The sequence below is a fragment of the Anas platyrhynchos genome, chromosome 32 (assembly GCF_047663525.1).
Source record: "Anas platyrhynchos isolate ZD024472 breed Pekin duck chromosome 32, IASCAAS_PekinDuck_T2T, whole genome shotgun sequence".
Taxonomy (NCBI): Eukaryota; Metazoa; Chordata; class Aves; order Anseriformes; family Anatidae; genus Anas; species Anas platyrhynchos.
In genome coordinates, this window is record NC_092619.1 from 4,217,668 (window position 1) to 4,287,274 (window position 69,607).

The 69,607-nt window shown below is 54.1% G+C and overlaps 3 protein-coding genes across 3 annotated transcripts; all 3 read right to left on the reverse strand.

Moving 5' to 3' along the window:
• Positions 1-6,851: 6,851 nt before the first annotated feature.
• Positions 6,852-20,500, reverse strand: LOC140000477 (scavenger receptor cysteine-rich type 1 protein M130-like). The gene is made up of 15 exons (XM_072030371.1): positions 19,936-20,500; positions 18,377-18,685; positions 15,644-15,991; positions 14,083-14,391; positions 13,539-13,853; positions 13,100-13,430; positions 12,709-13,019; positions 12,269-12,583; positions 11,729-11,773; positions 11,333-11,641; positions 10,934-10,969; positions 10,525-10,665; positions 9,782-9,877; positions 8,927-9,079; positions 6,852-7,039 (listed from the first exon to the last, which is right to left on the reverse strand). Exons 1-15 carry the CDS (start codon positions 20,498-20,500, stop codon positions 6,852-6,854), a joined length of 3,771 nt encoding a protein of 1,256 aa, XP_071886472.1.
• A 275-nt stretch (positions 20,501-20,775) lies between these two features.
• On the reverse strand, positions 20,776-41,633 carry LOC140000478 (olfactory receptor 14C36-like). Its single transcript, XM_072030372.1, has 4 exons — positions 40,755-41,633; positions 31,831-31,888; positions 21,299-21,613; positions 20,776-21,173 (listed from the first exon to the last, which is right to left on the reverse strand). The coding sequence occupies exons 1-4, from the start codon at positions 41,631-41,633 to the stop codon at positions 20,776-20,778; spliced, it is 1,650 nt and encodes a 549-aa protein (XP_071886473.1).
• An 11,082-nt stretch (positions 41,634-52,715) lies between these two features.
• LOC113841937 (scavenger receptor cysteine-rich type 1 protein M130-like) lies at positions 52,716-58,741 on the reverse strand. The gene is made up of 11 exons (XM_072030373.1): positions 58,287-58,741; positions 57,775-58,089; positions 57,340-57,666; positions 56,945-57,259; positions 56,278-56,618; positions 55,773-55,806; positions 55,377-55,685; positions 54,978-55,013; positions 54,534-54,716; positions 53,433-53,585; positions 52,716-52,813 (listed from the first exon to the last, which is right to left on the reverse strand). Exons 1-11 carry the CDS (start codon positions 58,663-58,665, stop codon positions 52,716-52,718), a joined length of 2,490 nt encoding a protein of 829 aa, XP_071886474.1. The 5' UTR covers positions 58,666-58,741.
• Between the last annotated feature and the right edge of the window lie 10,866 nt (positions 58,742-69,607).

A 69,607-nucleotide genomic window follows, 5' to 3' on the forward strand; every position in this document is an offset into this window, starting at 1 on the left:
AACAGCCTCATCCTCACATCTATAGCCTGCGACCACCGCCTCCACACCCCCATGTACTTCTTCCTCCTCAACCTCGCCCTCCTCGACATGGGCTGCATCTCCTCCACTGTTCCCAAAGCCATGGCCAACTCCCTCTGGGACATCAGGGCCATTTCCTATGCAGGTTGTGTTACCCAAGTCTTTTTCTTTGCTGTCTTTGTCGCAGCAGAGTTTTCTCTTCTCATCATCATGGCCTATGACCGCTACATTGCCATCTGCAAACCCCTGCACTACGGGACAATAATGGACAGCAGAACTTGTGTCAACATGGCAGAAGCTGCCTGGGGCATTACTTTTGTCTATGCTGTGCTGCACACTGCCAATACCTTTTCCCTCCCCCTCTGCCAAGGCAATGCCCTGGACCAGTTCTTCTGTGAAATTCCCCAGATCCTCCATTCTCTTGCTCAGATGTCTTTATCTGGGAAACTGAGCTTGTTGTTTTTACTGCTTGTTCACTTTTTGGGTGTTTCTTTTTCATTCTTTACTCCTATATGCAGATCTTCAGAGCTGTACTGAGGATCCCCTCTGAGCAGTGTCGACACAAAGCCTTTTCCATGTGCCTCCCTCACCTGGCTGTGGTTTCCCTGTTCATCTGTACTGGATTATTTGCCTACATGAAACCTCAATCTCTGTCCTCCTCCTCCCTGAATCTTTTGCTGCTAGTTCAGTACTTAGTTGTACCTCCAGCAGTGAACCCCCTCATCTACAGCATGAGGAACCAGGAGCTGAAGGATGCCATGTGGAAAGTGATGACTGGACATTTTTCTGTAGCAATAAACCACCCATCTTCTACATATAGCTAAGGTAACTTCTTACAGATGCAGACCCTATATATATATAGGATCTTATATATATATAAGGAGGACAAAGGAGAATCTCCATCCTTTACTGGATGCAGGGGGAAACTTAGTTACAAGAGATGAGGAAAAGGCAGAGGTGTTCAATGCCTTCTTTGCCTCAGTCTTTAGCGGCAAAACCGGTTGCTCTCTGGATATCCAGTACCCAGAACTGGTGGAAGGGGATGGGGAGCAGGATTTGGCCCTCACCATCCACGAAGAACTGGTTGGTGACCTGCTACAGCACTTGGATGTCCACAAATCGATGGGGCGGGATGGGATCCACCCAAGGGTACTGAGAGAACTGGCAGAGGATCTGGCCAAGCCCCTATCAGTCATTTATCAGCAGTCCTGGCTATCGGGGGAGGTCCCAGCTGACTGGCGACTAGCAAATGTGACGGCCATCTACAAGAAGGGCCGGAGGGCAGACCTGGGGAACTACAGGCCGGTCAGTTTGACCTCAGTACCAGGGAAGCTCATGGAGCAGATCCTCTTGGGAGTCATCATGAGGCACTTGAAGGGCAAGCAGGCGATCAGGCCCAGCCAGCATGGGTTTATGGAAGGCAGGTCCTGCTTGACGAACCTGATCTCCTTCTACGACAAAGTGACGCGCTGGGTGGATGAGGGAAAGGCTGTGGATGTGGTCTACCTTGACTTCAGCAAGGCTTTTGACACCGTCTCCCACAGCATTCTCCTCAAGAAACTGGCTGCTCTTGGCTTGGACTGGTGCACGCTTCGTTGGGTTAGAAACTGGCTGGATAGCCGGGCCCAAAGAGTTGTGGTAAATGGAGCCAAGTCCAGTTGGAGGCCAGTCACTAGTGGCGTCCCCCAGGGCTCGGTGCTGGGGCCGGTCCTCTTTAACATCTTCATCAATGATCTGGATGACGGCATTGAGTGCACCCTCAGTGAGTTTGCAGATGACACCAAGCTAGGTGCATGTGTCGATCTGCTCGAGGGTAGGAAGGCTCTGCAGGAGGATCTGGATAGGCTGCACCGATGGGCTGAGGTCAACTGTATGAAGTTCAACAAGGCCAAGTGCCGGGTCCTGCACCTGGGACGCAATAACCCCAAGCAGAACTACAGGCTGGGAGATGAGTGGTTGGAGAGCTGCCAGGCAGAGAAGGACCTGGGAGTGATGGTGGACAGTCGGCTGAATATGAGCCAGCAGTGTGCTCAGGTGGCCAAGAAGGCCAACGGCATCCTGGCTTGTATCAGAAACACTGTGACCAGCAGGACTAGGGAAGTGATCGTCCCCCTGTACTCGGCTCTGGTGAGGCCGCACCTCGAGTACTGTGTTCAGTTTTGGGCCCCTCGCTACAAGAAGGACATCGAGGTGCTTGAGCGGGTCCAAAGAAGGGCGACGAAGCTGGTGAGGGGCCTGGAGAGCAAGTCCTACGAGGAGCGGCTGAAGGAGCTGGGCTTGTTCAGCCTAGAGAAGAGGAGGCTCAGGGGTGACCTTATTGCTCTGTATAAGTACATTAAAGGAGGCTGTAGCGAGGTGGGGGTTGGCCTGTTCTCCCATGTGCCTGGTGACAGGACGAGGGGGAATGGGCTAAAGTTACGCCAGGGGAGTTTTAGGTTAGATGTTAGGAAGAATTTCTTTACTGAAAGGGTTGTTAGGCACTGGAACGGGCTGCCCAGGGAGGTGGTGGAGTCACCATCCCTGGAAGTCTTCAAAAGACGTTTAGATGTAGAGCTTAGGGATATGGTTTAGTGGGGACTGTTAGTGTTAGGTCAGAGGTTGGACTCGATGATCTTGAGGTCTCTTCCAACCTAGAAATTCTGTGATTCTGTGATTCTGTGATTCTGTGATATATATATTAGTGTTATATTTTAAAATTCATTTCCTTTATTCACGATAGAATAAGAAATGTATTTTTTCATCCTCTTCCATTTCAGTATCTACCTGTCTCTTGTGACATAGAAACTTGGTGTGAAGGAGCCAGGCTCTCTGTGTATTTGCATGATAGAAAGGACGTGGCAACGAATTGTTGCCTGAGATCCTCCCTCAGAGACCTATGGTGGAGTTTCAGGGGCACTTGACTGTGTGCAGAGGTGCAGGGAAACAGAATCCTGGCACAGCAGCAATGCCTGGGAGCCAAACAGCTTGGTCTGCCCAGAAGTGCTTTCCTTCACCACCTACATTCTCCTACAGAGCCCTTGTGTTGCTGTGAGGACTGATTGCTCTTGTTGCTTGCTCACCGTGCTGCTGTGTGGCAGTCCTGTGTCCACAGGCTGTCCCTGCCTGTAGCACTTCACACTGTGGCCAGTGGCACTTCTCTAACACAAACAGTTCCGTACCAGCATCTCCAGCATAAAAGGGGATCTGCTGAGGGCAGTATCTTAAGGCTCAGATCTTCTCCTAGAGCTGTTGTCATGGATATTGCAAAGGAGTAGACTTGAAGGAGGCTCCTTGCTTAGCTTATTTCTCTTCTATGAGTCTCTGACTCTGAAGAAGGCCAGCTCTCTGTGCGCAGCCTCCATGGCCAAGGAACCACTTGTGTGGGAGGCAGTCAGTGGCAGTGCCCCCCACCAACTGGCTCTGCCTTCCCAGTCTGATCAGCACAGCCCTGCAGAGTGCTCCCACAGCCCCGCGCACAACAGTCCCTCACTCTGCACAGCAGCACCACCAGCTGGGGGACTGTGGGCAGCATGGGCAGGGGCTGCAGGAATGGCTGCTCAGGCCAGCCCAGATGTGCTGGGCTGGGGCAAGGCTGTGTGGGACATGGGGTGTCCCGGGAGCAGAGCAGGGTGCTGTGTGTTTGCAGTGGTGGTGCCTGAGGAACCCCAGGGCCAGCAGTGTGGTTCTGTGCTGTGCTGGGGAGTGGGGCTATCGTACAGGGTTGCAGAATGCCCGTGGGAAGGGAATTTCCTGCAAATTGCAGCAGCAGGGACACTGCCACTGACCTCCACTCCTCCATTTGCTGCTTTGGGGTCTTCCCAACATGGGCTGCTGGGCTGGGCTAGGCTGGGGAAAGGAGAAGTAGGTGTGGAGAGCTGGCGATGGGCTGAGCTGGGTTGGCCTCCTGGGAGAGACAGGGAGGACCAGCAGATCAGGGGCTGGGCTGGGCTCTTCTCTGGACACCCTGGCAGATGCTGCCCCAGGGGGTCCTAGATCAGCCCCATGCAACCACCATTCACAGCACTGGGCTCCAACCCCAGCTCACACAGGCGGTTTCTTTCTTTCTGTGAGAAGAATCCAAAAGTTGTCCCATCTTATATAAGGAGCGTGCCACTGGTCAGAGCTGAGCCAATAAGCAATGTTGTCTGTGCTTCTCTGAGAGAATATTTAAGGAAAGGGAAAATAAATAAATAAATAAATAAATAAATAAATAAATAAATAAATAAATGCTGCTACATGGCAGCTGGGAGAGAGAGGAGTGATAAATAGCTAGGCAGTGGCCAAGTGAAGGAGGGGAAGGAGGTGCTCCAGGTGCCAGAGCAGAAGCTGTCTTGCCGCCTGTGTTGAGGACCATGGTGGAGCAGGTAGTCCCCCTGCAGCCCATGGAGTACAAGGGTGGAGCAGATCTCCATGCTGCAGTCCATGGAGGAGACCACGGTGGAGCAGATGGACCTGCAGTGATGGAGGCTGCGGTCTGTGGAGAACCCTCACCAGAGTAGATTCCAGGATGGAGCTGTAGCCCATGGAGAGGAGCCCACACGGGAGCAGGAAACTTGACAGGAGCTGCTGCCTATGGGGGACAAGGTTGGAGAAGTTTGCTCATGATGAATGGAACCCGTGGTTCGGAGTCATATCTGGAGCAGTTCTTGAAGAGCTGCTGCCTGTGGGAAGCCCACTCAGGATCAGTTCAGGAAGGACAGCATCCCATGGAAGGGACCCAACCTTAGAGCATGGGCAGAGAGTGACTGAGAAGGAGTGGTGGAGATGAAGTGCTATAGATCGCCCATAAGCCCCATTCCCCCATTCCTCTGTGCCGCCTAAGTGGAGGAGACAAAAAAGGGTGGATGGGGGGAATGTGTTTGGGGTTTCTTTCCTTTGTTTCTCACTTTTCTAGCTTGTTAGTAGTAGACTAAATTTTAATATCTTCCTAATCTGAGTCTGTTTTATGATGATAAATTATTAAGCCCATGATGATAATTATTAAGCGATCTCCCTGTCCTTATCTTAACATTTGAACTGGTTTCATCATATTTTCTTCTCCTTTCCCTTAGAGGAGGGGGAGTGATAGAGCAGCTGTGATGAAGCTCAGATGCCCACCTGTATAAAACCACCATAGAAGGCTGCAGAAAGTGGAAGCAAGGACAGGTAACCTGAGAGGAATGAAGAAACATCACCTGAGCAGCCAGGGATCAAGTCTGGAAAGCTAAAGCTATGGTAAAATTGAATCTAGATAGGAAGTTCAAGGGCAACAAGAAGGGCTTCTATAAGTATGTCAGTGATAAAAGGAACACTAGGGAAAACATGGACCCTCTCCAGAAGGAAACAGGAGACCTGGTTACCCGGGATGTGGAGAAGGCTGAGGTACTCAATGACTTCTTTGCCCCATTCTTCACTGGAATAGCTCCAGCTACACCATCCAAGTCCCAGAAGGCAAAGGAAGGGACTGGGAGAGAGAAGAACCACCTACTGTAGAAGATCAGTTTCGGGAGTATCTGAGGAAACAGAAGGTGCACAAGCCCACGGGACTAGGTGAGATGAATCCCAGAGTCTTGAGGGAACTGGCAGATGAAGTTGCAAAGCCACTACTCATCATATTTGAAAAGTGGTGGCTGTGCAGTGAAGTTCCTACTGATTGTAACACAGAGAACATAACCCCCACTTTTTAAAAGGGAATAAAAGTAGGCCCAGGGAAGTCTAGCCCAGTCAGACCCACCTCTGAGCCCAACAAGATCATGGAACAGATCCAGGAGGAAACTCGGCTAAGGCATATGACAAATAAAGAGGTGATTGGTGACAGCCAACATGTCTTCACTAAGGGCAGAGCATGCCTAACATATCTGTAGGCCTACTGCAATGGTGTTACGGTGTTTGTGGGTAAGAGAAAAGTAACTGACATCATCTACCTGATTCGTGCAAAGTATTTTACAAGTTTAACAAGGCCAAGTGCCGGGTCCTGCACCTGGGGCGCAATAACCCCAAGCAGAGCTACAGGCTGGGAGATGAGTGGTTGGAGAGCTGCCAGGAAGAGAAGGACCTGGGAGCGATGGTGGACAGTCGGCTGAATATGAGCCAGCAGTGTGCTCAGGTGGCCAAGAAGGCCAACGGCATCCTGGCTTGTATCAGAAACAGCGTGACCAGCAGGGCTAGGGAGGTGATCGTCCCCCTGTACTCGGCTCTGGTGAGGCCGCACCTCGAGTACTGTGTTCAGTTTTGGGCCCCTCGCTACAAGAAGGACATCGAGGTGCTTGAGCGAGTCCAAAGAAGGGCGACGAAGTTGGTGAGGGGCCTGGAGAACAAGTCCTACGAGGAGCGGCTGAAGGAGCTGGGCTTGTTCAGCCTGGAGAAGAGGAGGCTCAGGGGCGACCTTATCGCTCTCTACAGATACCTTAAAGGAGGCTGTAGAGAGGTGGGGGTTGGCCTGTTCTCCCATGTGCCTGGTGACAGGACGAGGGGGAACGGGCTAAAGTTGCGCCAGGGAAGTTTTAGGTTAGATGTTAGGAAGAGCTTCTTTACTGAAAGGGTTGTGAGGCATTGGAACAGGCTGCCCAGGGAGGTGGTGGAGTCACCATCCCTGGAAGTCTTCAAAAGACGTTTAGATGTAGAGCTTAGGGATATGGTTTATTGGGGACTGTTAGCGTTAGGTCAGAGGTTGGACTCGATGATCTTGAGGTCTCTTCCAACCTAGAAATTCTGTGATTTTGTGATTCTATTTGACATGTCCCATGTGGCATTCCTGTCTCTAACTGGAGAGACATGGATCTGACAGATGGACCACTCAGTGGACATCAGGAATTGTCTGGTTGGTCACACTGACAGGGTTGTGGTCAACAGATCAATGTCCAAGTGGAGATCTGTTATAAATGGTGTTCTTCAGGGCTTGGTACTGGGACCGGCACAATTTCACATCTTTTTGGTGACATGGGCAGTTGATCAAGTGCACCCTCAGCAAGTTTGCTGATGACAGCAAGCAGTGTGGTGAGGTTGACGTACTGGAGGGAAGGTGTGTCATCTAGCGGGGCCATGACAGGCTTGAGAGGTGGGCCTGTGTGAAACTCATGAACTTCAACAAGGCTGAGTGTAAACTCCCACACATGGGTTGAAGCAGTCCTATGCATAAATACAGGCTGGGTGGAGAAGGGAGTGAGAGCAGCCTTGTGGAGAGGGTCCTGGGGGTGTTGGTGCTTGAAAATCTCAACGTGTGTAGGCAATATACACTTGTAGCCCTGAAAGCAAAATCCTGGGCTGCATCAGAATAAACATAGCCAGCAGGTCAGGGGAGGTGATTCTCATTTTCTCTTCTGCTCTTGTGAGACCCCACTTAACATAGTGTGTTCACCTCTGGGATCCCCAACGTGAGAAAGACATGAACCCATTGGAGCAAGTCCAGAGGAGGGCCACAAAAATGATAAGAAGGCTGGAGCAGCTCTCCTATGAAGAGGGAGAAGAGAGGAATTAAGAGCAGAAGGCCCTGGGCCTTCGTAAGCAGAACGTAGAGCAACCTTCCAGTAGCTCCAGAGGGCATAAAGGAAAGCTGGAGAGTGAGAATTTATTAGAGGATGTAGTAACAGGACAAGGGGAAATAGCTTTAAACTCAAAGAAGGTAGATTGAGATTAGATATTCAGAAGAAATCATTTACTCTGAGGGTGGTGAGGCACTGCAGGAGGTTGCCCAGAAAGGTTGTTGAATGGTGTCCCATCCCTGGAAGTATTCAAGGCCAGGCTGGATGGGGCTTTGAGCAACCTGATTTTGAGGAAGGTGTCCCTGACACAGCTAGGACAGCTGACCCTAATGGATCAAACAGATGTTCCAGACCATCCAGCACCACCTGCAGTCCACCACCCTACTACCAAAAGCATCTCTAATCCTGCAGCAGAGGAGTCTGCTGGGGAAGAGCTGGGGAGGACCTACCAGCAGGATCAGGGAGGGCAGTTTGGGTACCAAGTCCTGCCCAGGGGTCCAACACTTCTCGCCACTCTGATCCTGCAGGAGAGGTTCCTCTGTCTGTGGGTGCTGGGCAGGAATCCTTGGGTTCCACGAGGGCCCAAGGCTGTAGAAGATGGGCGCTACCAGCGAGTGCATCATGAGGCGTCACACAGAGCCACTTTTGCTGGAAATTGCCTGTGGCTGGCAGGACGGAAATGTCTCTGTCAGTAGGAATAGTGTCTAGGGACTAGGGGTTCTGACAGCCCTACAGCCTGATCCCAACCCTGTTGATCCCAAGAAATGACCATTCCCCACTATTGCATCTTTGAGCTCTACTCCAATTGGTTAGCCTCAGAGAGACACCCCAACACCTGGGCAGGAAAGCAATGGATCTGGGACAAAGCCCCCCCCCGGAGGGTTTTAATATAAACATTTGTCAACAAAAAGCACAAAAACAGGGGAATACCAAGACAGGAAATAACCGTGTGTGTCTGCTGACTGCTGGAAAAGGGACACCGTTCCCTGGCACTCACGGCTCTCCCAGTGGCACTGAGCTCTCCTCCCTCCTGGCTGCACCCAGCTGCTCAGCAGGGCTGGGCTCTGCTGGCATGGGGCTCTGGGACCCTTGTGCACTGGACTTCGGTGTCACATCCTGGGTGTCCTCATGGGGACATGCCAGAGACATCTCTTCAGCATCATCATAGCCCATGTGTACCAGAAAAGGGGACAAGATGTCTCCATCAGCTCCAGGGTCCTCAGCACGTCTCCGGGAGCGCAGGCTTCCCTCTGTAAGCATCAAGGCAGGCTGTTGTGGTTGATCCTATGGGGTTCTTCTCAGGGCTGTACAACACCTTCCCCCTCCTCACAAGCCTGAGACATTTGGCACATCCACCAGCCTCCTGGAAATATCTCAGGCCAGGTTCCCCATGTCAGGAGATCAGGCTCTAAATACTTCATGGATTCTCCTGGCACCTAGGAAGTGGCAGTGCTGCATTGCCCTCTCACCTGTGGCTGTATCCATGGGCCCAGCTCCTTCCTCTGGTGTCCTGGGCACTTCCCAGTCCCCCTGTCCAGGGACAGGATCCTCCCCAGGGTCAGAAACCTCTCCAGCATCGTCGTAGTCATCCGCTGGGTCACCTCCGGGCAGGACAGGGACATCTGAAAGGAGAGGGAAGGTGGTGGCAATGAGAAGAGATGTCCTGCAGAGCAGAGGATGGGAGGGTGTGTGGGGACACAGGGCTGACATGCTGCTAGTGTCAGGGCCAAAGCAGAGCCCTCGTCCCTCCAGCCCTGAAAGTGGCACTCAGAGGCACTGCTGTCTGTCTGTCTGCAGGGAGGAGAGATGAAGCCCTTCCTCTCCCTCCCCTTCTATCCCTGCAGCTGGCCCCAGACCATCCTCCTCCTCATGTGTCTGGGGTAGGGCTGCAGCTGGGTCAGGGACCCTTCTGAAAAGGAGCCTGCAGAGAGCTGCAGTGGGTGCTATGGGATGATCCCTGCTGCCCTGATTGGTGGTCAGCACTGCTGGGGATGGGCACCCACAGAGCTGGGATAGAGTGGGAAGGAGACCACCCCTGCTACCCTAGGATGAGCCCATCTCATAGGGGCTCCCAGAGTTGCCCTGGAACAGCCACTTAACTCAGCCCTTGGATGTCCCCAGGGTGCAGGGCCCAGCAGAGAGGGGCTGTCCCCTCTGGGATGGGCAGAGCTGGTGCGGAGGAAGCTCCTTTGTGGGGGCCAATACCTGGATGCTCTCCCACAGACGCCATGGCCCAACCATTTCAGGGACCATGGGCAGGAGCTGCAGGACACAGCCCTGGTCTGAGGCAGAGAGAAAGTGCCCCTTCAGGAGCATACACCCACCTGAGAGACTGAACCTCGGCTGCTTCTCCCATGCCAGGCTGTAAGCGATCTCCTCATACACGGCCTCAGGGAAGGGCTCCCCAGCTCTCCCAGAGCCTGAGGACAGAGGCAGGGCTGGTCTGGGAATGGGCAGAGAGGGACAGGAACCCACTGGGCTCCCTCAGCCAAATTCCCTAGGCCAGCACAGGGCTGTCCCCACAGCACAGCCCCACTGTGTTGTGTTGGCATTGAGGCCACATCCCCAGGGAGGGCAGCATCCCCATGGAGATGGTCTGGGGCACAGTCAGTCTCGCATTTGGAGACAGCCTTTATGCCCCTTTGGTCCCCGGCTCAAGTCCCAGTGCAGACCCTGAACCAATTCCCACATTTCTCCTCCCCATGGAGCTGCTCCATCTCTGCCCCACACATCAATAACACAGCCCGTGCCCTGTTGGGGGGTGGCTGACACCACGGTGATAGACCCTGCTGCCCCATGCTCCTCCTGCCAGTGCTGCCCAGAGCACTGCCAGCAGTACATCCTCCCTGTCTCACCCAGCCCAGATCTCACATTTCTCTTCTCACACCAGAACTGATGCCTCAGGGTCTGGACTCTCTCCACCCCTTGATGTTGGTGCCCCATGGTCTGTCAGTCAGTGGGGCAGCACATGGGGCAGCACACGGCTCTCTTTCTGTGCTCCAGGACACCAACAACCCCAGCCCTGCCAGGAGGCTTCCCCTCCCAGGACCACTGGGGAAGGACCCACCTCTGCGCTGAGCCCTGGCGCTTCGCACCTGCCCAGCCAGGAGGGCCAGGAGCAGGCAGAGGAGGGCCCCCAGGATGATGCAGATGACAACAGGCACTGAGAGTCTCTCGCTACTGGTGGTCGGACGGCCCCGTGGGGGATCTGCAAGGGCAGGAACATGGCAGGGGCAGCATCAGACAAGGGAGAGGTTGGGGGTGGGACAAGTCACTGCTGACCACACAAGGCAGCAGGGGCTGGGGGGGACAGGGCTGGGTGATGGGGCAGCTCCCACCCTGCTGGTACATCACAGACTTCCCCCAGCTCCCACATATTCCTGGGAGTCTCACAGCAAAGCAAAGAGCCCCTTCCGCTGGCTGTGGGTCACAGCGTGAATATGGACAGACCCAGCCCCAGGGGAAGGACAGCTTACCTGCTTGTGGGGGGGATGTTGCTGTCCTGGGTGCAGCTGCAGGGGAGCAGAAGGAGAGCTGGGCTGAGAGGCTGGGGCTGTGGCACCAGGCAGCCTCCCTGGCAAATGGCGCCAACATGGGCCACCTGAATTGTCCCTCCTTTGGGGCTGGGCAGGGTGACAAGGACAGGGCCCAGCACCACTGCTCTGTGCTGCTCATAGGACAGTGCAGGCAGCCCAGGGGATGTGCTGGCACATCCAGCCCCACAGAGGCTGCTCCCCACCCACCACCAGCCCCCCACTCTGCAGAGACACCCTTGCTTGGGCCAGCACTGCGGCCATGCCAGGATCCAGCAGGACATACGCCCAAGCCAGCTCCTTGCCAAGCCCCCAGCCATGTCTCCCAGCCCCACTGCTCACCTGAGCAATGCACAGCCGCATCTGCCTTATGCTGGCAGTCAGCGCTGTCCCCTGGCTGGGCCCAGCAGTCCTGCAGAGACAGCTCCGTCCCCCTGCACTCCATCAGCCACATGGGGCCTGTCCCCTCTCCAGCAGCAGCCTGGCCCAGGGCATAGAGCGCGGGGCCACAGCCCAGCTGCCTGCACGCCACCTCGGCATCCCGCATGTCCCAGGCATTGTCACACAGCGTCCCCCAGGTGCCACGGTGCCAGATCTCCACTCTGCCCGAGCAGCCGTCCTTGCCTCCCACGGTGCGGATCTTCTGCCTGTCTGGGGAGGCAGCGATGTCCCATGGCACCAGGACAGCTGGGACAGCCCTGCCAGGTGAGGAGGGCACGTGCAGGGGCAGCTCCCTACCTGTGCAGCTGGTGGAGTTGGGGCATGCAGCGACCTGCGGCCTTTCTGTCCATGTCCCAAAGGAAAGAGAAGTTGGGCTGAAAAGGGTTGCTCTAGGGGTCGTGCAAAAGAGAGCAGGGCTGACCTCTGCTCACACTTGCTCCTGCTGCCTGGATCAGGGCAGCAGAAGCACCCTGTTTGTTTGTTTGTTCAGGGGACACACACATCACTGTGGGCAGGAACTGAGTAGGCATCCCCACAGGGTCCCTGATTCACAGAGCAGCAGGAGGCTGTTCATAGAGTGCAAACTGCTGCCCATGCCCACATGGTCTCCTATGAGACCTCTCCTGGAGATGTCTCTGCCTCTCACAGGGGCAAAGGGCAGCCCTGCTGTTGACTGCTGCTGGTGAACATGGGTGGCTCCGAGAGCTGAAGTCACCTTTGTACCACCAACAGCAACAGGGTCTAATGCAGGAAGTCAAAGCCCCTCTGGGTTCCTTCTCTGCATTTCACCATACCCAATGGGGAAGTGGACTTGGTGCCTTGAGAAACCAGATTTACCATTGCAGGTGATATGGGTTTCTTCACGACGGTCATCACACGACTGTGGATGCCAGGGAGCAGAGGGACACTGCCAGAAGGAGCTGTTGCTCTTCCCACACTCCACATGATCCAGCCACGCGATGCCAGACAGCTTGGCATAGTTAGAATCTGTTTCCAGTTCCCCCTCATTCCCGCAACCAAGCTCCTTGCACACCAGTGACACCGTCTCGGTGGTCATGGAGTTGGAGCAAACGCTGCCCCACGTCCCGTTGTAGAAAACCTGCAAGCGCCCGGAGCAGCCGTCGCTGTTCTCCAGCCTCAGGGCCATGAACTCTGGAAGGAAGAAAGGCCCCAGGGACATCCTTGGATGTCAGCCACTGAGGGCCTTGGCCCTACCTGGCTCTAACCTCACCCCAGATTCCAACGCCCCAGCTCCCAGCCACACTCCCAGCACAGACCTGAACAGACGACTCCCGCATCCTCCTTGTGCCTGCAGTCGTGCTGCCCCCAGGCCTTGGCAGGGCAGTCCCAGAGAGCAGCTTCAGCCCCGGAGCAGTTGACGCCATCCAGCCAGATCTGCCCGGAGCCCTCCCCAAACCGAGCAGAGCCGGCTGCCTCCAGGGCCCCTCCGCAGCCCAGCTGGCGGCAAACGACGGCGGCGTCAGCCAGGTCCCAGGCGTCGTCGCAGACGGTGCCCCAGCGCCCCTGGTAGTAGATCTCCACTCTCCCGGCACAGCGCCCGGCCCCGTCCACCAGCCGGACCCGCCGGCTCTCTGCAGCAGGGAGAACCCCGTCCGTCAGGGGCTGGCTGCACTCCCAGACCCACACTTGGGGGACGTGCAGAACCACTCACCCCGGCACACGACCCCCACGTCCTCCATGATCTCTGCTGCTGACATGCTCTGAGGCAGGGAGGTGTTGCAGAGGCTCAGGTCAGCCTCGTGCCCTGCACACTGCACCCCACGCAGCCCCACAGGTCCTCGTCCTCGCTCGGCCCTCACGGGGGTGTAGGCTGCCTCTGCCTCTCCGCACTGCAGCTGCTGGCACACCACGCTGGCCTCCTGCATGTCCCACTGCTCATCCAGGACTCTGCCCCACGTCCCATGCTGGAAGACCTCCACGAGCCCATCGCACCGGCTCTCTCCACCCACCAACCGTACAGACATGTGGTGAGCTGGGCCTAGTGAGAGGAGAAATTCAGCCAGGCTGTGCCATGAGCTCCCCAAATTTGTGTGGCCATGTCACACACCAGTAGCAAGTGGACTTTGCAGCAATGCCCAGCACTCACCTGAGCAAATGACAGCAGCAGCGTTCTCCTGGGAGCACGGTGAGGCCCCCAGGGCAGTCACCGGGCACTGCCCCAGGTGGGCTTCAGTCCCGTCACAGTGGAACGAGTCTCTCCAGACGGGGCCGGTTCCTCTCCCAAAATGCCCTCCTCCAGGAATGGACTCAGCAAAGCCACAGCCGAGGTGCCGACACAGAACGTGGGCATCCGAGAGGTCCCAGCAGGAGGCACAGAGGGTCCCCCACGTTCCCAGCACTTCCACCTCCACCCTGCCCTCACACGCTGTGCTGCCATTCACCAGCCTGAATCCTGTGTACTCAAGGAGAAAGGAGGGTGAGAGAGGCCACATTTGTGCTCTTGCTCCCACAGGAGCTGCAGGAGAGGCCAAAGGGACAGCATGTCTTTCTCTTCCTGCAGCACTCTCATTTTAGGGCTGCAGACCACCACCTCACCCCACCTGTCCCCCACCAAGCACAGCCCAGTGCCCACCCTGCTCTCCAACCCCCACCACAACCCCAGTGTCCATCATCCCACCCCAAGTCCTTACGTGTGCAGGTGACATGAGTGCCATTGCTGTGGGTGCAGGCCTTGTCCTTGGAGGCCCCCCAGGGGCAGAAGAGGATGGTGGATTCATTCCCCACACACTGCAACTCTCTGTCCCAGAAAGGACCGGCCCCTTCTCCCAGCTGAGCTGCCCCATGGACAGACAGGGCTGTGCCACACTGCAGCTCCCTGCACACCACCTCGGCAGCTTTGGCACCAAAGTGGGAGTGACAGACAGCTTTCCACTGGTCCCTGTCGTAGACCTCCAGACTTCCTGAGCAAGGGCTGTCCCCTCCGACCAGCCGGACAAATCCTGGAGCAACCAAGGAGACCTGTGAGTTCCCAGAGCCCTCTGGCACTTCCGTGCCCACCTCCCACCTCATCCGTAAAGTGGCAAGATTCAGAGCTCCACGGTCAGCCCAGAAGTTCTCAGTGGGTGCTGATTGCACAAAGACGTACGGGCCCCCCTGCTGCTCCTCAGAATCCAGCCCAGTACCCATGGGCTGCCCTCTCTCCCAGCCCCCGGCTGCAGGCACCGCTCAGACTAATTGCTGCTGGTTGGAGCCCCTGGGCTGCCCAGCACCAGCCCCAGCACTGCAGCACTCACAGCATGTGGACCCATGGAAAGGGGCCCAGGCACTGGGGGCTGCTGCAGTTGTCTCTGCCCTGCTGGGCTCAGGCCAGGCTGAGGAACCCCTTGGAGCTTCCAGAAAAGCCCCCTGTTCCCAGGGGTGCTGGAGCTCTTGGGGAGCTGCTGTTAGATGGGGCACATCTGGGGAGCAGGTAAAGGGGGGGTCCTCAGACAGGGACAAAGTGTGGTGCTGGGCATGGATGACCCCATCCACCAGCCACACATGGAGCAAGAGAGCAGGCAGAGAGCAGCCCTGGGATGACATGAGCTCCTGGTGTGAGGGCAGGCACCGAGGAGAGCCAGGAGGTGCTGGCACAGCCCCCTCTGGGGCACAGGGCAGGCAGGAGAGGCTGGGCAGTGGGTCAGCACGGCCTGGAGGGCCGTGTCCCTAGGGGCTGGCACTCATGGGGTGACCCCAGGACATGAACAGGGTGCTCCTTGCCACCATGTTCCTCTGCACAACCTCAGTGCTCCTGCCCTCTGAGCAGCCCCTCTGCTTTGGCCAACGTTCTCTTGTCTGCCGGGGGTACAACCCAAAAGTCCTGGGCCATTGCACGCCCTTCCCTGAGGCTGCTGGTGGCTGGGGGAGCTGCTCTAGATTCCCCTGGCATAGGGACCAGCCTGCCAGACAGGGCCTGGGTGAATGGGATGACAAAGATGGGAACCAGGCAACACAATGGGGAAGGTTGGGAGCTTTCTTCTCCCAGAACCAGGCACCTCCCCAGTTGGCTGCTCCAGCTTCAGGGCCAGGCTGGGTGTGCTCCCACTGGGCTTTCTCCAGGGACAAGGCACACCAGCAGTGACAGACCCAGCTCAGAGTGCAACTTGACACACAGAGCCATGTTCTGGTGTTCACTCGTTGCTTCCTGAGATCACAGCCAGGTCCCTTAGAAGTGTCCTCATCCCAGAGGTAGGGAACAAGTTCAGTCCTTACCTGAGCATGTCACTCCAGCATCCCAGCTGTGATCGCAGCCTGTTTGACCCCAGCCATTGTGTGTGCAGTCAGACAGGGCAGACTCATTGCCATTACAGTCAACATCATCCATCCAAATGGAACCAGATCCTGGTCCAAAGTGTGCATACAGAGGAGCTTCGAGAGCAACCCCACAGCCCAGCTGCCTACAAACCACTGCAGCATCAGACATGTCCCATTGGTCACTGCACACGGTCCCCCACTGACCCTGGTGTTTCACCTCCACTCTTCCAGCACAGTGCTTACCGCCATCCGCCAGCCTCACCTCTGCAGTCCCTTCAAACAACAGCACAGGAAGGGTCAGGAGAGCTTTGAGCCCCACAGTGTGGGTCTGCGAGTGCCCACTGTGCACACAGAGTCACAGGCCCCAGGGTGGGAGCCCTGTCCCCACTGATTGTCATTGGTGTGTTGGAGGGATCCTCCCTCTGCCCATGGGCTGCACTGCTCTGGGGATGCCCAACTCCAGCCCTCCTGGGCCATTTGCTGCCCACAGCCCTCATAACCCCCTCTTCCAACCCCATTGGCCCCCTGCCCCTGCCCATGCCCACCCACATACCACCCCCAGTCCTGCAGAGGGTTCTCACTCCTCCCCTGACCAGATCCTTCTCCAAAGCAATGTGACTCTAAACCCTATACTTCTTCCTATCCATCACCTGCACCAGGCACCTCTCAAATGCACCAAATTCCCAGGAGCTGATGGCATCCTGGCCGTTGACTACTGCTGGTGGATGTGGGTGGCTCTGGGAGCTTAAGTCACCTTTGTACCACCAGCAGCAACAGGGTCTAATGCAGGAAGTCAAAGCCCCTCTGGGTTCCTTCTCTGCATTTCACCATACCCAGTGGGGAAGTGGACCTGGTGCCTTGAGAAACCAGATTTACCATTGCAGGTGATGTGGGTCTCTTCTCGGAGGTCATCACATGACTGCAGATGCCAGGGATGAGAGGGACACTGCCAGAAGGAGCTGTTGCTCTTCCCACACTCCACTCGATCCAGCCACGTGATGCCAGACAGCTTGGCAGAGTTAGAATCTGTTTCCAGTTCCCCTTCATTCCCGCAGCCCAGCTCCTTGCACACCAGTGACACCGTCTCGGTGGTCATGGAGTTGGAGCAAACGCTGCCCCACGTCCCGTTGTAGAAAACCTGCAGGCGCCCGGAGCAGCTGTCGCTGTTCTCCAGCCTCAGGGCCATGAACTCTGGAAGGAGAAAAGGCCCCAGGGACGTCCTTGGATGGCAGCCACTGAGGGCCTTGGCCCTACCTGGCTCTGCCATCACCCTGGTCTCACTGTCCCCAGCTGCCAGCCCCACTCCCAGCACAGACCTGAACAGACGACTCCCGCATCCTCCTTGTGCCCGCAGTCGTGCTGCCCCCCGGCCTCGGCAGGGCAGTCCCAGAGAGCAGCTTCAGCCCCAGAGCAGTTGACGCCATCCAGCCAGATCTGCCCGGAGCCCTCCCCAAACCGAGCAGAGCCGGCTGCCTCCAGGGCCCCTCCGCAGCCCAGCTGGCGGCAAACGACGGCGGCGTCAGCCAGGTCCCAGGCGTTGTCGCAGACGGTGCCCCAGCGCCCCTGGTAGTAGATCTCCACTCTCCCGGCACAGCGCCCAGCCCCGTTTGCCAGCCGGACCCGCCGGCTCCCTGCAGCGGGGAGAACCCCGTCCGTCAGGGGCTGGCTGCACTCCCAGACCCACACTTGGGGGACGTGCAGCACCACTCACCCCGGCACACGACCCCCACGTCCTCCATGATCTCTGCTGCCGACGTGCTCTGAGGCAGGGAGGTGTTGCAGAGGCTCAGGTCAGCCTCGTGCCCTGCACACTGCACCCCACGCAGCCCCACAGGTCCTCGTCCTCGCTCGGCCCTCACGGGGGTGTAGGCTGCCTCTGCCTCTCCGCACTGCAGCTGCCGGCACACCACGCTGGCCTCCTGCATGTCCCACTGCTCATCCAGGACTCTGCCCCACGTCCCGTGCTGGAAGACCTCCACGCACCCGTCGCACCGGCTCCCTCCGCCCACCAACCGCAGGGGCCTGGGGTGAGTTAGGCCTGGTGAGAGGAGAAATTCAGCCAGGCTGTGCCATGAGCTCCCCAAATTTGTGTGGCCATGTCACACACCAGTAGCAAGTGGACTTTGCAGCAATGCCCAGCACTCACCTGAGCAAATGACAGCAGCAGCGTTCTCCTGGGAGCACGGCGAGGCCCCCAGGGCAGTCACCGGGCACTGCCCCAGGTGGGCTTCAGTCCCGTCACAGTGGAACGAGTCTCTCCAGACGGGGCCGGTTCCTCTCCCAAAATGCCCTCCTCCAGGAATGGACTCAGCAAAGCCACAGCCGAGGTGCCGACACAGAACGTGGGCATCCGAGAGGTCCCAGCGGGAGGCACAGAGGGTCCCCCACGTTCCCAGCACTTCCACCTCCACCCTGCCCTCACACACTGTGCTGCCATTCACCAGCCTGAACCCTGTGTACTCTGGGGACAAAGGAGGGTGAGAGAGGCCACATTTGTGCTCTTGCTCCCACAGGAGCTGCAGGAGAGGCCAAAGGGACAGCATGCCTTTCTCCTCCTGCAGCACTCTCATTTTAGGGCTGCAGACCACCACCTCACCCCACCTGTCCCCCACCAAGCACAGCCCAGTGCCCACCCTGCTCTCCAACCCCCACCACAACCCCAGTGTCCATCATCCCACCCCAAGTCCTTACGTGTGCAGGTGACATGAGTGCCATTGCTGTGGGTGCAGGCCTTGTCCTTGGAGGCCCCCCAGGGGCAGAAGAGGATGGTGGATTCATTCCCCACACACTGCAGCTCTCTGTCCCAGAAAGGACCGGCCCCTTCTCCCAGCTGAGCTGCCCCATGGACAGACAGGGCTGTGCCACACTGCAGCTCCCTGCACACCACCTCGGCAGCTTTGGCACCAAAGTGAGAGTGACAGACAGCTTTCCACTGGTCCCTGTCGTAGACCTCCAGACTTCCTGAGCAAGGGCTGTCCCCTCCGACCAGCCGGACAAATCCTGGAGCAACCAAGGAGACCTGTGAGTTCCCAGAGCCCTCTGGCACTTCCGTGCCCACCTCCCACCTCATCCGTAAAGTGGCAAGATTCAGAGCTCCACGGTCAGCCCAGAAGTTCTCAGTGGGTGCTGATTGCACAAAGACGTACGGGCCCCCCTGCTGCTCCTCAGAATCCAGCCCAGTACCCATGGGCTGCCCTCTCTCCCAGCCCCCGGCTGCAGGCACCGCTCAGACTAATTGCTGCTGGTTGGAGCCCCTGGGCTGCCCAGCACCGGCCCCAGCACTGCAGCACTCACAGCATGTGGACCCATGGAAAGGGGCCCAGGCACTGGGGGCTGCTGCAGTTGTCTCTGCCCTGCTGGGCTCAGGCCAGGCTGAGGAACCCCTTGGAGCTTCCAAAAAAGTCCCCTGTTCCCAGGGGCTGCTGGAGCTCTTGCGGAGCTGCTGTTAGAATGGGGCACATCTGGGGAGCAGGTAAACGGGGGTTCACAGACATGGACAAAGTGTGGTGCTGGGCATGGATGACCCCATCCACCAGCCACACATAGAGCAAAAGAGCAGGCAGAGAGCAACCCTGGGATGACACGAGATCCCGGTATGATGGCAGGCACCGAGGAGAGCCAGGAGGTGCTGGCACAGCCTCTGGGGTGCAGGGTAGGCAGGAGAGGCTGGGCAGTGGGTCAGCACGGCCTGGAGGGCCGTGTCCCTAGGGGCTGGCACTCATGGGGTGACCCCAGGACATGAACAGGGTGCTCCTTGCCACCATGTTCCTCTGCACAACCTCAGTGCTCCTGCCCTCTGAGCAGCCCCTCTGCTTTGGCCAAGGTTCTCTTGTCTGCTAGGGGTACAACCCAAAAGTCCTGGGCCATTGCACGCCCTTCCCTGAGGCTGCTGGTGGCTGGGGGAGCTGCTCTAGATTCCCCTGGCATAGGGACCAGCCTGCCAGACAGGGCCTGGGTGAATGGGATGACAAAGATGGGAACCAGGCAACACAATGGGGAAAGGTGGGGGCTTTCTTCTCCCAGAACCAGGCACCTCCCCAGTTGGCTGCTCCAGCTTCAGGGCCAGGCTGGGTGTGCTCCCACTGGGCTTTCCCAAGGGACAAGGGACACCAGCAGTGACAGACCCAGCTCAGAGTGCAACTTGACACACAGAGCCATGTTCTGGTGTTCACTCGTTGCTTCCTGAGATCACAGCCAGGTCCCTTAGAAGTGTCCTCATCCCAGAGGTAGGGAACAAGTTCAGTCCTTACCTGAACATGTCACTCCAGCATCCCAGCTGTGATCGCAGTCTGTTTGACCCCAGCCATTGTGTGTGCAGTCAGACAGGGCAGACTCATTGCCATTACACTGAACATCATCCATCCAAATGGAACCAGATCCTGGTCCAAAGTGTGCATACAGAGGAGCTTCGAGAGCAACCCCACAGCCCAGCTGCCTACAAACCACTGCAGCATCGGTCATTTCCCATTGGTCACTGCACACGGTCCCCCACTGACCCTGGTGTTTCACCTCCACTCTTCCAGCACAGCGCCTGCCGCCATCCGCCAGCCTCACCTCTGCAGTCCCTTCAAACAACAGCACAGGAAGGGTCAGGAGAGCTTTGAGCCCCACAGTGTGGGTCTGCGAGTTCTTTCTCTGCTGCCCAGGCAGAGTCACAGGCCCCAGGGTGGGAGCCCTGTCCCCACTGATTGTCACTGGTGTGTTGGAGGGATCCTTCCTCTGCCCATGGGCTGCACTGCTCTGGGGATGCCCAACTCCAGCCCTCCTGGGCCATTTGCTGCCCACAGCCCTCATAACCCCCTCTTCCAACCCCATTGGCCCCCTGCCCCTGCCCATGCCCACCCACATACCACCCCCAGTCCTGCAGAGGGTTCTCACTCCTCCCCTGACCAGATCCTTCTCCAAAGCAATGTGACTCTAAACCCTATACTTCTTCCTATCCATCACCTGCACCAGGCACCTCTCAAATGCACCAAATTCCCAGGAGCTGATGGCATCCTGGCCGTTGACTACTGCTGGTGGATGTGGGTGGCTCTGGGAGCTTAAGTCACCTTTGTACCACCAGCAGCAACAGGGTCTAATGCAGGAAGTCAAAGCCCCTCTGGGTTCCTTCTCTGCATTTCACCATACCCAGTGGGGAAGTGGACCTGGTGCCTTGAGAAACCAGATTTACCATTGCAGGTGATGTGGGTCTCTTCTCGGAGGTCATCACATGACTGCAGATGCCAGGGATGAGAGGGACACTGCCAGAAGGAGCTGTTGCTCTTCCCACACTCCACTCGATCCAGCCACGTGATGCCAGACAGCTTGGCAGAGTTAGAATCTGTTTCCAGTTCCCCTTCATTCCCGCAGCCCAGCTCCTTGCACACCAGTGACACCGTCTCGGTGGTCATGGAGTTGGAGCAAACGCTGCCCCACGTCCCGTTGTAGAAAACCTGCAGGCGCCCGGAGCAGCTGTCGCTGTTCTCCAGCCTCAGGGCCATGAACTCTGGAAGGAGAAAAGGCCCCAGGGACGTCCTTGGATGGCAGCCACTGAGGGCCTTGGCCCTACCTGGCTCTGCCATCACCCTGGTCTCACTGTCCCCAGCTGCCAGCCCCACTCCCAGCACAGACCTGAACAGACGACTCCCGCATCCTCCTTGTGCCCGCAGTCGTGCTGCCCCCCGGCCTCGGCAGGGCAGTCCCAGAGAGCAGCTTCAGCCCCAGAGCAGTTGACGCCATCCAGCCAGATCTGCCCGGAGCCCTCCCCAAACCGAGCAGAGCCGGCTGCCTCCAGGGCCCCTCCGCAGCCCAGCTGGCGGCAAACGACGGCGGCGTCAGCCAGGTCCCAGGCGTTGTCGCAGACGGTGCCCCAGCGCCCCTGGTAGTAGATCTCCACTCTCCCGGCACAGCGCCCAGCCCCGTTTGCCAGCCGGACCCGCCGGCTCCCTGCAGCGGGGAGAACCCCGTCCGTCAGGGGCTGGCTGCACTCCCAGACCCACACTTGGGGGACGTGCAGCACCACTCACCCCGGCACACGACCCCCACATCCTCCATGATCCCTGTTGCCGGGTGGCTCTGAGGCAGGGAGGTGTTGCAGAGGCTCAGGTCAGCCTCGTGCCCTGCACACTGCACCCCACGCAGCCCCACGGGGCCCAGCCCTCGCTCGGCCCTCATGGGGGTGTAAGCTGTATCTGCCTCTCCGCACTGCAGCTGCCGACACACCACGCTGGCCTCCTGCATGTCCCACTGCTCATCCAGGACTCTGCCCCACGTCCCGTGCTGGAAGACCTCCACGAGCCCATCGCACCGGCTCCCTCCGCCCACCAACCGTACAGACATGTGGTGAGCCGGGCCTGGTGAGAGGAGAAATTCAGCCTGGTGCTGCCATGGGGTCCAAAGCTGTGGATGGCCTTGTCACACTCCAGGGCCAAATGGACTTTGCAGCAATGCCCAGCACTCACCTGAGCAAATGACAGCAGCAGCGTTCTCCTGGGAGCACGGCGAGGCCCCCAGGGCAGTCACCGGGCACTGCCCCAGGTGGGCTTCAGTCCCGTCACAGTGGAACGAGTCTCTCCAGACGGGGCCGGTTCCTCTCCCAAAATGCCCTCCTCCAGGAATGGACTCAGCAAAGCCACAGCCGAGGTGCCGACACAGAACGTGGGCATCCGAGAGGTCCCAGCGGGAGGCACAGAGGGTTCCCCATGTCCCCAGCACCTCCACCTCCACCCTGCCTTCACACGCTGTGCTGCCATTCACCAGCCTGAACCCTGTGTACTCTGGGGACAAAGGAGGGTGAGAGAGGCCACATTTGTGCTCTTGCTCCCACAGGAGCTGCAGGAGAGGCCAAAGGGACAGCATGCCTTTCTCCTCCTGCAGCACTCTCATTTTAGGGCTGCAGACCACCACCTCACCCCACCTGTCCCCCACCCAGAACAGCCCAGTGCCCACCCTGCTCTCCTGCCCCCACCACAACCCCCATCAGCATTATTACATCTCGAGTCCTTACGTGTGCAGATGACATAAGGATCATTGCTGTGGGTGCAGGCCTCATGCCCAGGGGCTCTCCAGGGGCAGAAGAGGATGGTGGTTTCATTCCCCACACACTGCAGCTCTCTGTCCCAGAAAGGACTGGCCCCTTCTCCCAGCTGAGCTGCCCCATGGACAGACAGGGCTGTGCCACACTGCAGCTCCCTGCACACCACCTCGGCAGCTTTGGCACCAAAGTGAGAGTGACAGACAGCTTTCCACTGGTCCCTGTCGTAGACCTCCAGACTTCCTGAGCAAGGGCTGTCCCCTCCGACCAGCCGGACAAATCCTGGAGCAACCAAGGAGACCTGTGAGTTCCCAGATCAGGCAAAGAGCAGACCTGGGCTGACACGAGCTCCCGGTGTGAGGACAGGCACCGAGGAGAGCCAGGAGGTGCTGGCACAGCCCCCTCTGTGGCACAGGGCAGGCAGGAGAGGCTGGGCAGTGGGTCAGCACGGCCTGGAGGGCCGTGTCCCTAGGGGCTGGCACTCATGGGGTGACCCCAGGACATGAACAGGGTGCTCCTTGCCACCATGTTCCTCTGCACAACCTCAGTGCTCCTGCCCTCTGAGCAGCCCCTCTGCTTTGGCCAAGGTTCTCTTGTCTGCTAGGGGTACAACCCAAAAGTCCTGGGCCATTGCACGCCCTTCCCTGAGGCTGCTGGTGGCTGGGGGAGCTGCTCTAGATTCCCCTGGCATAGGGACCAGCCTGCCAGACAGGGCCTGGGTGAATGGGATGACAAAGATGGGAACCAGGCAACACAATGGGGAAGGGTGGGAGCTTTCCTCTCCCAGCGCCAGGCACCTCCCCAGGCTTGGCTGCTCCAGCTTCAAGGTCATGCTTGTTGTTGGCACCTGGGCTGTACTTTTCCCAAGGACGTGTGACAGACTGAGCTCAGAGCCCTGACCCATGAGCTGTTATCCTTTTCCCCTATCCAAGTCTCAAAAAGTGGGTAATAGGTTTAACCCATACCTGAACATATCACTCCAGCATCCAGATTGTGAGAACAGTAGGATTCACCACGTCCTGCATGATTGCAGTCAGACAGGGCAGACTCCTTGCCATTACACGCAACAGCAACCATCCAAATGGGCCCAGATCCTGGCCCAAAGTGTGCTTTGTGAAGAGCTTCAAGAGCAACCCCACAGCCCAGCTGCCTACAAACCACTGCAGCATCGGACATGTCCCAGTAGAAATGGCACACGGTCCCCCACTCGTCATGGAGTTTCATCTCCACTCTCCCAGCACAGCGCCCGTCACCATCTGCTAGCCTCACCTCCGCAGCCCCTTCAAACACCAACAAAGGAAGGGTCAGGAGAGCTTTGAGCCCCATACTCACAGACCCCCTCCCCAGGCATAATCACAGTCCCCAGGGTGGGATCTCTGTCCCCATATGCTCTCCCAGGGGCAATGGGGGGTCCCTGTTTTTCCCATGGGCTATGCTGGGCTGGGGGTACCCAGCTCTAGCCCTCCTGGGCCATTTGCTGCCCCACGGCCCTCACCACCTCCTCCCACCCCAGTGGACCCCTGTCCCCGCCCATACCCATCCCTACACAGCCCCCAGTCCTGCATGGGGCTCCCACTCCTCCCCAGCCCAGTGTCCCCCAAACAGCCCCATGCCCCTGAGCAGCTTCCATTGCCTATTGTCTGCCACAGGCACCTCCTAAAACCACTGTCCAACCCAGGAACTCTAGGGTGCCCACAGGGCACTGAATGATCACAAGGATCCCAAAAACCCTTCCTCGTCCCTGCTGTCAGATCAGTCCCTCTGCTTGGACAGGGCCCCAGGAAGGACACTTCTGTACCACTTCTGGGTGCAGATGCCCCAGTCCCCTTCTGTTAATGGGACACAACCTGTCTTCCTGGAGTAAGTGTTTCCCCAGATCCCAAGGGCAGGGAACAGCACACAACACCCCTGGGGCATCCCAGACATTGGCTGTGCCCTGGAGCTCACTGAGGGTCACTCTCTCTGTCTGGGACTCCTCCAGATCCAGAGGCACAGTGATGGGGAACAAGGGCTACCAAAAGGGTCCCCAAGGGCAAGGAGTCTAGAAATGATGCCAGGCATGGGCTGCCATAATCATGGGAGCTGTGGAAAAGGATTACCCTCTCCCACAAAGACAGGCACAGGTTAAAGCAGAGGGCTGAGAGACCGAGAGTCTTCTGCCTCTCATTTCAGTGGTGTCTGCAAAGCAACCCCACTCCCAGAAGCATCACAATGACTCCACTGCTGCACACTGTCCCAAGGCTGTGGAACAGAGAAGCTGGCACTTACCTCTGCAAGGCTGCACCCAGAGGAACAGCCACAGCACCCAAGGGGACAGGAGTCCCTCTGTCCCCATCCTGAGGCTCCTGTCCTGACAGCACGGCCCTGCTGCTGGAGCTCCTGGGGACCCACGGGGCAATGACGATGATGGGAGGGCAATATATCTGTGCAGATGCAGTCCCAGCTGCAGGAGGAGCCAATCGAAGCAGCAGGCACCTTTTTAGACGTTATCGGCAATTATCTCCCCTCCGACACAGCCCAGCTCTCCAATGAACTTCTCCAGCACTCTTCATGACCATATATGAGGGACGGCTGCGCTGCGGGTCTCACGTCACTGCGGTGGGACATCATCGTGGGGTAGGGCTGGGTGTGGGGGCAGATGGCTCTGACACCCCTTGCAGCCTGCTGTGGGAGCACGGAGCATCTCCTAAGCTGTAGCATCCAAGAGCCCAAGGTGCGATTGTCCGGCCGTCCCTGCGCCATGGGATCCAGAGGACTGGTCCTGCAGCAGGGCTGTGTCAGGCTGGGAAGGGACCAGCCCCTGCCCCTGCTACAGCCCCTGCTGTGCTGGCAGCAGCAGCTGGGAAAGGCCCTTGGGCAGGGCCAGAGCCCCATGATGGGGGTGCTGGCTGTCCCGTCCCTCCCCAGGGAGCCTCCTGTGGGGTCCCGGCAGCAGCCAGAGCTGGTCCAGGGCCTGCCCTGGCAGCAGAGCTGCAGCCCAGAGCCTCAGGCGTCTCCCTGGCTCTCAGCGTGTCACCCAGGGGCCGTTATTCCCCGCGGCGGGTCGGGAGCTGGAGCCTGCCTGCCACTGCAGGTGCACAAACCGCAGCCCACGTGACATGGCGCCCGGGCAGGAAGACGGTGGTTTCCTCCTGGCCCCGTGCCCAGGCATGGCCCTGCGGTGCCTCCCAGCCTCCCCACAGCTCCAAGCCTGGCAGAGTCCAAGAAGTGTTGGACAATGCTCTCAGACATATAGTTTATTATATATATATATATATATATATATATATATATATATATATACATTTTATATTTTTAATAGAACACACATTTTTATGAATATATACAATATATATATATTACTTATACATTATTATATTATATTTTTATATATTTCATTAGATTAAATATTATTCTTATATATTGAATGTATTATTATATAGTTCATATTATATAATATATATTTACTGATATTATATTATAGATTATATTATATTTTTATCTGATATATATTTATATTACATAAAGTATTCCAGTATATTATACAGTATTATGTTATATTATGCAGTATATTATATTAATTATATATTTTATTTTATTTTATTTTATTTTATTTTATTTTATTTTATTTTATTTTATTTTTCATTACATTAATTTTACATGTATTATACATACATAAAAGTTTATTTTTCATAAATATATACATTATATATTTTAATATTTTTAATATATATTTACCGTTTGTATAGTTTTTTAGATACATATATATTCTATTTTGTTGTCTGGTGTCTGGAGTTGGACTCACTGATCCTTGATTCTTTCCAACTCGGGCTATTTCATGATTCTGCCCAACACAGCTCCAGGTGATGCCATAGCATATTCACCTGCCATGGGCCTTCTCCTGGCCTGCACCTGCTCCTGCCCTGTCGGTTACTCAGCCAAGAGTGGCATCACAAGTACATTCCCCAGGCATGGGTCTCCTTCCTGCCTGTCATCTTCTCAGGCACCGGTGACGTCACAAGCTCTTACGAGAACTGTGGGCCTGCTGCTGGTCTGTCAGCTCCACAGGCACCACTGACCTGAGCACCACATAGACACCTGTTTGGTTTCTGTTCCCAATGAAGTAGTGTGATGCACCAGTAGACAGGTGCCTGGGGTTTCTGTTGGATTTCAGGAATAATCAAGCATGGGGTGCCATCGCTGACATGACATCATAAGCTCCCAAAGACCCACACAAGCCATATGCTTATTCCTGGCCTACTGGCTTCTCAGGCACCAGGGTCCTCCCAGTATCTAGCACACGCCGTGTTTGCTCTCGGCCTGTCAGCTACCCAGGCACCACTGGCATCGCAGGAACATTCACCTGCCATGGGCCTGCTCGTGGCCTATCAGATCTTCAGCTGACAGTGACCTCATAAGCACAGATGATCTATTGGAAGGATGTCAGTGTCCCTGTCCATGATGGGCGGTGGCTGCTCATGTTCAGCTGGCTGTTGACCAACATCCCCAGGTGCTTTTCTTCTGGACAGCTTTCCAGCCACTCTTCCCCAAGCCTATGCTACTGCATGGGGTTGTTATGATCCAAGTGCAGAAGCATTGTTGAATGTCATGTGATTGGACTCAGTCCATCAATCTAGCCTTTCCACATCCCTCTGCAAAGCTTTCCTACCCTCAAGCAGATCAACTGTCCCACCTAACTTCTTGTCATCTGCAAATATACTGAGAGTGTACTTGATCCTCTCATTCGGATTGTAGATCCAAATATTAAATAAAACTAGACCCAATCCCAAGCCCTGGGGAATGTCACTGATGACTAAACTGGATATCTGGACAACTGACACCAGCTGGACTGAACTCCCTTCACTCCCTCATTCTTTGAGCATGGCCATTTAGAAAGTTCTTCAACCAGCAAACTGTACACTTGTCCAAGCCATGAGCGGCCAGACGGGTTGTCATCCTGCAGGGCTACTTCTGGTGAGGCTGAGTGCATACTAAGATGTAGCTCCTTCTTTTATGCTTTTTCTAATGCCCTGTTCTCAGTCCTTTCAAATCAACTAAGCATGAATCTGGTGCTTGTGATGAGCTGGTGCTCAGCTCATGTTCCAGTTACTTGCAATATCATGCATCACTGTCGTTGAGTTTGTACAGCACTGGCATTCTCGCACTCCCTTTTATCTCTGTTTGCTTGAGTCTGTGATGTCAATGGTAGTTCAGGAAGACTGGGAGGGGAGTGGCTTCAGGGGAAGCACGAGGTTGCTTCTGTCACAGTGGGACTTTGGTCTGCCTGCACAGTTCAGTGGCTCAAGCTGTGACACAGCCAGGAGTTCCACACTTCAAGGGAATCCCAAAGGTAGTTCCTTCCTGAAGGGCGATGCCATCCTGAGTCCTGTTCTTGCCAGTGCAGCATCTATCAAAGGGTCAATACATGTTTGTCCTCAGAAGAAAGGCCCCATCACAAAGGGCTGCCTAGAGCTGGGCTCCTCTCCACAGTTTTGACCTGGAGTCTTCTCCTGCAGGGCCTCTCCCTGGACTGCATCCTCCTTCAGTCCATCCTCCTTCCACATCCACCTGCTCCCACATGGGGTCTTCCATCAGTTGCCATGTGGAGATCTGCTCCAACATGGTGCACCATGGGCTGCAGGGAAACTTCTGCTCCACCACCTGGAGCACTTCCACACCCTATTTCTTCACTGACCTTGGTGTCTGCAGGGTTGTTTCTCTCAGCTTCATGAGGTCAAACTGCTTCAGTTAAGTTGCTAAACCAAAAGAATGCAGGATTTGGGGATTAGGTGTTCAGGTTAGGCTTTAGGGATTAGATCTTGCCTTCCAGGGTTAGTGGTTGGGCAGAGTATTAGAGGGAGGCCTGTTTACTTCTTTGGATTCTAGTCTGTGTCTAGTGTAGAGACTATGTTATGTTACGTCGGGATTTTCTTCAGGGCTCTGTTGAGGAATCATGTTAAGGCTGGAATTCAATGACAGGGATGAAAGGCTGAGGAATAGCATGAGAAATGAGCTAAGAGTGGGACTTGGCTAACCCATGCCAGGTGAGGTTTGAGGTTGGGGTAAGAGTAGTGGATTCCTTGCAGAGAGAGGGATAGCATTTAGATGTAGGGGTAAATAGGGCTTACAGTTATTGCTTCAAAATATTGCCAGGGCTTGACATGGATGTTTTCCTAGTAAGTGTTGCAGCAGCACAGCCTTGCCTGAACCTCTCTCACCTCTTCCAGATCTTTCCTTTCTGTTAGCCAAGTCCCTCTTCTCTCCCCCAAATCTCCCACCTTTATTCTCTCAGCTTTCCCCTGCTCTCCCCAAAGGAGTCACCCTGTTGGGGGCAGCTTTCTGAAGGCCTTTATGACCTCAGAGGCTCTGCCTCCCTGCTGTTGCCCAGCCAGCTGCTGGGACAGAAGTTACCTCACAGCCAGGATCCACAGGGCTACAAGGAGGTGTTGTGCTCAGCAGGGCTCTTCCCAGCCCATCCAGGAATAGCCGGTGTAGGGGATGACCTGCACAATCCCTCAGGTACCCTGTGGGCCGAGCAGCTCATGCTTCAGAACACCTGCCACATGTCTGGACTCACATTTCCCTGGGAGTTCTTCAGCTCCTTCAGGGCATCCTGAAGGAAATGACCACCTCAATATGCAAAAAAATTATCAAGTACTGAGTGCACATGTTAGGGAAGTGTTCAAAACTCTCTGTGGTAGGTGAGAAAGTCTTCATGTCTAGATTTGTTTCATTCAAGTGCATTCCCAGGGCACATTGCCATTAAAAGGAAGGTGACCTTGAGTCACTGTATGTCCCACAGTATATTCCTAGGGAATATCTTATGGAACTTCTGCTCACTGGTAGTCATCTCTCCATGCCCACATCTTGTGCACTGTCATATGGAGAATAAAGACATGGACTCCTGATACATTAATTCGATATCCCTCAGAGGAGGAAATATCAACCACTTGTGTGAGCTGTGGCAAGAGCCCAGTCTGAGAACGGTGGTTGCAAGGAGCTGTTGTATTGGGTCTGGCTGGAATGTTAACTTTCCCGGCAGCAACCCATACAGTGCCGTACTTTGTACTTGTAGCTGGAACAGCAGTGGTATCACACCAGTGTTGTGTCTGCTGCTGAGCAGCAGTGGCACAGCATTGGGCCTTTCTCTAACCCTCCTAGGGGATGGGCAAAAAGTGAGGAGAGAAACTTCACTAGGGCAGCTGACCTAAACCAATCAAAGGGATATTCCATACCATGTGATGTCACACTCAGCAATAAAAGGTGGAAACAGGAAGAAGAGGGGAAGGGTGGGCTCTCGTTGAGAAGACGTCGGTCCTCCTCTCAACACCGGCTGTGTGCGTTGAGGCCTTGCTTCAAGGACGTGGTCAATCATCGTTCATTTGTGGGAAGTAGAGAGTAATTTCTTTCCTCTGCACTTCCATATAGCTTTCATTTATTTTGTTTGTTTGTTTTCCTCCCTTCTTTTTATTTTCCCTTTTCCCCTTTCCCTTTTTATTTCCCCTTAGTTAAATTGTTTAGTTCATGGTAGTCTTTATTTAATTATTATAATTATTTCCCTTTAATTAAATTATCCTTATCTCAACCCGTGAGTTGTTCTTTGCTTTACTTCTCCCCCTCCTCATCTAAAGGAGGGGGAGTGAGAGAGCGGTTGTGGGGTTTAGCTGCCCAGCACGGTAAAACCACCACAGCTGTTCTGGGACCATTGCCCTGAGGCAGCATTTCCCAGAGTGTCCAGAGAACAGTGGTCCATCCCCTGCTCTGCTGGTCCTCCCTGTCTCACCCAGGATGCCAGCTCAGCCCAGACCCTCCCAAGCTCTCCACACCTCCATCTCCTATCTCCAAAGCAGCCCAGCCCAGAAGAGCAGCCCATGCAGGGCAGACCCCAAAGCATCAAATGGAGAAGTGGAGGGCAGTAGCAGTATCTCTGCTGCTGCCATCTGCAGGAGATTCCCCTCCCACAGGCATCCTGCAGCCCCCCAGGCCAGCCCCAGTCCCCAGCACAGCACAGCACCACACTGCTGGCCCTGGGGCTCCTCAGGCAGCACCACTGCAAACACACAGCACCCTGCTCTTCTCCCAGGACACCCCATGTCCCACACAGCCTTGCCCCAGCCCAGCACGTCTGGGATGGTCTGAGCAGCCATTCCTGCAGCCCCTGCCCATGCTGCCCATAGCCCCCCAGCTGGTGGTGCTGCTCTGTAGAGCAAGGGGGCTGTGGTGCACAGGGCCGTAAGGGCACTCTGCAGGGCTGTGCTGGCCAGGCAGGGAGGCAGAGCCAGCTGGTGGGGAGCACTGCCACTGACTGCCTCCCACACAAGTGGTTCCTTGGCCATGGATAGCCGACACAGATAGCTGGACTTCTTCAGAGTCAGAGACGCATGGAATAGCCCGAGCTGGAAGGGACCCACAAGGATCATCGAGTCCAACTCACTTCCAATGTCAGGATATGTTTTGGGGTGATTCACTGTATTCAGACTATGAAATTTCACCAGATGTATAACAACCAATTCAACAGAGAGCTTTCCCTATGCTGCAGTGTTCCCTGGAGTTGGAGAGCTCTGCTTTTCCCACCCAGATTTAGCACCTCAGGGTGCCTCCACCTGGGACGTGCCCGTGCTCTATGGGATCCACGTGCTATTGACTCCCTGGCACACACTGTCCCTGCCGAGTGCTTGGGCTCTCCTGTCAGCTCCCTCTTTCCTCCTGAAAGAAGCCTGTCTGCCATTATCCCTCTCACCCACTGGGCACAGAGGCAGGAGAATTCACTGTCTCTGTGGGTGCTGTCCAAGAACAGGGAACAATCACAGGTTCAGCCTGGCAATGCTGCTGTGGCAGGACCCTTCTCCCCTCCACCTCTGCAATCTGCCACGTGCCCCTGAAGCTCCACCACAGGTCTACAAGGAAGGGTATCAGGCTGTGAGTCAATGCATGGTCCTTTCTTTTATTAAAATACACAGAAATCCTGACCCACCATTTATACAAAGCCTTGGAGTCACGTGAGACAGGTACATACAGTGTAGGAAGGTATGAACAATGATATTTCTTTGTGGGAAACACTATGAGAAGTAAAGCAAAGTAAAAAAGAAAAAAATAGAAACAAATAGAAAGATTTCTGGGTATGTATACAGTTAACATTAAGAACACAGACAGTTTATTCCTTCCGGAAAACCTCCAGTCATCAGTTTTGAAACTGCATCCTTGAGTTCCTTGTTCCTCAAGCTGTAGATGAGGGGGTTCACTGCTGGAGGCACCACCGAGTACAGAACTGCCAGCAAAAGATTAAGGGAGGAGGAGGACATAGAGGGGGGCTTCAGGTAGGCAAAGAAGGCAGTGCTGAGAAACAGGGAGACCACAGCCAGGTGAGGGAGGTATGTGGAAAAGGCTTTGTGTCATCTTTTGTGTCATTCCCCTAGAAGGGGTCTTAGCTGCCTCCCCGTGCCTCACAGAATCCCATTGGAGTTGGGATTCCTCTTCCTTGGTTCAGGTGGGCACAAACCAGGCAGCATGTAAGCTGCTTGTCTCAGCTTTCAGCACTTTGAATAGAGACAGAGGCCAAAAGGGAGCTGTTCAGAGGCAGACACCAGGTGATATTGGAGATGGCAGAGTGACATCTGAGTGACATTTGAAGTGCCTAATTCCTCTGGGCCATAAACAGAGATTTTATTATTGCATGTACAATATAATATAACTGTAGCCATTGCTCAATAGCAAAGAAGTAAAAGAAATAAAAGGCATGCTGTGACCTGGTTGCCATCACTGGAACCTGGTGGGACCACTCCCATGACTGGAGTGCTGCAATGAATGGTTATGGGCTCTTCAGAAGAGACAGACAGAACAGAAGGGGTGGTGGTGTGGCCCTCTATATTAGGGAGTGTTTTGATGTTTCAGAACTCGAATCTGGGAATGATAATGTTGAGTACCTATGGGTTAGGGTCAGCGGGAAGGCCAACAAGGCAGGCATCCTGGTGGGGATATCTTATTGACTGCCAAACCAGGATGAGGAGACAGATGAGGCATTCTACAAGCAGACTTCGAGCTGTTCAGGACACTGGTTGGCAGAGTCTCTTGGGAGGCAGTTCTGAAGGGCAGAGGAGTCCAGAAAGGCTGAGCACTCCTCCAGAAGGAAATCTTCAAGGCTCAGGAGCAGACTGTCCATCCCCATGTACCCAAAGATGAGCCAGCATGGAAGAAGACTGGCCTGGCTGAACAGAAAGTTGTGGCTACAGCTTAGGAAGAAAAAGAGAGTTTAGGACCTTTGGAAAAGAGGGCAGGCCACTCGGGAGGACTATAAGGATGTTATGAGGCTTTGTAGGGACAAAATTAGAAAGGCCAAAGCTCATCAGGAGCTCAGTCTCGCTACTGCTGTTAAAGATAACAGAAAAAGTTTTTATAATTACAGAAACACAGAAAGGAGGACTAAGGACAATATTCATCCTTTACTGGATACGGGAGGAAACTTAGTGACAAGAGATGAAGAAAAGGCTGAGGTGCTTAATACCTTCTTTGCCTCAGTCTTTAGCAACAAGACCAGTTGTTCTCTGGGTACCCATCCACCTGATCTGGTGGAAGAGATGGGGAGCACAATATGGCCCTCATAATCCATGAGGACATGGTTGGAGACCTGCTACAGCACTTAGATGTACACAAGTCAGTAGGGCTGGATGGGATCCACCTGAGGGATCCCATTCCTCATCCTCCTGTAGAGAGGTGGGCATTGGTCTATTCTCCCACATGCCCTTTTATAGGAAAAGGGGGAATAGGCTAATGTTGTGCCAGAGGAGGTTCAGGTTGGATATTGGGAAAAACTTCTTTACAAGGAAGGCAAGAGGAGCCTGGCCAGGAGAGATGTGAGATTTGGGGGAGGAAAGAGGAGCTTGGATAGCAGAAGGTAACGATTCTGGAGAGGTAAGAATATTCAGGAAATGTTGATCCTACCATAAAGCTGACTTAAAGCAGTCATGTGAGGCCCTTACCCTATTTTAACCTGATACATTAATACCTAAATCTAAATGCCACTCCACACCCTGACAGGAATCCACTGCTCTAATTTTTGACCACAATATCCCTTGAAGCCAAAATTAGTCCATCATCCCATTCCATTACCTTTCTTCTCTTGCTCACCGTCATCCCTGCCCTTTACACTAGCATTAAAATGCTCTATTCAACCCTAGTCTTCTTGCAGACCTAAACAAAACCCTCAAACAAACAGCTTGCCCATACCCTAACCACAGACCTGACACCCAAAGCAGAACACCAAACCTTCCCACTAAACATCTGCTTAATCTCTCACCCAGAAGGGTTCATCATAGTCCCCAATGTCATACATGAACAATTATTATCCAAAGCCTGTCTTCCTGTGCATTAACCTTCTCACCTTTAACCCTTATCCTAACCCTTCAGTTTAGGTTCGTGTTCCCTTGTGGCAGGGCAGGAACCGTGAGATTGCTGTGCAGTCACATGGCATTCAAAATGAATGTGAGGGGCCATGGATTTGATCAGCTTCTAGGCCACAAAGAGAAGATGTGTGAGAATGCTCTGATGAGCTCAGCTGTACCTCAGGATCTCCCGAAGCAGCAGGAGGATTGGCCTATGAAAGGGACTGTGAGGTCAGTTCTGTCTCTGCAGTTGATATGGCAGCAACAGGAAAGTGTCACAGAAAGGGACTGTGAGATCACTTTTGTCTGAAGTAGCTGACAGGTCACACTTCTACCTGGGATCTGTACTTTTCAGCTGATAACTACCAGTGGTCCTGGTAGGCCAGCAGAAGGCACATGGTTGGCATGCTGACTGTGGGATCCCCTCTGCCTACACACCCAGGAGGACCCAGACAGAAATAAGGCCCAGATATGTGTTGTCCTGTCCCTTGTACTTGAGTCCATAACTGGACAGCAGGAGGCACAAGACTTGGGTTTGTCTACACAAGAAGCTGCAAGGCCAGTAGCAGGCCCATGGTTTGGAAGATGCTGGTGAGGTGACTTGGGTCTGGTTGGCTGACAGGCCACAAGAAGGCCAATGGGTTGGGAAGCCTACTTTTGGACTGGTTTCCACCCAGGTGGAACTTTCTTTGGTGGTAGGAAAGAGTAGGAGAGAAAAACCTGCCAGAAAATGCACCTTGGAAGGTTGGCACTGGCCATGAAGAGGAAGAAATGTCCCTCAAAGAGTTGTGCTGTGGTGCTAGAGGTCACCCAAAGAGTGTCTTTGATCAAAGACCATGGCTTTGTGTTTGAAGGAACAGCTGGTGAGGGTTGACGAGACATTGGTGAAACCACGGAAATGCCAGGATGAGAGCAAGTTGGTGAACAGAGATGGGTGTCTGCAGGTTTCCAGGAAATAGGGCAAAGTGTGGGGCAGCATAGGAAAGTCTGGAGAGGACAAAGTGGTGGGTGCTGGCAAGAAGAGAAGTCCCCAGCAGCCCTGACATTTTTGTCCCCTTGGATAGAGCTTCTAAGGAGATGAAATATAGTCATTGCAAGGGGGCACATTGCTTTCCTGAGACCCTGTGCAGAGGCAGGAAGGAGTCATACCACTGTTCTTCTTATGGCATCACACTGCCCACCACACCCCACAAACCCCCAGCAGGAGCCCAGAGCCAGACATGGGAGCAGGACATTCCCTTCCAGTGGCTGGAGTCAGGACCTGGCCCTTAAACTTCAGCACAACAAACCCAGACTTTTCTCAGAACAGTGCTTTACCTATCTGTAATCATGGCCTCCAATTATCTGCCCTAACAAGTCCCTGAGGAGAATCTCTTAGTAACGGCCCTCAGTGGGGCCCATTAATACTCCAACTCACTTCAACTTTTCCTTCTGACTTTACTTTCTCAAGCAATTGCATCATTCTCCTCTTAATATGTGACATTCACAAACTGAGCTCCAAAATCCACCATGGAACTCATTACAATGCAGAAACTCCTAAGGAAACATATGTCTTCCATAGTGTTATTCAAGTCTTCAAGACTTGGAGAACTAATTGGAGAGCTTTCATGGTGTAGTTAAGGAGGAAGATTTCAAAAAGCACCTAATAAACATCTCTTCTAATTTTAAAGGATGAATTTTGTTGCATTTCAGTTTTGAGCATCTTTCTTCAATTGATATTAATCCTGGGCTTCTCCTGGGAAAAAAAGGAGGAAAATCAGACTCTTGAGGTCTAACAGTGCATAGACAACCTTGCTCCTCACCACCCCAACCCTGACACTTCTCTCATTGGCCACCTGGTGTTTGCATCACTTTCCCTTACACCACACTTCTGCACTGAAGTCTGCAGCTGGATGTTACAGCCCCCATGCACCAGCTCCCACCTGCTTTCCTTAGTGACCTGGCTGCACACAGGCACAGAAGTGTTTTTCCTTATTTTAAAACAATCAACAGGAAAACAAGGAGCAATTTTCCAAACAGCAAAGCAAGCTCGTCATCTTATATGTCTGCAGTCAGGCTTACCCCACTGGTTTTAAAATTAAGTAAATTTAGTGTTTTATACTGATTAATAGGAAAGTATAGGTATTAAGATTACTATTATTCCATATGATTTTAATTCAATGATAAATGATGAGGAGCTTGCTACAGAAACAATTAGGCAGACTGCTAATCGATGGGCAAGCTTGAACTCAATGCATCTCAAAGCAGAAACTGAGTCAGTGAGAGCAGTCTGAATGATCAAAAAGTAAGGGGAGGGCAAAGCAGGAGAACCGTGGGAAGTGCATAGGTCCAAACAGGCAGCTGGAAAGGGGACATTCAATATGGATAGTTTATTCAAGATGGGTGGAAGTGCCTGGAAGATGAGGGAGTACACCACGATGGACAAAGTGATGACAATGCAAATACAGGCGACCATCAGTATTTCTTCTCTTGTGATGAATATAGATTCTGAAAATTCACCTGAAGAAGGATATAGGTCACTGATAAAGGAACTTTCTTTTTGTGCTATCACCAATGCGGATTACAGTAACACTTCCACACCTAACAGTAATACGTCCCACCCCATATATACCATCCTGTGGGGAAGAAGAGAGGGAGCTGACAGCCAAGGGACACATTTGGGTGTGGAAAGTGGAGCCCAGCAGAGACAAGGAGTCAAGGCAGTGGGGTGGGGGAGGCCAGGAGAAGCAGCTCAAGGAGTGGTGCTGCTTGTGAGGACATGTTTGTGCCAGCAGCCTGAGTGGGCAGCAGCTCTGTGGAGGCGAGGGGAGGCCAGGGAGCACATGCCAAGAGCCCTCCTGCCAGCAGAGACAAGGCCGGGGCTGAGGCCAAGGGGAGAGGCAGGCCCAGGGCAGGGGGCTGCAAGGGCCATGCTGAGCTCCCTGCCGGGCTGGGGCCAGCCACGGCTCAGGAAATGGAGGACCCTGAGTGGTGGTGCTGTGCAGAGCCAGGGGTCTGTGGTGCCTGAGGACCCCTGGGGAATTCTGCCCTGCCTGTTTTCTCTGGGTGGTCATCAGACCCAACTCCATGGGGATCTCTGCTGCTGAGCCCCTTTCCATCTGCCCTAGTGTCTCAGCAGCACAGGGCAGTACTTGCAGCATTATGGGTTGTCTCTAAGGTCACAAAGGGCAGGCAAGTGCTGCACCAGACCTTGCCCATGAGTCTGCAAAGAGGGTGTCCTCAATTACTCTGCATCTTATGGGCCTTTGCCTGATGGCAGTTCACCTCTTCTCATGGCATCGCAGAGTCCCCCTTAGTCGATGGAGTCCTCAGATTCAACTTTACCAGACCCTTCTTTTGATGGTCACTCAGATGCGGCTCTAGTCACTGCACTTGGAATACGCTGTCCCTGAGTTCCCCTGACATCTCCTGGCAGCTCCAGATTCCTCTCCAGGCAGACATCGGCCATCAGCCCTACTGCAGGGGGCACAGTGCTATGTAGATAAGTCCAAAACCGGTTGTTGTCTAATTGGGCAAATGCCACCATAAATGGTCCAGGACAAGTAACTGTCAGAGCACCCTGGGACTTTAAGCCTGTATCCTTCATTCCATGAACTTGCCCAGAAAACAAAGAGCAGGGAACAACCCCTAGGCTCTGTTCCTGACAGCGGCACTGGAAGAGGTGTCCAGGCTTCTGGGTTTGCCTTCTGAAGCCCCTTTTTTTACTGTCATGCTAGCAGGGAGCCCAGCTCTGTCACTGGCACATTCCCTTCTGCTGCCTACAACCACAGGACTGCCACAGGCAAAGGACTGTCACCTGGGTACACAAGGTCCTTCTGTGAGCTAACAAAATTGGCAAGGAAAGAGTAGAGACTGTGGAAGTGAAATGAGAACAGCAGTGAAAAGGCCTCATTATGCTGCAGTCATGGCTCCAGGGAAGCAGCAGGCCTGACCCAAAGGCAGCAGAGAGGCAGAGCCCAGCAGGCAGTGAGGGACAGCCCAAGGGCCACCAGGGCTCTCTCCTTGTCCTGGTTTCAGTTAGGACAGAGTTAATTTTCCTCCTAGTAGCTGGTAGGGTGGATGCGGGGGGAAACTTAGTTACAAGAGATGAGGAAAAGGTGGAGGTGCTCAATGTCTACTTTGCTTCAGTCTTTAGCGGCAACACCGGTTGTTCTCTGGATACCCAGTACCCTGAGCTGGTGGAAGGGGATGGGGAGCAGGATTTGGCCCTCACTATCCACGAAGAACTGGTTGGTGACCTGGTACGGCACTTGGATGTGCACAAGTCGATGGGGCGGGATGGGATCCACCCAAGGGTACTGAGAGAACTGGCAGAGGAGCTGGCCAAGCCCCTACCCATCATTTATCAGCAGTCCTGGCTATCAGGGGAGGTCCAAGTTGACTGGCGGCTAACAAATGTGACGGCCATCTACAAGAAGGGCCGGAGGGCAGACCCGGGAAACTACAGGCCTGTCAGTTTGACCTTAGTGCCAGGGAAGCTCATGGAGCAGATCCTCTTGAGAGTCATCTTGCAGCACTTGCAGGGCAAGCAGGCGATCAGGCCCAGTCAGCATGGGTTTATGAAAGGCAGATCCTGTTTTACAAACCTGATCTCCTTCTATGACAAAGTGACGCGCTGGGTGGACGAGGGAAAGGCTGTGGATGTGGTCTACCTTGACTTCAGCAAGGCTTTTGACACCGTCTCCCACAGCATTCTCCCCAAGAAACTGGCTGCTCTTGACTTGGACTGACACACGCTTCGTTGGGTTAGAAACTGGCTGGATAGCCGGGCCCAAAGAGTCGTGGTAAATGGAGCCAAGTCCAGTTGGATGCCAGTCACTAGTGGCATCCCCCAGGGCTCGGTGCTGGGGCCGGTCCTCTTTAATATCTACATCAATGATCTGGATGAGGGCATTGAGTGCACCCTCAGTAAGTTTGCAGATGACACCAAGCTAGGTGCGTGTGTCGATCTGCTCAAGGGTAGGAAGGCTCTGCAGGAGGATCTGGATAAGCTGCACCAATGGGCTGAGGTCAACTGCATGAAGTTCAACAAGGCCAAGTGCCGGGTCCTGCACCTGGGGCACAATAACCCCAAGCAGAGCTAGAGGCTGGGAGATGAGTGGTTGGAGAGCTGCCAGGCAGAGAAGGACCTGGGAGTGATGGTGGACAGTCGGCTGAATGAGCCAGCAGTATGCTCAGGTGGCCAAGAAGGCCAATGGCATCCTGGCTTGTATCAGAAACAGTGTGACCAGCAGGGCTAGGGAGGTGATCGTCCCCCTGTACTCGGCTCTGGTGAGGCCGCACCTCGAGTACTGTGTTTAGTTTTGTGCCCCTCGCTACAAGAAGGACATGGAGGTGCTTGAGCAGGTCCAGAGAAGGGCGACGAAGCTGGTGAGGGGCCTGGAGAACAAGTCCTACGAGGAGAGGCTGAAGGAGCTGGGCTTGTTCAGCCTGGAGAAGAGGAGACTCAGGGGCGACCTTATCGCTCTCTACAGATACCTTAAAGGAGGGTGTAGCGCGGTGGGGGTTAGTCTTTTCTCCCATGTGCCTGGTGACAGGATGAGGGGGAATGGGCTTAAGTTGCGCCAGGGGAGTTTTAGGTTGGATGTTAGGAAGAACTTCTTTACCGAAAGGGTTGTTAGACATTGGAACAGGCTGCCCAGGGAAGTGGTGGAGTCACCATCCCTGGAAGTCTTTAAAAGACATTTAGATGAAGAGCTTAGGGATATGGTTTAGTGGGGACTGTTAGCGTTAGGTCAGAGGTTGGACTCAATGATCTTGAGGTCTCTTCCAACCTAGAAATTCTGTGATTCTGTGATTCTGTGATTTTGGCTTAGGATGAGAAGAGTGCTGATACCATGCTGATGTTTTAATTGTTGCAGAGCAGTGCTTACACCAAGCCAAGGACCTTTTAGCTTCTCACTCTGTCCTGCCAGTGGACAGGCTGAGGGTGCAGCAGGAGCTATGAAGGGACAGACCCAGGACAGCTGACCCAAACTGGCAAAGGGGTATTCCATCCCATCTGACATCATGTTAAACAATATATAGGGGTGGCTAGCCGGGGTGGGGGGACCAGCTGCTTGGGGCTTGGCTGGGCATTGTTCAGTGTGTGGTAAGCAATTGCATTGTGCATCACTTGTTTTGTACACATTACCAGTAGTAACACTATTATTCTTACTAATTTTTTTCCTGTCTTAATAACCTGTCTTTATCTCAGTCCAGAGGCTTCGCTTTCCTGTTGCTCCCCCCCATGCCAGAGAAGGAGGAGGGAGAGTAAGCCAATGGCTATGTGGTGCTTAGCTGCTGACCGGGTTAAACCACAACACTCCTCCATGTGGCAGCTGGGCTCTGGGCCCTGACCCCTCCTGCATGCTGGGGCTGCTCCCCCAGCTCCAGAGCAGGTGGAAACAAACAGGAGCTGAGACCAATGAAGTTCTTGTGTCTTCTTTTTTATCTGTATCTATAGAAGAGGCCCAGTCATAGCTCCATATGATGATTGTCTCAAAGTAAAGAAAAATATAACAGGTAGGAGGCTAAGAATAAGCTTATACAAAGCAAAGGAACAAATGGAAGAAAACCGCAATAAGAGAAAACAAAGGAGTATTAAAGAAAACAAAAGATTTTCCTCCGTTTCAGAAATAAAGTAGGATCTTTAAAGCACATTATTGACTTGAAGAAGCATGTATTGCAAGAATTTCCAGACTGCATACCTGAGCACCTGGTTCCTCATGCTGTAGATGAGGGGGTTCACTGCTGTAGGCACCACTGAGTACAGAAATGACACCACGAGATTTAGAGTTGGGGAGGAGAGTGAGAGGGGTTTCTGGTAGGCAAACATGACAGTGCTGAGAAACAGGGAGACCACAGCCAGGTGAGGGAGGCACGTGGAAAAGGCTTTGTGCCGGCCTTGCTCAGAGTGCATCCTCAGCACAGCCTTGAAGATCTGCACATAGGACAGCACAATGAAGACAAAACAAACTAATGCTAAGGAAATACTAAACAGAAGTGTCCAAACTTCCCTGAGGTAGGCATCTGAGCAGGAGAGCTTGAGGATCTGGGGGATTTCACAGAAGAACTGGTCCAGGGCATTACCTTGGCAGAGGGGCAGGGAAAATGTATTGGCCGTGTGCAGCACAGCATTGAGAAAGCCACTGCCCCAGGCAGCTGTTGCCATCTGGGCACAAGCTCTGCTGCCCAGGAGGCTCCCGTAGTGCAGGGGTTTGCAGATGGCAATGTAGCGGTCATAAGCCATGACAGTAAGAATGGAATACTCTGCTGTGAGAAAGAAGGCAAACAGTAAGACCTGTGTAGCACATCCTTCATAGGAAATGGTCCTGGTGTCCCAGAGGGAGTCAGCCATGGCTTTGGGGACACTAGTAGAGATGGAGCCCAGGTCGAGGAAGGTGAGGTTGAGGAGGAAAAAGTACATGGGGGTGTGGAGGTGGTGGTTGCAGGCTACAGCGGTGAGGATGAGACTGTTGCCCAGGAGGGCAGCCAGGTAGATGCCCAGGAAGAGCGCGAAGTGCAGGAGCTGCAGCTGGTGTGTGTCTGCGAATGGCAGGAGGAGGAACTCGCTCACAGAGCTGCTGTTGGACATTCTCTGACTTTGACAAGGCTGTCTGCTGAAGAGGAGAAGGCAAAACAAAGTTAGAACAGAATTCTCTGAGGAAAACCTAATGCAAGTCATATAGCACCCCCAAACTGAGCCTCTCTCTTAGCATGAGAACTGTTCTGCAGCTCTCTTGCTTGAGCTGCAGCTGGTGTTGGCTGAGGGAGGCACTGGGAGCAGGGGCTGCTTTGGGCTCTAGAGGAATCCTTCCTACTGTACAGCGTGAGGGAAAAAGGAACATAGGGGAAACAGGTTCTGTCCACCTCTCAGATCATTGAGCTTTGCAGTAGTCTTGCAAACATCTCCAACCACAGTGCAGAGCAAAGTAGGATTTTCTTTGTTTTATTTTCTAGTAGTTACCCCTGTAATGATTAGGACTACCATCATGATCAGGTGTTTCCCTAAGAAGAAACTGGAGGCAGCTGAGAGCAGAGAAGTCGCAGTCCAAATGGAGCTTGGCAGAATCCTCACCTTGTCTCTGGGTGCCGGACCACAAACTCAGCCCTTCCCTCCTAGCTAGGGGTGCAGAGGCCTCACTCCAGGTGCCCACAGACAGCCATCCAGCAGCACAGACATGACCTTAGCATGGAGATGTCTTCTCCTTGGGGCACCTTGGTACAGAGTCAGAAGGAGCTTGGGAGTCTCTCCTTAACTGGGCTCTGCCTGCTGTGCTGGCCCTGTGTGTCCCACAGCCCATGGGTTGCAGGGGGAGAGGAGGCCAGGGAGGGGCTGCTCCAGGGGAAGGCATCTGCACTGCAGGGCATGGCCGCGTGGTGCCCGAATCCCACCTGCCATGGCATTTCTGGCAACAGCTCCTTCTGGCCGAATCCCCCTCTCTCTGCTGCCTGCAGCTGTCCCTGCTGGGTGCTGCTGCTCTGCGCCCACCTCTTCTTTCCCCCTGCCCATGCTCACAGACCCCATCCCACATGGCTGTGCTCAGCGCTGCCCTGCAACACTCTGCGACCAACAGGGCCCTGCCAAGGGGCACCTCCATGGCTGCAGGAGCTACGGGGCAGCTGACAGAGAGCCCGGCATGGCCAGCCAGGGCTGGGTGTTCTGGGCTGACTGGGGGCACCTGGCTTAGGGCACTCCGAGGGGCTTCTGCCAGACTTCCTCACCTTGCAGTGCAACCCAGGAGGAATCTCAAAGCCTACTGCATTGCCCACTGCCCTCCCAGAAACAAGACCCAGCAGGAGACCCTTCCAGGACCTGCAGCTGTATGGCCCTGCAGCCAGAGATTTACCTTGTAAAGGGCTGTGCAGATTTTTCCTGCAGTCAGCTCTCAGCATCTTCCCACTCCCATCTGCCTTCATCCCCTCTCTCCTTCTGTCCTCTCAGTGTGTCAACTGCAGTGAGAGCCCCCAGCCCTGCTGCACTGTGCAGAGGAGCTGCTCCTGGGCAGAGCTGTCTTTCTGTCCTCTACCAGGAGCTCTCTCTGTCCCAGGAGCCCGACCCAGCTCAGCAGCAGAGGCCCAGCCCAAGGCAGTGGAATCACCCCTCTAGTGTCTTTGGTGATGAGCTCATGAACCTCAGGCACTGAGTGGAAAGTGAAGAACTCTCTCAAGAAGTCCAAGTCAGATGCAAGTTTTCTGGAGTTTCCCCCCGAGGGCCAGGACTGACATAGCCTCCCTTGGAGCTCATTAGAACCAAGCATTGGAGGCAGTGAGGCCAAGGAGACAAAGGCAATATGAAATTGACACTGATCTTTGGAAAAAAACTGAATATGTTTCACCAAGCACAAAGGCTGAGCCTTGATCCCTGGCCTCTGGGAAGGGAGATCCTTTCTCTTTACACATTGCTCAGAGCTCTTTCCAGGACAGTAGGAGATGGGGATGTGCATTGCCAAGTGCAGGACAGTGGTACGACCTCTGCCTGGTTCATGGCTGGGTGTGAGGAGGCAATGAGGCCCTGGCACTTTAGTGATAAGCTGTCTCCTCATAGGCCTCAGTGACACTGACAACAGCCATAACCATGGACACAAAGAACTTGGTGCTCTTTGGACTTTCAGCCTTGCTACAGCCCTTGTTCCTCCCCACCCCATACAGTCCTTGGGACTCTCATACCTCCACCTCTTTCCCTGCTGGCTGTAGACCCTCTTCCATGCGGTGTCTCACCAGATCTGAGATGAGTCTGGTAATTGAGATTTTCTTGGTGGCCATGCTCCTCGTAAGGCAGCTCTGTAGGAATCTGGCCTGGTTCCTGGTGAGCAGGCACCACTGCTCGTATGGCATCCATGGTGGTGCCCAGGCCCTCCTCTTCCTCCTGGGCACTGCTCACTCAGCAGGGTCCCAATCTGCCCTGATGTGTGGAGCTCCTCTTCCACTGGTGCAGGACTAGATTCTTCTCCTTGTAAATGTCAGGAGATTTCTGTAGGCATATTCATGCAGTTTCTCAAGGCTCCCCCACACTGATGCTCCATTCTGTCAGCTGTTAATGTCTGCAGGCAGACGGTTTAACCTTTGTGTGATTGTGCTATCTCTGACAAGAGAGCAGCATCAGGAGTTGCAGGCAAGTTTGGATAATACAGGAATAACCAGCTGAATGGAATTGCAACACAGAGTCTCAGAAGGGTAAGGGATTGCAGGCTGCCAGGTTCCACCTTTTCTGTGCTTCCTTGTCATGCATGCTGTCATTTTGTCCAGAGCTGTGTCCAAAATGTTATGATACAGTGCAGGGACAAAATTAGAAATGTCAAAGCCCAGCTGGAGCTCAATCCATCTATTACTGCCAAAGACAATCAAAACTCTTTATAGAAATACTTTAAAGGAGGATTAAGGAAAATCTTCATCCTTTATTGTAGGTGGGATAAACATAGTGACAAGAGATGAGGCAAAGGCTAAGGTACTTAATGCCTTCTTTCCCTCACTCTTTAGCAGCAGCACCAGTTCTCCTGATACTCAGCCCCCAGAACTGGTAGACAGGGACATGGAGAGGACAAGAGGGGGACGCTTTTCCCCACTTGCTAACTCTCCCTTTCTCCTTCATCTCCCCCTTCTCTTCCAGGATACTCCCAATAGCTCTGCAAAGCTTTGAGTATCCTTGGGACGGTCAAACCAGCATGTTCCCATTGTTAGGTCTCATTAATGTGTTTCAGCTTTTGTTTAACGTCAGACAATTATTTAAGAATGCCATCCAGAGATCTGTCCAGAGGCAGGAGAGTTTGGAGTGGCAGGGACTGAGGGAGGTTATCGGCAGGTACCCATAGCAGTGAACACCTCCAATGCTTTGGAAATTCACCCCTGAACAAGAGCAGAATCCAAACAATCTAGAGAAACCCTTGAAAAAGTAGTGTGATCACCACAGCCATTCCAAAGAGACACAAATCAACATGCTGGGAGTTGACCTCTGCTTACTGAGCCTCAATTAATGCCACTTCAACCCCTGTGTTATGCCCTGAAACCACTCCAACACATGCCAAAGGTCCTGCAGCCACTCCAACTACTGTAACAGACCCAGCAGCCACTACAACTCCTCTGAAAGGCACTTCAGCCATAGCAACTCCTGCGATGGGTTCTGCAGGCACTACAACACCTGCAACAGGACCTGTAGCCACAACAACTCTTGTGACAGGCCCATTAGCAACTCCAACCCTGTAACAAGCCCTGCAGCCACTCCGGCTCCTGTGACACTCCATCTGTGACAGGCCCTGCAGCTAATCCAACCAATGTGATGGCCCCGTGTCTGGGCCAGAGAACCAGCCTATGCCAGTATCAGTTGCTCCTCTAAACAAGGGAAAACAATGCTGAAAGTCAGGTGAAACCTACGGTGTATGAATTGGCTAGTCAACTCCAGCAGTATGAAGAAAGTCTCCTTTTCTATGGGCTTCTGTATTGTCTGTGGAGAAACTTTCTCAAGGGGCTCACCAACTCCAAGGGAAGGCAAGGGAGAAACTTTTCCAAGACGTCCTACATCATAAAGAGAACATATCTCCTTTCCCTTGTAGTATGCCACAATGGATATCACTAACGCATTTTTATCCATCTCTTTGAGAGCACTGTGAAGGCCACAGTTCGCTTTCATTTCAGGGGTGTCCTATACACCTGGAATCAACTGCCCCAGGGGTGGAAACACAGTCCTGCCATTTGCCATGGACTGATACAGACTGCATTGGCAAAGATATTGAAGAGAACTGGCCCTAATACTGAGCCTCCTCCTGAGTGGCCTGTCCTCTTTTCCAAATGTCATAAACCCTCTTTTTCTCCCTGAGCTCTAGCCACAACTCTCTGTTCAGCCAAGCCAGTCTCCTTCCACACCGGCTTGTCTTTGGACATGTGCTGACAGACTGCTCCTGAGCCATTAAGATTTCCTTCTTGAAGAGTGCCCAGTCTTCCTGTACTCCTCTGCCCTTCAACAGACTCTGCCAACCAGTGTCCTGAAGAGCTCACGGTCTGCCCTCCGGAAGTCCAAGAAAATAGTTTTACTGATCCCCCTCCTGACTTTGCCAAGAATAGAGAACTCTACCATTTCATGGTCACCCTGCCCAAGACAGCTCCTGACCACACATCTCCCACCAGTCCTTCTCTTGTTTGTGAACAGAAGGTCTAGCAGGGCACCTCCCCTTGTAGGCTCACTAAACAGATGAGTCAGGCAGTTATCTTCCATGCTCTCCAGGAATCTCCTAGACTGCTTACTCTTTTTGTATTTGTATTTGTATTTGTATTTGTATTTGTATTTGTATTTGTATTTGTATTTTGTATTGTATTTCCAGGATATGTCTGTGAAGTTGAAGTCCCCCACAAGAACAAGTGCTGGTGATTGTGTAACTTTTGCCAGCTGCTTGTAGAATGCCTCATCCATCTCCTCATCCTGGTTTGGCAATCTATAAGAGACCCCCAGCAGGATGGCCTTCCCAATGACCCTATCCCACTGGGGCTCAACGTTACCATTCTTAGTCTTGAGTTCTACAACACCAAAACCCTCTCTAACATAGAGAGCCATGCCACCACTCGTTCTGTGCTGCCTGTCCCTTCTGAAGAGCCTGAAGCCAGTCATTGCAGCACACTAGTCATGGGAGTGGTCCCAGCACCTTTCAGTGATGGCAGCCAAGTCATAGCTTGCCTTTTATTTCTTTGCTGTTGAGCAATGGCTAGAGCTATATTATGTTGGACATGCATCAATAAAATCTTTGTTTATGGCCCGAAGGAATTTGGCACTTGAAACATCACTCAAATGTCACCATGGCACCTCCAATGACACCCGGTGTCTGCATCTGAACAGCTCCCTCCTGGCCTCTGTCTCCATTCAATATGCTGGGAGCCGAGACAAGCAGCTTACATAGAGCTGCCTGGTTTGTGCCCACCTGAACCTAGGCAAGAGGAATCCCAACTCCTGTGGTCTTCTGTAAGGCATGGGAGAGTCAGCTAAGCCCCCTTCTAGCCTCTGAACTGCAAACAAGGTATGAGTTGCTTGGTTTGACTCAGCTGAAACCCTTTCCTCAACAGGGGGAAGGCAGATAACTCCCTGTCCTTGCCTGGGTGTTCTGCCTAAAACCAGGATATGGAAAAGTGATTCTTGGACATCATGCCTCTTCTGAAATGAAGAAGGACAGTGCTCCCTCTCCACTGGAGGGAAGCAACATAAATGTTTACTTCAGTGTGTTTCGAAGTTGATTCCCCTGGAGGCCCAGGGACTTGTCAAGAGCTCCCTGTGCTGCAGAGAGACAGCTCTGCCCAGGAGCAGCTCCTCTGCACAGCACAGCAGGGCTGGGGGCACTGTCTGCAGGGGACAAGGGAGGCTGAGAGAAGGGAGGGAGATGTTAAAGGCAGTGTGAAGGGGCTATGCTGAGAGCTCACTGTGAGAGAAATCTTCAGAGCCCTGAACAGGGTAAGTCTCTGGCTGCAAGGCAGCACAGCTGTTGTTCCTGGTGCCATCTCCAGATTTGCTGTCAAATCCCACAGCCTATGCGATCTTTAAGAAGGACTCTCATAGTTTATTTGTGTAAGAGGGGAATGAAAACTTTCAGAGCAGGGATTACCTCCCTAAACTGTCAGAGGGGCAGGGCATGAGGGTTCCTTCTCTCAGGGTTGGCTGCAGGCTGTGCAGCCAGGGTGCAGGCAGGGGTGGCCATGGCTGTGGAGCAGAGCAGGGTCCCTGCTGTGCCCCAGGGACTGTGTGGCAGGTCAGGGTCTCTGCCACCTGCCAGGCTCAGTACTCAGCCTGCCCGGGGAACTGCCCAGGGTGCTGCGGGGAGAAGCTGTGGGTGGGAGGAACCCCCAAGGCAGGGCAGAACAGGTCAGGGTCCTGCTGGTGTTAAGAGGCTGCTGTCTGGAGCAGGCTGCTCAGAGCTCCACAGCACCCACAGGACATCTTCAGGGGAGATTCTTGAAAGGGAAGAACAACACCTCCTGTACCTGAAGGAAAGGCACTATCTGCCGTCTCTGTTTTACTCTTCCTGCATTTGGAGGGAAGTCGGGATGATAATGCTGTTGTCAGGTTTGTAGAAAGGACTGAAACTCATAGAGCATTGCAATGAAAGGAACCTCTAGGTCTTTGAGGAACCTCACAATTTCACTCCACACTCTTTAGCCTACAGACAGCGCCAACACAACCTTCATTGTATCTTGTGGGATTGTTGGATGTCCTTCTCAGCACCTGTAAATAGGGAGATGCCTCTGGGTAGTGGACACCTGAGATCCATCCCTGGTACTCTTTACCATGTACTGTATGGCACTACTGACTCCTGCTGAGACTACAGAGGATCTGCATGGTCTCTGTGGCACCCTTAGGCAGAGAAACCTACGGCTCAAGGCAGGAGCAAGTCTTCTTCAGATGAAGATATGTTGAGGATGCAGTTTTGGTGAGGAGGGTTCTATGAAATATGGATTAGGTTTTGCTCAGAAAAGTCTCTCTAACTTGTCACTGTCTACTCCTCCATGGACAGGCAACCATGCCCAGATGCATCAAATGTCCAACAGCAGCTTCCCCACAGAGTTCCTCCTCCTGCCATTTGCAGACACACGCCAGCTGCAGCTCCTGCACTTTGGGCTCTTCCTGGGCATCTACCTGGCTGCCCTCCTGGGCAACGGCCTCATCCTCACAGCCGTAGCCTGTGACCACCACCTCCACACCCCCATGCACTTCTTCCTCCTCAACCTCACCCTCATTGACATGGGATCCATCTCCATCACTGCCCCCAAAGCCATGGCCAACTCCCTCTGGGACACCAGGACCATCTCCTTACCGGGATGTGTTGCACAGGTCTTTATGTTTGCTGTCTTTACTCCAGCAGAGTTTTATCTTCTCACCATCATGGCTCATGTCCGCTACATTGCCATCTGCAAACCCCTGCACTGCAGGACCATCATAAGTGGCAAAACTTGTGTCAACATGGCAGTAGCTGCCTGGGGCAGTGGCTTTCTCTATGCTGTGCTGCACACAGCCAATACATTTTCACTACCATTCTGCCAAGGCAATGCTGTGGACCAGTTCTTCTGTGAAATTCCCCAGATCCTCAAGCTCTCCTGCTCAGATGTGTACCTCAGAGAAGCTGGGCTTATTGTTTTCACTGCATGTTCACTTTTAGTGTGTTTTCCTTTCATTCTTTACTCCTATGTGCAGATCTTCAGGGCTGTGCTGAGGATATCCTCTGAGCCTGGACGGCATAAAGCCTTTTCCACTTGCCTTCCTCACCTTGTCATAGTCTCCCTGTACATCAGCACTGGCAAATTTGCCTACTTGAGACCCCCATCCATGTCCTCCTCATCCCTGAATATTTTACTGGCAGTTCTGTACTCAGTGTTGACTCCAGCAGTGAACCCCCTCATCTACAGCATGAGGAATCAGATGCTGAAGGATGCCGTGTGGAAAGTGATGTCTGGGTGTTTTTCAGAAGCAATATAATTACTGTCCTCTTCATATCACTGATAAGGCGACTCATTACAGACTGAGATACGGTTTTCATTTTGTTTTCCTTTTATTTTTACTTTTACTTTGCTTTACTGATGATAAGGTAGTCCAGAGAGAAATACGATCATTATTTGTGTTCCACAGACAAAGTAGAGCTCTGCAACATGAGGCAATGGGAAAGGGGCTGGGAAAATTATTAATTATTCAACCAGTGAAATTTCATAGTCTGGATAGAGTGAATCACCCCAAAACTTCTCCTGACATTGGAAATGAGTTGGACTTGATAATGCTTGTGGGTTCCTTCCAGCTCAGGCTATTCAATGAATCTCTGACTCTGAAGAAGGAGGGCTATCTGTGTGCACCCTCCATGGCCAAAGAACCACTTGTGTGGGAGGCAGTCAGTGGCAGTGCTCCCCACCAGCTGGCTCTGCCTTCACAGCTTGACCAGCACAGCCCTGCAGAGTGCCCCAACGGCCCAACTCACCACATCCCCCTCACTCTGCTGAACAGCACTGCCAGCTCAGGGGCCATGGGCAGCATGGGCAGGGGCTGCAGGAATGGCTGCTCAGGCCAGCCCAGAGGTGCTGGGCTGGGGCAAGGCTGGGTGGGACATGGGGTGTCCTGGGAGCAGAGCAGGGTGCTGTGTGTGTGCAGTGGTGGTGCCTGAGGAGCCCCAGGGCCAGCAGTGTGGTGCTGTGCTGTGCTGGGAAGTGGCACTGGCCTGGGGGGGCTGCAGGCTGTCTGGGAAGGTGGATCGGTAGGGTTTATCTCCTGCAGATTGCAGCAGCAGAGACACTGCCTGTGACCTCCCCTGCTTCATTTGCAGCTTTGGGGCCAGCCCAGCCTGGGCTGCTCTGCTGGGCTGGGCTGGGGAGAGGAGAGGCAGGTGTGGAGAGCTGGGGAGGGAGTGGGCTGGGCTGGCCTCCTGGGAGCGACAAGGGGGAACCACAGAGCAGTCTGGGCTGAGTCCTTGTTCACTAGATATGGATATGACCAATGCTAGTCATCATGACTTTCACAGCAACTCCTCTGAAGAGTTCTCAACATTTGCCTAAAATATGCATTCAGTTCTTGAATCAGTTTTCCACACAGAGGTGGCCATTTCCTTCAGGATGCCCTGGAGTTGCTGAAGGCTACATGGGGAAACTTAAGTTTGCATATGTGGGAGGCCTTCTGAAGCAGGAACTGGTTGGCAGGCAGAGTACCTGAGGGACTGTGCAGGGCACCCCCTGCACCCAGTGCTCCTGGGTAGGCTGGGATGAGACCTCCTGAGCACAATAGCTCCTTTTAGCCCTGTGGACACTGGCTGTGAGGTCACTTGTGTCACATCATCTGTCTGGACAACAGCAGGGAGGCAGAGCCTCTGAGGTCACAAAGGCCCTCAGAAAGCTGTCCCCAACAGGGTGACACATTTGGTGAGGCCAGGGGAAAGCTGGGAGAATAACGGTGGGGGATTTGGGAGAGAGAAGAGGGGTTTCGCTAACAGAAAGGAAAGATTTTAAAGATTTAAGAGGGGTTCGGGTAAGGCTGATGCTTCTGCAACCCTCACAGGGAACATCTTCATGTTGTGTCCTGGTTATATTTCTAACTAGTAACCTGAAAATCTAGTGCTGTCCTTAATGCTTTCTCTCCCCTTTAAGGCATCCATTGCTCTAATCCCCAACCTCATTTCCTAATTCAAAGTCAGACCCCAAGCATATTACTTGTTACCATTAGTCACAGAATCATAGAATCATAAAAACACAGGGTTGGAAAGAACCTACAAGATCATCTAGTCCAATCATCCTCCTATCACCAATACTACCCCTAAGCTACTAAATCATATCTCAAAGCACCTGAGACAGGTGCTTCTTGGACACTGCCAAGGATGGTGACTCCACCACCTCCCTGGGGAGGCCGTTCCAGTGCCTGACCACTCTTTGAGAGAAAAAGTTTTTCCTGATATCTGAACCAAATCTCCCCAGGCGCAACTTGTGGCCATTTCCTCGAGTGCTATCATTAGTTATCAGAGAGAAGAGGCTGACCCCCTCCTCATCACAGCCTCCCTTCAGGAAGTTGTAGATTGCAATGAGGTCTCCCCTGAGCCTCCTCTTCTGCAGACTAAACAATCCCAGCTCACTCAGCCGCTCTTCACAGGACCTGTGCTCCAGACCCCTCACCAATTTTGTTGACCTTATCTGGACATGCTCCAGGGCCTCAGTGTCCTTCTCATAGTGATGGGCCCAAAACTGAACACAGTACTCCAGGTGTGGCTTCATCAGAGCTGAGTACAGGGGGATGATCACCTCGCTGCTCCCACTGGCTACACTATTTCTAACACAGGCCAGGATACCATTGGCCTTCTTTCCACCTGGGCACGCTGCTGGCTCATGTTCAGCCAAACATCGATCATCACTCCCAAGTCCCTTTCCTCTTCACAGCCTTCTAGCCACTCTGTCTCAAGCCAATAGAATTGCATGGGGTTGTTGTTGCAAAGTGCAGGATCTGGTGCTTAGCCTTGTTAAACCCCATCCCATTAGCCTCAGCCCAGCCTATCCCAAACCCTCTGAAGGACCACCTTAGCCTCAGGCAGATCAACATTACCTCCCAACTTGGTGTCGTATGCAAACTTACTGAGGGTACATTCAACCCCTCATCTAGGTCATCAATAAAGGTATTAAACAAGACAGGCCTCAGTACCAGCCGCTGGGTGAAGCCACTTGTAACGGGACGCCAACTGGACTAAACTCCATTAACCACAACCCACTGGGCATGGCCCTCCAGCCAGTTCTTCACCCAGAGAAGACTATACACAGCCAGGAGAGATGACCCAACGGGATTAAATAGATGCTCCAATAGGTGTTCCAGCCCACCACCCCACTACCAAAAGCACCTCGCAGCCTGCAGCAGAGGAGCCTGCTGGGGAAGAGCTGGAAGGCTGTGGGGACCCACCAGCAGGAGCTGGTGCCAAGTCCTGCCCAAGGGTCCAAGACATCTCCCTGTTCAGATCTTGCAACTGAGGTATCCCTGCCCATGGGTGCTGGGCAGGCATCCTTAGGCTCCATGGGGGCCCAAGGCAGCAGAAGGTGGGCACTGCAAGGGAGTGTCTCATGGGGCTTCCCAGAGATCCACTTTGTCTGGAAACTGCCTGTGGCTGGCAGGACAGAAATGTCTCTGTCAGTAGGAATAGTGTCCAGGGACCAGGGGCTCTGTCAGCCCCAAAGCCAGACCCCGATCCTGCTGGCTCTAAGATGTGTCCCCTCCCAACTGCTGGATCTTTGAGCTCTTCTCCCCTCCATCAGCCTCAGGGAGACACCCAGAAACATGGTCAGGGAAGACTGGATCTGGGGCAAAGCCCCCAGAGGGTTTTAATATGAGGAAATACCAACACACAGCATAAAAACAGGGGAATACCAAGAGGGGAAATACCCATGTGTGTCTGCTGACTGCTGGAAAAGGGAGACCATTCCCTGGCACTCACGGCTCTCCCAGTGGCACTGAGCTCTCCTCCCTCCCGGCTGCACCCAGCTGCTCAGCAGAGCTGGGCTCTGCTGGCATGGGGCTCTGGAACTCTTGTGCACGGAGCTCTGGTGTCACATCCTGGGTGTCCTCATGGGGACATGCCAGAGACACCTCTTCAACATCGTCATAGCCTGTGGTCCCCAGGAAAGGTGACGAGGTGTCTCCATCAGCCCCAGGGACCCCAGCACTTCTCCGGGAGTGCAGGCTTCCCCCTGTAAGAGTCAAGGCAGGCTGCTGTGGTTGGGCCTGTGGGGTGCCCCTCGGGGCTGTTTATCACCTTCCTTATCCTCACCAGCCTGAGACACTCAGCCCATTCTCCCAGCCCCCACAAAATATCCCAGGACAGGTTCTCCATGGATGGTCAGGCTTTCAATATGGCATGGATTCTCCTAGGCCCGGGGCTGGAACCTAGGAAGTGGCAGTGCTGCATTGCCCTCTCACCTGTGGCTGCATCCCTGCGCCCAGCTCCTTCCTCTGGTGTCCTGGGCATTTCCCAGTCCCCCTGCCCAGGGACAGGATCTTCCCCAGGGTCAGAAACCTCCCCAGCATCATCATAGCCATCTGCTGGGTAACCTCCGGGCAGGACAGGGACATCTGAAAGGAGAGGGAAGGTGGTGGCAATGAGAAGAGATGTCCTGCAGAGCAGAGGATGGGAGGGTGTGTGGGGACACAGGGCTGACATGCTGCTGGTGTCAGGGTCACAGCAGAGCCTTCATGCTACCAGCTCTGATGATAACACTCGGTGGCACTGCTGTCTGTCTGGTCTGTCTGCAGGGAGGAGAAATGGAGCCCTTCCACCCTCCCCCTCCCACCTCTTAACCCTGGGTGTGGCCCCAGATCATCCTCCTGCTCATGTGCCTGGGGTAGGGCTGCAAATGGGTCTCAGGGAAGGGCTCCCCAGCTCTCCCGGAGCCTGGGGACAGAGGCAGGGCTGGTCTGGGAATGGGCAGAGAGGGACAGGACCCCACTGGGCTCCCTCAGCCCCATTATCGGGGCCAGCACAGGGCTGTCCCCACAGCACAGCCCCTCTGTGTTGTGTTGGCACTGCAGCCACATCCCCAGAGAGGGCAGCATTCCCATGGAGATAGTCTGGGGCAGAGTCAGCCTCACACCATCCCTTTGGAGACAGCCCTTGTGCCCGTTTGGTCCCTGGGTCATGTTCCAGTGCAGACCCTGCACCAATTCCCACATTTCTCCTCCCCATGGAGCTGCTCCATCTCTGCCCCACACGTCAATAGCACAGCCCGTGCCCTGCTGGGGTGTGGCTGATACAACGGTGATGGACTCCACTGCCCCATGCTCCTCCTGCCAGTACTGCCAAGAGCACTGCCAGCAGTACATCCTCCCCGTCTCACCCAGCCCAGCTCTCACATTTCTCTTCTCTCCCCAGAACGGATGCCTCAGGCTCTGGGCTCTCTCCACCCCTTGATGTTGGTGCCCCATGGTCTGTCAGTCAGTGGGGCAGCACATGGGGCAGGAGGCAGCACACGGCTCTGTTTCTGTGCCCCAGGACACCAACACCCCCAGCACCCCCAGCCCTACCAGGAGGCATCTCCCCCCTAGGACCACTGGGGAAGGAGGCACCTCTGCGCTGAGCCCTGGTGCTTCGCACCTGCCCAGCCAGGAGGGCCAGGAGCAGGCAGAGGAGGACCCCCAGGATTATGCAGAGGATGACAAGCACTGAGAGTCCCTCGCTGCTGGTGGTTGGACGGCCCCGTGGGGGATCTGCATGGGCAGGAACATGGCAGGGGCAGCAAGGGAGAGGTTGGAGGCAGGACATACCACTCCTGACCACACAAGGCAGCAGGGGCTGGGGGGGACAAGGCTGGGTGATGGGGCAGCTCCCACCCTGCTGGGTACATCACAGACTTCCCCCAGCTCTCTCAATTTCCTGGGAGTCTCACAGCCCAACAGGGAGACCCTTCCCCTGGCTGTGGGTCACAGCGTGGACATGGACAGACCCAGCCCAGGGGAAGGACAGCTTACCTGCTTGTGGGGGGGGTGTTGCTGTCCTGGGTGCAGCTGCAGGGGAGCAGAAGGAGAGCTGGGCTGAGAGGCTGGGGCTGTGGCACCAGGCAGCCTCCCTGGCAAATGGCCCCAGCATGTGCCACCTGAATTGTCCCTCCTGCGGGGCTGAGCAGGGTGGCAACGACAGGGCCCAGCACCACTGCTCTGGGCTGCTCACAGGACAGTGCAGACAGCCCAGGAGATGTGCTGGCACATCCAGCCCCACAGAGGCTGCTCCCCACCCACCACCAGCCTCCCACTCTGCAGAGACACCCTTGCTTGGGCCAGCACTGGGGCCATGCCAGAATCCAGCAGGGCAGATGCCCAAGCCAGCTCCTTGCCACGCCCCCAGCCATGTCTCCCAGCCCCACTGCTCACCTGAGCAATGCACAGCCGCATCTGCCTTATGCTGGCAGTCAGCGCTGTCCCCTGGCTGGGCCCAGCAGTCCTGCAGAGACAGCTCCGTCCCCCTGCACTCCATCAGCCACATGGGGCCCGTCCCCTCTCCAGCAGCAGCCTGGCCCAGGGCATAGAGCGCGGGGCCACAGCCCAGCTGCCTGCACGCCACCTCGGCATCCCACATGTCCCAGGCATTGTCACACAGTGTCCCCCAGGTGCCACGGTGCCAGATCTCCACTCTGCCCGAGCAGCCGTCCTTGCCTCCCACAGCACGGATCTTCTCCCTGTCTGGGGAGGCAGCGATGTCTCATGGCACCAGAACAGCTGGGACAGTCCTGCCAGGTGAGGGGGGCACGCGTAGGGGCAGCTCCCTACCTGTGCAGCTGGTGGAGTTGGGGCATGCAGCCACCTGTGGCCTTTCTGTCCATGTCCCAAAGGAAAGAGAAGTTGGGCTGAAAAGGGATGCTCTGGGGGTCGTGCAGAAGAGAGCAGAGCTGACCTCTGCTCACACATCCCCATGCTGCCTGGGTCAGGGCAGCAGCAGAACCCTGTTCATTCAGGGGACGCACACAGCACTGCAGGGGGGACCCAAGTTCTGAGCCCTACAGGGTCCGTGGTTCACAGAGAAGCAGGAGGCTGTCCCAGGAGGGAGGACTCCTGAAAGCCCTGCATGGTCTCCTCTGAGACCTTGCCTGGAGATGCCTCTGCATCCCCCAGGGAGCTGCTGGCAGCCCGGCTGTTGACTGCTGCTGGTGGACATGGGTGGCTCTGTGAGCTGAAGTCACCTTTGTGTACCAGTATTAACAGGGTCTAATGCAGGAAGTCAAACCCCGTCTGGGTTTCTTCTCTGCATTTCAGCATGCCCAGTGGAGAACTGGACCTGGTGCCTTGATGTCTCAGATTTACCATTGCAGGTGATGTGGGTCTCTTCTCGGAGGTCATCACATGACTGCGGATTCCAGGAAGCAGAGGGACACTGCCAGAAGGAGCTGTTGCTCTTCCCACACTCCACGTGATCCAGCCATGCAGTACCAGACAGCTTGGCATAGTTAGAATGTATTTCCAGTTCCCCTTCATTCCCGCAGCCCAGCTCCTTGCACACCAGTGACACCGTCTCGGTGGTCATGGAGTTGGAGCAAACGCTGCCCCACGTCCCGTTGTAGAAAACCTGCAGGCGCCCGGAGCAGCCATCGCTGTTCTCCAGCCTCAAGGCCATGAACTCTGGAAGGAGGAAAGGCCCCAGACAGAACAGGCTGGTCTGGGGCTGGTGGAACAGAGGCTCCTCTGCACCCCAGGTGCTCAGGAATTCGGAGGCACAGCCAGCAAATCTCTTTTGCATCTGGGGGCAGAGAGGTCTCTGACATACTCCTTTGCCCTCCCCACTCACTGTCAGGGTGGATGGGCTCCCAAGGGTCTGTGTGAAGGATTCCCCAGGATGGGCTTGGGCGGGGGACCCAAGTCAGCCTGGGATGGCACTGGCCTTGCCCAGCTCTGCACTTACTCTAGTCTCTGAGGCCCCAGCTCCCAGCCCCAAGCCCAGCACAGACCTGAGCAGATGACTCCCGCGTCCTCCTTGTGCCCGCAGTTGTGCTGCCCCCAGGCCTCGGCAGGGCAGTCCCAGAGAGCAGCTTCAGCCCCGGAGCAGTTGACGCCATCCAGCCAGATCTGCCCGGAGCCCTCCCCAAACCGAGCAGAGCCGGCTGCCTCCAGGGCCCCTCCACAGCCCAGCTGGCGGCACACGACGGCGGCGTCGGCCAGGTCCCAGGCGTCGTCGCAGATGGTGCCCCAGTGCCCCTGGTAGTAGATCTCCACTCTCCTGGCACAGCGCCCGGCCCCGTCCACCAGCCGGACCCGCCGGCCCCCTGCAGTAGGGAGAACCCCGACGCTCAGGGGCTGGCTGCCCTCCTGGACCAGCACCTGGGGGACGTGCAGCACCACTCACCCTGGCACACGACCCCCACGTCCTCCATGATCCCTTCTGTTGGCATGCTCTGAGGCAGGGAGGTGTTGCAGAGGCTCAGGTCAGCCTCGTGCCCTGCACACCGCACCCCACGCAGCCCCACAGGTCCTCGTCCTCGCTCGGCCCTCACGGGGGTGTAGGCTGCCTCTGCCTCTCCGCACTGCAGCTGCCGGCACACCACGCTGGCCTCCTGCATGTCCCACTGCTCATCCAGGACTCTGCCCCACGTCCCGCGCTGGAAGACCTCCACGCGCCCGTCGCACCGGCTCCCTCCGCCCACCAGCCGTACAGACATGTGGTGAGCTGGGCCTGGTGAGAGCAGAAATTCAGCCTGGTGCTGCCGTGGGGTCCCCAAATTTGTGTGGCCGTGTCACACACCAGGGGCAAATGGACTTTGCAGCACTGCCCAGCACTCACCTGAGCAAATGACAGCAGCAGCGTTCTCCTGGGAGCACGGCGAGGCCCCCAGGGCAGTCACCGGGCACTGCCCCAGGTGGGCTTCAGTCCCGTCACAGTGGAACGAGTCTCTCCAGATGGGGCCGGTTCCTCTCCCAAAATGCCCTCCTCCAGGAATGGACTCAGCAAAGCCACAGCCGAGGTGCCGACACAGAACGTGGGCGTCCAAGAGGTCCCAGCGGGAGGCACAGAGGGCCCCCCATGTCCCCAGCATGTTGACCTCCACCCTGCCCTCACACACTGTGCTGCCGTTCACCAGCCTGAACCCTGTGTACTCAAGGACAAAGGAGGGTGAGAGAGGCCACATTTGTGCTCTTGCTCCCACAGGATCTGGAGGAGAGGCCAAAGGGACAGCGTTCTTTCCTCCTCCCCACCAGCAGTTTCTCCTCTCCATCCAGCACAGCCCAATGCCCACATTGCTCTCCCGCTCCAACCACAGCCCCTCTGGGCACCATACCACCCCAAGTCCTTACGTGTGCAGGTGACATGAGTGCCATTGCTGTGGGTGCAGGCCTTGTCCTTGGGGGCCCCCGTGGGGCAGAAGGAGAGGACGGATTCATTCCCCACACACTGCAGCTCTCTGTCCCAGACAGGACCGGCCCCTTCTCCCAGCTGAGCTGCCCCATGGACAGACAGGGCTGTGCCACACTGCAGCTCCCTGCACACCACCTCGGCAGCTTTGGCACCAAAGTGGGAATGACAGACAGCTTTCCACTGGTCCCTGTCGTAGATCTCCACACTTCCTGAGCAGGGGCTGTCCCCTCCGACCAGCCGCACAAATCCTGGAGCAACCAAGGAGAGCTGTGAGTTCCCAGAGCCCTCTGACACTTCCATGCCCACCTCCCACCTCATCCCTGAGGTGACCACATGCAGAGCCCTATGGCCAGCCCAGCAGCTCTCAGTGGGTGCTGATGGCACAAAGAGGTCAGGGCCCCCCTACTGCTCCTCAGAAACCAGCCCAGCACCCATGTCCTCTTTTCCAAGCCCCCAGCAGCAGGCACCGCTCAGACAAACTGCTGCTGCCCGGAGTCCTTGGGCTGCCCGGCCCCAGTCCCAGCACTGCAGCACCCGCAGCACGTGGGCCCGGGGAAACAGGCCCAGGAACTCAGGGCTTACTTCAGCCTGCTCTGCCCCACAAGGTTCAGGCTAGTTAGAAGAAATCCTTGGATCTGCCATAAAGCTCCCTTGTTCCCAGGGAATGCTGGGGCTCTTGGGGAGCTGCTGTTACATGGGGCACTTCGGGGAATCCTCTGCAAAGGGGAGTCCTCTGCTAGGTACAGTGTGGTGCTGGACATGCACGTCCCCAGCCACCTACTATGCATGGGTCAGGAAAGCAGGCAGAGAGCAGCCCTGGGCTGACACGAGCTCCCGGTGTGAGGGGAGGCACCAAGGAGAGCCAGGAGGTGCTGGCACAGCCCCTGGGGCATGGGTTAGGCAGGAGAGGTCAGGCAGTGGGTCAGCAAGGCCTGGAGGGGCCATGTCTCCAGGGACTGGCTCTCATGGGGTGACCCCGGGACAGGAACAAGGTGCCACTTGCCACCATGTTCTTCTGCTCAAGCCCAGTGCTCTTGCCCTCTGAGCAGCCCCTCTGCTTTGGCCAAGGTTCTCTTGGCTGCTGGGGGTACAACCAAAAGTCCTGGGCCATTGCACACCCTTCCCTGAGGCTGCTGGTGGCTGGGGGAGCTGCTCTAGATTCCCCTGGCATAGGGACCAGCCTGCCAGACAGGGCCTGGGTGAATGGAGGAGAAAGATGGGAACCAGGCAGCACAGTGGGGAAGGGTGAGGGCTTTCCTCTCCCGGCCCCAGACACCTCCCCAAGGTTGGCTGCTCCAGCTTCAGCGCCAGGCTCAGTGTGCTCCCACTGGGCTTTCCCAGGGACAAGGGACATCAGCAGTGACAGACCCAGCTCACAGTGCAACTTGACACACAGAGCCATGTTCTAGTGTCCAGTTGTTTCCTGAGGTCACAGCCAGGTCCTTTAGAAGTGTCCTCGTCCCAGAGGTAGGGAACAAGTTCAGTCCTTACCTGAGCATGTCACTCCAGCATCCTCACTGTGATCGCAGTATGCTTGACCCCATCTGTTTTGTGTGCAGTCAGACAGGGCAGACTCGGTGCCACGACAGCCAACATAATCCATCCAAATGGGCCCAGATCCTGGCCCAAAGTGTGCATTTCCAGGAGCTTTGAGAGCAACCCCACAGCCCAGCTGCCTACAAACCACTGCAGCATCAGTCATTTCCCAGCCGTAATGGCACACGGTCCCCCACTGGCCCTGATGTTTCACCTCCACTCTCCCAGCACAGCGACTGCCGCCATCGACCAGCCTCACCTCCGCAGCCCCTTCAAACACCAACACAGGAAGGGTCAGGAGAGTTTTGAGCCCCACATTGTGTGTCCGTGAGGACCCCCTCCCCAGGCAGACTCCCAGTTTCCAGGGTGGGATCCCTGTCCCCATAGGCTGTCTCAGGGGCAGCGGGGGGTTCCTCCTCTCCCCATGGGCTACACTGGGCTGGGGGTACCCAGCTCTAGCCCTCCTGGGCCATTCGCTGCCCCACAGCTCTCAGCACCTCCTCCCACCCCAGCGGACCCCTGCCCTCACAGATGCCCACGCCCACACAGCCCCCAGCCCTGCACAGGGCTCCCGCTCCTCCCCAGCCCAGTGTCCCCCGAACAGCCCCATGCCCCTGAGCAGCTTCCATTGCCCATTGCCTGCCACAGGCACCTCCTAAAACAACTGTCCAACCCAGGAACTCTAGGGTGCCCACAGGGAACTGAATTGATCACAAGGATCCCAAAAAACTTTCCTCATCCCTGCTGTCAGATCAGTCCCTGTGCTTGGACAGAGCCCCAGGAAGAACACCTCTCTACCACTTTTGGATGCAGACACCCCAGTCCCGTTCTGTTAATGGGACACAACCTGCCCTCCTGGAGTCAGTGTTTCCCCAGATCCCAGGGGCAAGGAACAGCACACAACCCCCCTGGGACACCCCGGACAGGGGCTGTGCCCTGGAGATCACTGAGGGTTACTCTCACTGTCTGGGACTCCTCCAGATCCAGAGGCACAGTGCTCGGGAACAAGGGCTCACAAAAGGGTCCCCAAGGACAAGGAGTCTAGAAATGATGCAAGGCATGGGCTGCCATAATCATGGGAGCTGTGGAAATGGATTACCCCCTCCCATCCATGACAAGCACAGATTAAAACACAGGGATGAGGGAATGAGAACCTTCTGCCTCTCATTTCAGTGGTGCCTGAAAACAACCCCACTCCCAGAGAGATCCCGATGACCCCACTGCTGCCCACTGTCCCAAGGCTGTGGAACAGAGAAGCTGGCACTTACCTCTGCAAGGCTGCACCCAGAGGAACAGCCACAGCACCCAAGGGGACAGGAGTCCCTCTGCCCCCATCCTGAGGCTCCTGTCCTGACAGCACAGCCCTGCTGCTGGAGCTCCTGGGGACCCACAGTGAAATGGCGATGATGGGAGGGCAATATATCTGTGCAGATGCTGTCCCAGCTGCAGGAGGAGCCAATCAAAGCAGCAGGCACCTTTTTAGACGTTATCGGCACTTATCTCCCCTCCGACGTAGCCCAGCTCTCCAATGAACTTCTCCAGCGCTCTTCATGACCATATATGAGGGACGGCTCCGCTGCGGGTCTCACGTCACTGCGGTGGGACATCATCGTGGGGTAGGGCTGGGTGTGGGGGCAGATGGCTCTGACACCCCTTGCAGCCTGCTGTGGGAGCACGGAGCATCTCCTAAGCTGTAGCATCCAAGAGCCCAAGGTGCAATTGTCCGGCTGTCCTTGCGCCATGGGATCCTCAGGTCTGGTCCTGCAGCAGGGCTGTGTCAGGCTGGGAAGGGACCAGCCCCTGCCCCTGCTACAGCCCCTGCTGTGCTGGCAGCAGCAGCTGGGAAAGGCCCTTGGGCAGGGCCAGAGCCCCATGATGGGGGTGCTGTCTGTCCCGTCCCTCCCCAGGGAGCCTCCTGTGGGGTCCCGGCAGCAGCCAGAGCTGGTCCAGGGCCTGCCCTGGCAGCAGAGCTGCAGCCCAGAGCCTCAGGCGTCTCCCTGGCTCTCAGCGTGTCACCCAGGGGCCGTTATTCCCCGCGGCGGGTCGGGAGCTGGAGCCTGCCTGCCACTGCAGATGCACCAACCGTAGCCCACGTGACATGGTGCCCGGGCAGGAAGACGGTGGTTTCCTCCTGGCCCCGTGCCCAGGCATGGCCCTGCGGTGCCTCCCAGCCTCCTCACAGCTCCAAGCCTGGCAGGGTTCAGGAAGTGTTTGGATAATGCTCTCAGACATATAGTTTGATATATATATATAATATTTTTATTAAAATATAGATTTTTATAAATGTATACAAATTATATATTTTACACAGAATCACAGAATCACAGAATTTCTAGGTTGGAAGAGACCTCAAGATCATCGAGTCCAACCTCTGACCTAACACTAACAAGTCCTCCACTAAACCATATCACTAAGCTCTGCATCTAAACATTTTTTAAAGACCTCCAGGGATGGTGACTTCACCACTTCCCTGGGCAGCCCATTCCAGTGTCTAACAGCCCTTTCAGTAATGAAGTTCTTCCTAACATCCAACCTAAAACTCCCCTGGCGCAACATATACACATTATATTAATTAGCATATATTTACACACATTTTACTTATATTTACATACATCATATTCTATTATATTACAATATATTATATTATATAATATAATATTACATTACATTACATTACATTACATTATATTATAGATGTCCTGGTTTCAGTTAGAACAGAGTTAATTTTTTTCCTAGTAGCTGGTAGAATGCTATGTTTTGGCTTAGGATGAGAAGAGTGCTGATAACACCCCGATGTTTTAATTGTTGCAGAGCAGTACTTATACTAAGCCAAGGACATCTCAGCTTCCTGCTCGGTCCTGCAAACGGGCAGGCTGGGGGTGCAGCAAGAGCTGGGAGGGGACAGACCCAGGACAGGTGACCCAAACTAGCCAGAGGGGTATTCTATACCATCTGACGTCATGCTAAACAATATATAGGGATGGCTAGCCGGGGGAGGGGGCCAGACTGCTCGGGGTTAGGCTGGGCATCGGTCAGTGGGTGATGAGCAATTGCATTGTGCATCACTTGTTTGTACACATTATTAGTGGTAGTACTATTATCATCATTGTATTATTATAATTATTGTTATTATTATTATTATTATTATTATTATTGTTAGTATTATTTTCCTGTCTTATTAAACTGTCTTTATCTCAACTCACGGGCTTCACTTTCCGTTTCTCTCCCCGGTCCAGAGAGGGAGGGGGAGGGTGAGCGAACGGCTGTGTGGTGTTTAGCTGCTGGCCGGGTTAAACCACAACAGTCCTTTTTGGCGCCCAACGTGGGGCACGAAAGGTTGAGATAACGGCAGATCTGACCAGAGTGTGTTAAACTAAAATTGGTATAAGTATTAGACCTACTTAATAGTCACTTGTCATAATGCTGATTGCTTTAATCTCAACTCTGCTGCATCTGCTTTCCAAATTGAGTATTATAACACGTTATTTTCCGTATGTGGTCTCTGTCATGTTGTTTATCCTCTCTGGGCCCTGGTTTAAGATCATTATGGTGCTGTGTGTTGTAGCAGTGGCTTATGAGACGAAATATCTGGTCATGACTCTAACTTGGTATTTGTACTCAGTAACATCGTCGAATCTATACTTTGGAAACCGTATCTCAGAAACTGTTAGCAATTATACTTGTTGCCTTTTTTCATCAGGGAGTCAATCTGCGGAGGGGAACGGGGAAGATATTTTTTCTTACTCGATCACTCTCCCTTTCTCCTTCACCACCCCCTTGTCCTCCTTGATCACTCTCCCTTTCTCCTTCACCACCCTCTTATGGGCTGCTGCTGGGAAAGTTAACATTCCAGCCAGACCCAATACACCTCCGAGCTTGTTACAGTAGCTCTCCAAGATATTGAATATCCTTGGGATACTCAGACCAGCATAGTCTTATTGTTCTGCCTCCTGAATGTGCTTCAGGTTTTGCTTAAATTTAAACAACTACTTAGGAATCTCATCCAGAGATCTGCCCGGAGGCAGTATAGTTGTGAGTGGCAGGGAGTATGGGAGGATATGGGTAGGCATCTAGAGCAGTGGGCACCCCCAGTGTTTTGGAAATTCACCCCCGAACAACTGAAAAATCCTCAAAAACTGGTAGAATGCTTGAAAAAAAGGTGTCATGATTCTGGCAGTTCCAAAGTGACACAAATCATTGTAACGTGCTGGGGCCTGGCTCATGCCTATCGAGCTGCAAATGATACTACTATCAACTTAGTGACAGACCCTGCGGCCACTCCAAGTCCTGTGACAGATCCAACGGCCACTGCGACCCCTACGGTGGACTCTGCAGCCGCTCCAGTTCCAGTTCCTGCAGCCGCTCCAGCTCCAGTTCCTGCAGCCACTCCAGCTCCAGTTCCTGCAGCTGCTCCAGTTCCAGTTCCTGCAGACGCTCCAGTTCCAGCTCCTGCAGCTGCTCCAGCTCCAGCTCTTGCAGCCACTCCGTTTCCAGCTCCTGCAGCCACTCCAGTTCCTGTGGCTGGGTCAGAGAAACGAGCTGTAGCAGTGCAAGTTGACCCTGCAAAGAGTATTCCAACCCCTGTGGCAGACCCTGTAGCTGGGTCAGAGAAACGAGCTGTAGCAGTGCAAGTTGCCCCTATAGAGAAGGTGAAAAAATGGTATAGAGATTCAGGTCGTTTAGAATGCAGAGAGTCTTCTGCCAAATCTAGGTATAGAGATGACGATGCTGGGCCATCAAGGATTCAGGAGGAGGAAGATGAGGATGCCAAAAAATCAATAGTAACTACCCGAAACCTATACGAACATGAGCTACGAGATGTGCGAAAAGATTTTGGTTGTTGCACAGGTGAGAAGCTTGGCACCTGGCTGCTCCAATGCTGGGACACTGGAGCCAATTGTGTGGAATTAGACAGCAGGGAAGCCAGGCGCCTGGGATCCCTTGCTCGAGATGCCGGCATTGACAAAGCAATTGCAGATGGAGCACAATCTCACAGCCTCTGGAAGCATCTCCTCTCAGCTGTGAGGGAAAGGTATCCCTTCCAGGAAGAACTTTTATGTCTACCAGGCAAGTGGACCACTATGGAGAAGGAAATCCAGTACCTGAGGGAATTAGACGTACGGGAAGTGATTTATGAGGATCCAGACCTCAGACAAACATCCAAAGATCCAGATGAAGTCAGGTGTACATGACCCATGTGGCGGAAGTTTGTATGGAGTGCACCATCATCATATGCCAGCTCATTGGCAATAATGGCCTGGAAAGAGGATGAGGAACCCACAGTGGATGAAGTGGCTAAACAACTCCGGCAGTACGAAGAAAGTCTCTCCTCTTCCTTACAGGCCTGCATCTCAGCTGTGGAGAAACTTTCTGAAGAGTTCCACCAATTTAAAGAGAATCTATCTTTCTCCCCACCTGAACAAACCAGTGTCCACCGACCAAAAGAGAACACTTTTGAGAAACTTTCTGAAAAGTTTCACCAACTTGAAGAGAGATTATTCTCCTCTGTACCTGTACAAAGCAGTGTCTCAGCTATCGGGGTAGGTGGTCATCCGCACAAGGAAGACAATATGGTGGGTATACACCCCGTGCCATGCTGTGGTTTTACCTATGTGACCATGGAGAGGACATGAACTATGAGATGGAAAATCTACCTTGACCCTAGAGATATGGGTATGGGAGTTGCAAAAGAAAATGATCAGGAAAAAGGGGTTCTCTGAAAAATTTGCTGCTCCAATTTCCAGCAGGCAGTCCTTTAGACACAGAAACAGAGATTCTGACCATGATTAGAGGGGCCCTGCCTCCAGCCAGGGGGAGGAAAGGGACAGTCGAGATTATTGGACTGTATAGATTCGGTGGCCTGGCATGTCAGACGCACGGAAGTATAAGGCTTTAGTAGATACTGGTGCACAATGTACTGTTATACCATCAAGCTATAAAGGGCCAGAACCCATCTGCATTTATGGGATGATAGGGGGATCCCAGCAGTTAACTGTATTGGAGGGTGAAGTAATTCTAACTGGGAATGAGTGGCAAAAACATCATACTGTGACTGGCTCAGATGCTCCGTGCATCCTTGGCATAGACTACCTCAAGAGAGGCAAGGACCTAAAAGGGCTTTTGGCAGAGCTGTCTTAGAGACAGAGGACATTAAACAGTTGTCTACCTTGCCTGGTCTCTCAGAGGACCCTTCTGTTGTGGGGATGCTGAGGGTTGAAGAACAGCAAGTGCTAATTGCTACCACAACTGTGCACTGGCAGCAATATCGCACCAACCAAGACTCCCTGATTCCCATCCATAAGCTAATTCGTCAATTGGAGAGCCAAGGAGTGATCAGCAAGACTCATTCACCTTTTAATAGTCCCATATGGCCAGTGCGAAAGTCTAATGGTGAGTGGAGACTAACGGTGGACTATTGTGGCCTGAACAAAGTCACGCCACCACTGAGTGCTGCAGTGCCGGACATGCTGGAACTCCAGTACAAACTGGAATCAAAAGCAGCCAAGTGATATGCCACAACTGATATCGTTAATACATTTTTCTCCATCCCCTTAGCAGCAGAGTGCAGGCCAGTTTCCTTTCACTTGGAGGCGAGTCCAATACACCCAGAGTCAGCTACCCCAGGGGTGGAAACACAGCCCTACCATTTGCCATGGACTGATCCAGTCTGCGCTAGAGCAGGGGGAAGCTCCTAAACATCCGCAGTACATCGGTGACATCATTGTGTGGGGTGGAACAGCAGAGGAAGTTTTCGAGAAAAGGAAGAAAATAGTCCAAATCCTTCTGAAGGTGGGTTTTGCCACAAAACAAAATAAAGTCAAAGGACCTGCACGAGAGATCCAGTTTTTAGGAATAAAATGGCAAGATGGATGCTGTACAAACCCAATGGATGTGATCAACAAAATAACAGCTATGCCTCCACCAGCTAGCAAAAAAGAAACACAGACTTTCCTAGGTGTTGTGGGCTTTTGGAGAATGCACATCCCATATTACAGTCTGATTGTAAACCCGCTCTACCAAGTAACCCGTAAGAAGAATGAGTTTGAATGGGGCCCTGAGCAACGACAAGCCTTTGAACAAATCAAGCAGGAAATAGTTCATGCAGTAGCCCTTGGGCCAGTTCAAACAGGACCAGATGTAAAGAATGTGCTCTACACCGCAGCCGGGGAGAATGGCCCCACCTGGAGCCTCTGGCAGAAAGAACCTGGGGAAACTCAATGTTGACCTCTAGGGTTTTAGAGTTGGGGATACAGAAGATCTGAGGCCTGCTATATTCCAATAAAAAAGGAGATATTGGCAGCATATGAAGGAGACCGATCTGCTTCGGAGGTGGTCAGTACTGAAGCACAGCTCCTTCTGGCACCCTAATTGCCGGTACTAGGCTGGATGTTCAAGGGAAGGGTTCCCTATACGCATCATGCAACTGATGCTACATGGCGCAAGTGGGTTGCACTGATTACTCAGCAGGCTCGAATAGGAAACCCCAGTCGCCCAGGAATATTGGAAGTGATTATGGACTGGCCAGAAGGCAAATACTTTGGGATATCATCAGAGGAGGAGGTGGGTTGTGCTGAAGAAGCCCCACTGTACAACCAGTTACCAGAGAATAAGAAATATGCCCTGTTCACTGATAGGTCCTGTCGTATTGTGGAGAAGCATCGGAGATGGAAGGCTGCTGTATGGAGTCCTACGCGACGAGTTGCAGAAGCTGCTGAGGGAGAAGGTGAATCGAGTCAGTTTGCAGAAGAGAACGCCATTCAGCTGGCTTTAGATATTGCTGAATGAGAAAAGTGGTCAGTTCTCTATCTCTACACTGATTCATGGATGGTAACAAATGCCCTGTGCGGGTGGTTACAGCAATGGAAGCAGAAAAACTGGCAGCACAGGGGCAAATCCATGTGGGCTGCTGCACTGCGGCAAGATATTGCTGCCCGTGTAGAGAACCAGGTTGTAAAGGTACGCCACGTAGATGCTCGTGTGCCCAAGAATCAGGCTACTGAAGAACATCAAAACAACCAGCAGGTGGATCAGGCTACTAAGATTGAAGTGGTTCAGGTGGACCTGGACTGGCAACATAAAGGCGAATTATTTATAGCCCGATGGGCCCATGACACCTCAGGCCATCAAGGTAGAGATGCAACATACAGATGGGCTTGTGATCGAGGTGTGGACCTGACTGTACTGGGTCTGGCTGGAATGTTAATTTTCCCGGCAGCAGCCCATACAGTACTGTACTCTGTACTTGTAGCTGGAACAGCAGTGTTATCACACCAGTGTTGTGTCTACTGCTGAGCAGCAGTGGCACAGAATTGGGCCTTTCTCTAACCCTCCTAGGGGATGGGCAAAAAGTGAGGAGAGAAACTTCACTAGGGCAGCTGACCTAAACCAATCAAAGGGATATTCCATACCATGTGATGTCACACTCAGCAATAAAAGGTGGAAACAGGAAGAAGAGGGGAGGGGTGGGCTCTCGTTGAGAAGACGTCGGTCCTCCTCTCAACACTGGCTGCATGCGTTGAGGCCTTGCTTCAAGGACGTGGTCAATCATCGCTCATTTGTGGGAAGTAGAGAGTAATTTCTTTCCTCTGCACTTCCATATAGCTTTCATTTATTTTGTTTGTTTGTTTTCCTCCCTTCTTTTTTTATTTTCCCTTTTCCCCTCCCTTTTCCCCTTTCCCTTTTTATTTCCCCTTAGTTAAATTGTTTAGTTCATGGTAGTCTTTATTTAATTATTATAATTATTTCCCTTTAATTAAATTATCCTTATCTCAACCTGTGAGTTGTTCTTTGCTTTACTTCTCCCCCTCCTCATCTAAAGGAGGGGGAGTGAGAGAGCGGTTGTGGGGTTTAGCTGCCCAGCACAGTAAAACCACCACACTGACCATATAGCTATATGGACAATATAGCACAGGTTATTCAGGACTTTGAAACATGCGCTGCAATCAAGCAAGCCAAACAGTCAAAGCCTTTTTGGTATGGAGGACGATGGCTGAAATACAAATATGGAGAGGCCTGGCAGATTGATTACATCACACTCCCTCAAACACACAAGGGCAAGCACCATGCACTTACAATGGTGGAAGCAACCACTGGATGGCTGGAAACATGTCCTGTGCCCCATGCCACCACCCAGAACACTATCCTAGGTCTTGAGAAGCAAGTCCTATGGCAACATGGCACCTCAGAAAGAATGGAGTCAGACAATGAGACACATTTCTGAAACAACCTTATAGACACTTGGGCCAAAGAACATGGTATCGAGTGGGCGTAACACATCCCTTATCATGTACCAGCCTCCGGGAAAATGGAGCTATACAATGGACTGTTAAGGACAACGCTGAAGGCAATGGGTGCTGGGACATTCAAACATTGGGAAATATATTTTCCAAAAGCCACCTGGTTAGTCAACACTAGGTGATCTGTAAAAAAGCTGGACATGCCCAATCAAACATGTTATGTTCTGCAGAAGGAGATAAAGTCCCTGTAGTACACATAAAAAACATCCTGGGGAAGACAGTCTGGGCTATTCCTGCCACAGGCAGAGGAATGATATGCTGAACAATTACTATGGGGAGGCTGGCTGGGGTGGGAAGACCAGCTGCTTGGGGATAGGTTGGGCATCGGTCAGTAGGTGGTGAGCAATTGCGTTGTGCATCACTTGTTTTGTACACATGATTATGAGTAGTACTATTAGCATTATTATTATTTTCCTTTGCTTTCTGTG

Coding starts and splice junctions, on each gene's coding strand:
- LOC140000477 (XM_072030371.1), bottom strand. CDS start 20,500: ATGGGGTTGGAAGAGGGGGTTATGAGGGCTGTGGGCAGCAAATGGCCC. Junction 13,020..13,099: donor GGGGTCGTGTGCCGGGGTGA/GTGGTTCTGCAC, acceptor TGCTGCAGAGAG/CCGGCGGGTCCGGCTGGTGG. Junction 11,642..11,728: donor CAACTCCACCAGCTGCACAG/GTAGGGAGCTGC, acceptor CTGCCTCCCCAG/ACAGGCAGAAGATCCGCACC.
- LOC140000478 (XM_072030372.1), bottom strand. CDS start 41,633: ATGTCCAACAGCAGCTCTGTGAGCGAGTTCCTCCTCCTGCCATTCGCA. Junction 31,889..40,754: donor TCTACAGCATGAGGAACCAG/GTGCTCAGGTAT, acceptor TTGAGGAACAAG/GAACTCAAGGATGCAGTTTC. Junction 21,174..21,298: donor TGCGGGAGTCGTCTGTTCAG/GTCTGTGCTGGG, acceptor TTCTCCTTCCAG/AGTTCATGGCCCTGAGGCTG.
- LOC113841937 (XM_072030373.1), bottom strand. CDS start 58,665: ATGAGGTGGGAGGTGGGCATGGAAGTGTCAGAGGGCTCTGGGAACTCA. Junction 56,619..56,944: donor CGCGGGAGTCATCTGCTCAG/GTCTGTGCTGGG, acceptor TCCTCCTTCCAG/AGTTCATGGCCTTGAGGCTG. Junction 54,717..54,977: donor AACACCCCCCCCACAAGCAG/GTAAGCTGTCCT, acceptor CTGCCCATGCAG/ATCCCCCACGGGGCCGTCCA.